General features: G+C 34.0%; 1 protein-coding gene and 1 long non-coding RNA gene across 2 annotated transcripts; one reads left to right on the forward strand and one right to left on the reverse strand.

The window, feature by feature from the left end:
* Positions 1-7932: 7932 nt before the first annotated feature.
* LOC142242545 (uncharacterized) lies at positions 7933-8389 on the forward strand. Its single transcript, XR_012724146.1, has 2 exons — positions 7933-8130; positions 8193-8389. It is a non-coding gene; the product is annotated as an uncharacterized LOC142242545 (long non-coding RNA).
* A 2903-nt stretch (positions 8390-11292) lies between these two features.
* LOC142232019 (uncharacterized) lies at positions 11293-53470 on the reverse strand. The gene is made up of 4 exons (XM_075302719.1): positions 53377-53470; positions 13785-14916; positions 11503-11545; positions 11293-11424 (listed from the first exon to the last, which is right to left on the reverse strand). The coding sequence occupies exons 1-4, from the start codon at positions 53468-53470 to the stop codon at positions 11293-11295; spliced, it is 1401 nt and encodes a 466-aa protein (XP_075158834.1).
* Between the last annotated feature and the right edge of the window lie 18619 nt (positions 53471-72089).

A 72089-nucleotide genomic window follows, 5' to 3' on the forward strand; every position in this document is an offset into this window, starting at 1 on the left:
AGAAACTCCATCAGTGGCTTCGAGTGTTGTGGACTACACATCAATGCTCAATGTTTTGAGCAAAATGATGGAAGAAAACTCTAGAAAAATCATGGAAGAAAATTCTAGAAAAATGGAAGAAAATTCTAGAAAATTGCTGAAAGAAAATGCCCTACAAATGGAAGCAAGTTCTAGAAAATTGGAAGAAAAATTCGACGAAAATTCTAGAATTCTCAACGAAAAATTACAACAAATTTCTGAAGGCATGGAGAAACGTGTGGACCATATAGAAAATCAAATTGTGGAATTGGATAAGAAAGTTCTTTCCGTGGATGAGAAAATTATGGTTCATGATGAGAAGTTTCTGCACATCGAGAAAAAAATGTCAGAGCTGGAAATTAAAGGTGGTCCAGTGCGCGTCATCGAGGGCTCAAAAATCAAAACTCCTGTTTTCGATGGCTCAACGTCATTTGATGTTTTCAAATTCCAATTCGAAATGGTTGCTTGTAGAAATTTGTGGAATGACGATGATAAAGCAATTGAACTTCTATTGGCATTAAAGGGCAATGCTGCTGATGTGATACAAAGCATTCCCGCTTCTTCTAGAAATAACTATAATGAAGTAATAGCGGCACTTCAACGCAAGTATGGTGGAGAGCACAAGCAGGACATCTTCAGAATGGAATTGAGAGGAAGAATCCAGAAATCGAATGAAACCCTACAAGATTTCGCAACGGAAGTTGAGCGGCTAGTGCTTTTGACATACCCAGGTGAGAGTCATCCTCTTGTGGACCGCATCAAGATTGAAACCTTCGTCAATGGAATTCGAGACCCAGATATAAAATGTGCAACATATGCGTCACAAAAGGCTACATTCGCTGAAACAGTAACATTCGCACTTGCACAGGAGACTGCGAGATTGCTAGCGCGGCCTCAAATTCACAAGGTACGTAAAGTAGAGACAGAGTGTGACGAATCAAAGTCCGTTATTGAGTCGATGAAAGAGGCCATGAAGCAGGCTATGCAAGAAATGAAGCAAGAGGCAAATAAATCCCGGATCAAATGCTATAACTGTGATAAGCCGGGACATCTAGCTCGAGAATGCAAAGCACGACGCAAACGGTCAAGGTCCACATCACCATCTCCATTAAACAATAGCCATAAGAAGGTGACCCCACAGTCAAGTGAGTCACCTTTAAACTAAATCGAGCTAGTTCAGCGGGGCAAGAGCTGGCTCCCACAGACGATGGCCCCACCATCTCCATAGCAATAGTTCAACAGAAAAACAACAATTTAACTATTGCGGGTGTTATTAATGGCGACAAGCGTACTTTGACGTTGGATACTGGTGCATCAAAGTCTATCATTAGATCTGATTTAGTAAAAGGAAAAGTTACACCACTGATTGGAGTCAAGCTACGCACGGCTACAGGGGAACCCGCAACCGTATATGGAAAGGTCACCGTAAAATTAACTATTGCTAACAAATCTGTTACTTATGATTTCATTGTGGCCGATATAGTAGACGAAGTTATAATTGGAGCGGATTTCATGATTGCTTTTGGTCTCAATCTGGATATGAAGCGTCGTGTAATGACATGGTGCGATACCGAAATAACGGTAAACGTGGGATACGACGAGAATACACCTGTCAGACGTTTGACAACGAGCCAGTCAGAGTCTATACCACCGAATGCCGAAGCAATTATATGGGTTTCTATGGATGGAGATTGTGAAGTCGGCCAATTGTGGGTTGTTGAACCAGCAGAAAACAAAAGCAACAACATCTTGATAGCAAATGCCCTGGTAACAACGAACGAAGAGAGACTAATACCAGTCCGTGTCTTGAACTTGTCTGACAATCATGAGCAAATTGTAAAATTTTCTGATATTGGATAATGTACACCAGCCGAGGCAATAGTCAATTTGGAAGGCAACTCATCAAAGACACATGGAGCAGTGAGAAAACATCTAGAAGGGTATTTCGAGGCTTGGACACGTCATCTATCGCCGTCAGAGAGAAATAAAGCCAAGCAATTGTTGTGGAAAAACGCCTCTGCTTTTGCTTCTGAAAAGGGAAATCAAGGAAGAACATCTGTAGTGAAACATGAAATTAAAACCGCAGAAGAAAGGCCCATAAAACAGGCACCACGAAGTGTTCCCCTGGCAAAAAGAGACGAAGTTCAAAAGCTCATAAAGGAAATGGCGGAGAGTGGAGTGATCGAGCCATCATCAAGTCCTTGGTGTTCCCCAGTTGTGCTGGTCAAAAAGAAAGATGGAAGTACCCGATTCTGCGTGGACTACAGAAAACTAAATGATGTCACCAAAAAGGACAGTTATCCGCTTCCACGCATTGATGACACGTTGGACACACTAGCCGGAACAACATGGTTTTCTACGCTTGATTTGCAGAGTGGATATTGGCAAGTAGAGATCGCCGAGAAAGACAAGGAAAAGACGGCTTTTGGCGTTAATGGCGGTCTCTGGCAATTCAATGTAATGCCGTTCGGGCTCTGCAACGCTCCAGCTACCTTCGAAAGATTGATGGAGCGGGTACTGAAGGGGTTGCACTGGAAGTCGTGCTTGATATACTTGGACGACATCATAGTGATGGGCAAAACATTTGACGAGCACCTTAAGAACTTGAAAGACGTTATCCAGCAATTGTCAGCCGCTGGTCTACGCCTTAACGCAAAGAAATGCTCCCTTTTCCAGCGAGAAGTTAAATACCTGGGTCATCATGTGACTGCAGAGGGCATATCCACCGATGAAGACAAAATCCAAGCTGTCAGAGATTGGCCACGACCCGGAAATCTCCACGAATTAAGAAGTTTCCTTGGGTTATGTACATATTACCGACGATTCGTCCCAAACTTCGCCAGCATCGCCGCTAGTCTCCATAAATTGACGCAAAAAGGTCAGAAGTTCCAGTGGAGCGACGAACAGGAGGATTCATTCCAACATTTAAAAGAACTTTTATGTTCAGCTCCTGTTCTAGCGTATCCTATTCCGGGCGAAAAATTTGTTTTGGATACAGATGCTAGCGCGCATGGTATTGGAGGTGTGCTATCCCAACAGATAGACGGCAAGGAGAAGGTCATCGGATATTTCAGCCGAACGTTGTCCAAGCCCGAAAAGAACTACTGTGTAACGCGACGAGAGCTGCTAGCCGTCATAGAGAGTGTAAAACATTATCATAAATATTTGTATGGACAACATTTCTTGCTAAGGACTGATCACTCAGCTCTACGATGGTTGCTTCAATTCAAGAATCCGGAAGCTCAACTGGCACGTTGGATCGAGAGGCTCCAGAGCTATGATTTCAGTATCGAGCATAGAAAAGGTGGAAAACACGGTAACGCTGACGCTTTGTCACGTCGACCTTGCAGTATAGAATGCAAGCACTGCTCGAAGGCTGAACATAAGGAGGAGATTGTTGATATTCGGCTGTTACACATCGAATCTGGAGTGGACTGGCCAACAGAACAGCGTAAAGATCCCATTTTGAACAAAATTATTTCGGCAAAGGAAGAGAACAAGAAGCCCAGTAAGAAAGACATCGCAGCCGAAAGTCCACTTATGAAATCATACTGGGCTCAATGGGATAGTTTAGTTCTAGCCAATGGATCCCTGCAACGTAAATGGGAAAGCGAAGATGGCAAGAGCAGCCGAAATTTGATCATCGTTCCAGATTCCAAAATAAGAGACGTTTTGGCGGAGTTCCATAATGGTCCCAGTGGAGGTCATCTGGGAATAACCAAAACCGCCGATAAAGTGAAGCAACGATTCTACTGGGTTGGATGCCAGAAATCAATTGCTGAATGGGTAGCCAATTGCGAGAAGTGCATGAAGGCGAAAGGTCCAACAAGGAAAAGTCGAGGTCCTATGCAAGAATATAGACCAGGAGCCCCGTTTGAAAGAATAGCAATGGACGTGGCAGGCCCTTTCCCAGTAAGTGATTCTGGAAACCGTTATGTCCTTGTGGTCATGGATTACTTCAGCAAATGGCCGGAGGTGTATGCAATTCCAAACCAAGAGGCAAAAACGATTGTGGATGTGGTCAACAAAAACTGGATATGTCGCTACGGTGTGCCGTCCGAGATTCACTCAGACCAGGGAAGAAATTTTGAATCGGCCATATTCAAAGAGATGTGTGAATCCCTTGGTATCAAGAAAACGAGGACTACGCCATTACATCCACAATCCGATGGCATGGTAGAAAGGTTTAATCGCACCCTGGAGGAACATCTTCGAAAAGTGGTGGACAACGGCCAGAGGGACTGGGACGAGCATATACCAAAGTTTTTGCTGTCCTATAGATCTGCCATTCATGATTCCACCTCTCGAACACCGGCCAATGTTCTATTCGGAACTGAGTTAAAGTTGCCTGGAGATCTGATATTCGGCGCTAAACCTTATGAGCTCGCCATGGAAGAAAACAGAAACGACATCCCAAACACTTTCGGAGAAGTTCACGAATCAGTGCGCAACAAAATAAAAATGGTCAGCAACAGAATGAAGGCGAGATACGATCGTGCTGTAAATACTGAGGGCTTCCAAGAAGAAGAATTGGTTCTGCTATTTAACCCGCAACGAAAGAAAGGACTGTGTCCCAAACTGCAAACACAGTGGGAAGGCCCATACAAAGTCATCAAGAAGATCAATGATGTTGTATACCGGATTCAGAAGGACGACAGCCCTAGATCAAAGATGAAAGTTGTACATCTGGAACGATTGGCTCCTTACGGAACAGGTTCTGTGCCTGTTCGGGACGAACAGGCTTAAGCGGGAGGCAGTGTTACGAATTTGATAATTATAGTTTAAGTTTATTTAAATTAGTTTCCGTTAATTTAAATTTCAAATTGTAACGATAAAATTTCGTTATAACTTGTTGGAATCATCTATTCATTTTCTAGCACTTTCCTGAATTTCTTTTATGTTCTTTTGTTTGCTTATTTTCATGTAAGTTCTCACTCTCTTTGATAACAACCCCTTTGTTTTGTTATTTTGCATTCTCATTTCATCTCATTGTATATTGTCATTGTTTTTGTTCTTGTAGTAATGCGAGCGCATATCTATGTGAGTGTGTATGTGTTTGGCAGCCACCAGATGAATGACTTAATGGTCGTAGATCCTTCTATCATTGTCTAAGAATGTTCTGGCGTTGCCAGAATATTGTAGTGCTACCAGAATGTTCTCGAATTGCCACACCGTCATATATAAAAGCGCTCGCATGCTGCTAACGAGTCAGTCTTAATTAAAGCGTCAAACGAATAACTCCAGTGTGAACGAATTGTAAAGTGTGAAGTCATAGTAAATAAATTGTAGATTGTCGTTATTTAAAAGAACTGTGTTTTAATTGTCGGGTAATTAAAAACGCCTAAATATAAAAACGTAACAGTATGTATTTGGGACAAACCTTTATATATAGCCCCCAACACATTTGACGGATGTGATATGGTATCGAAAATTTAGATCTACAAAGTGGTGCAGGGTATAATATAGTCGGTCCCGCCCGACTTTAGACTTTCCTTACTTGTTTTTTTTTTACTTTTTTGCAGGAAAAAAGTATTTTTATAGGTTACGTATAGATATGTGTAGAACCATTACATGACCATAAAGACCATGTACATTGTTTTCGTGACCATTTAATTTTTTAATTTTTGTTGCAGCGAAAAGAATTTTATAAAAACATTGAGCAGGTACACACGATTTTCATTTTGCGCGTCAGTCGTGTGTTGATTGTTCCTTGGAATAGAAGAAGGATACGGAATTACTGTGTTTTGTGTTAATTTATTTATTCAGAAGTGGCAGTGGTGGTTTTATGTGAATACAAAAAAGGAAAGTGTAATTGAAAAAAATGTACCTGTTTTTTGTTCTGCATTTTGATTTATGGTATAATTTATTTTTATTTGCAGTTACATGATGTCTGCGCTGGTACATTTGATGGGCACGAAGTTAATATGGAATGATTACTTATTGGTGAAATTGAACCAAAATAGAGTGTGTAAAAATATATGATGTTTGCTTGCACGACATTATAAATACAAATTAACAATGAATTAGTTTATAAATAAATAAAAACAAATAAATACAGTTAATTTTCTGTTTTCTTTTCTCTAGTGGCGCCCCTTTTTCGACGACGAAAAAAGTTTTTTCATAAAGATCAAAACATTTTAGGTTGTGACCATGTTCTTTTAACTGGAAGGAAAACATTTTTGACGAATACCATAACATTTTAGATCGTGACCATTGTCTTTTAATTGAAACAAAATTCTTTTTATCAATAACATTTTAGATGAGGACAATTTTATTTTTCTTAGAACCATGTTCACTGACCCAACATGGTTCGAGGTGAAAATATTACATGGTCGCCGCAAAATTAGCTCCTATCGTATTATTTTGCTATTCGAATATGATTGTGACAATCATGTTTCTTCTCTGCGTGTACTTTGTGGGGTCTTTATTAAGTTAATATACCCCTCATTTTGTACAGGGAGTAGAATTAACGTTCTGGATACGCATTTTAATTTTGGTTGAAATTGGTTCAGATTTATGTGAGTAGAATTAACATTGTAACTATGCATGCCAAATTTGGTTGAAATCGGTTCAGATTTAGATATATCTCTCATATATATGTTTTTCTGATTTCGGCAAAAATGGCCAAAATATCAACATTTTTCTTGTACTGAGGTGGGATTGTCCCACCTCAGTAATGCTGTTGACATTTCTGAGTGTTTCAAAGCTTGTCTAAGTAGTTCGGACTCGGCTATAGAAAGGAGGTCTCTTGTCATTGAGCTTAACATGGAATCGGGCAGCACTCAGTGATAAGAGAGAAGTTCACCAATGTAGTATTACTATGGACTGAATAGTCTAAATGAGCCTGATACATCGGGCTGCCACCTAACCTAACCTAACCCATGTCCGTCTGTCTGTATACACATTTTTGTGATCAAAGTCTGGCTTCGCAATTTTAGTCCAATCGACTTCAAATTTGGCACAGGTATGTGCTTTGGGTCAATTTCTTCCAAATTGCTTTTGGAAGAAATCGGTTCAGTTTTAGATATATCTCCCATATATATCTTTCGCCCGGTATCTACTAATATAACCGCAGAAGCCAGAATTTTTAACCTGATTTGCTTTAAATTTTGCAAAAGGAGTGAAATTGATAATGTTGTAAAGTGTGCCCAATTTGGTTGAAATCGGTTCAGATAGCGCCAATATGCCCAATAGCGCTCGATATGCACCTATATGGCCCAAAAAGCCAGAGTTTTACACTGCTTTGCTTTAATTTTGTACAAGAGGTAGAATAACGTTCTTGATAAACATGCCAATTTTGGTTCAAATCGGTCTCCTACACCCAGAAAAAAGTTCGAAACTAAAGGAAAAAATTTTCATCAATATAGTTTATCCATTTTATTTCCATTAAGGTAAATTTTTGTGAGAAATAATAAAATTTACTCGATTCAGTAACAAAATCGTAAATTGTAAGCAGTTAGGAATAGTTCATTAACTAGAATAAGGCATGGAATTTTACTCATACTGTTTTCTTCGCTGGGTATAAGAATTTACTACTGAACAAGAAAATTTTATTCACCGATAACAAAGCATTCGTTAAAATAAACAAAATCCGAACTAAAACCAAGTTTCCTCAAAATTAGTAAAATTTCCTATAAAATGATAATTGCGACTTCCTTTATAATAGAAAGTTTTTCATACATACGAACAACACTTGGCATAGAAAAATATTTTAGTTCATTCGAAGTATGCAATCCTTTCAAAACTTAAGGAAACGCTCTTGTTAGAATATAGGAAATTTTCCTATATTTCTATTGTCTACCTGTAATCGATACCTGTCATCGTTTGTGTTTGCGCGTGGGTGTAATCGATATGTTTGCGCGTGGGTTGTTTTTTTAGTTGGAATCGCGTTGTTGTGATATACGGAGAGATTGTTAAAAAATAATATGGTAAAATAATATAATAAATAACAAATAAAATATATAAAATATTTGTTATTTTAAATTAGTGAGAAAATTTTTCGTGTTTTTGAAAATAAATCTATCAATGTTCGTGATGGTGTATAAAGAAAGAAAACACCAGCAGAATAACAACCCTTTCATTTGTCTTCATTTTGGAATCTTCAATTATCAGGTAATATTCAGTGACGCTAACCTTTCGTCACAAAAATGGTTTATGATTTTTTATATTTGTAGGTATGGAAATTGTAAAAGGAGGACAAAATCGTTAGGCAGCAACTTATTAAAAGTGAACTTATAAAAAGTTGATAATTTCACATGGAAATTGGAAATAGTGGAATAATAAACTAATATTTCAATAACAGTCGATGCCGTTGATTCTTAATAAATGTATTCAATATATTAATAAAACATGTCTTTTATTGAAGATAAAATTGCTTATATAAATAAATAAAATTGTATTTAAAAACGAAGGTAAGCAGTTCTAATTATGAAGTAAAAGTTTTACCACAAATATGTAAGATTTGTCCAAATGAATGAAAAAAGTTCAATAAAATCATTCCATATATGAATTCAATTCAGTTAAATTTTTTTCATTCTGTAGGATAGTGGTACATAAATATAGGAAAACGTTAACTAATATATGGAATCCATTATACCTAATTTCTACGAAAATCACATCGTTCAAACAAATAAAAATGTCTTTGGCGCTATACGAAGTTCAACTTTCTTTACAATGAGTTCATTTTAACTTAAAGAAGGGGTCACTTTTTTCTGGGTGTATATATATCTTTCCCCGATTTTCACACATATGACCACAGAGGTTCGAGTTGTAATTCGATTTACGCGAAGTTTTGCACAGGGAGTAGAATTAACATTGTTGCTATGCATGCCAAATTTGGTGGAAATCGGTTCATATTTAGATATAGCTCCCATATATATCTCTCTCCCGATTTTCACCCATATGACCACAGATGTCAAAGTTGTAATCCGATTTAGAATTTTGGACAGGGAGTAGTAATAATAGTGTAACTATGTATGCCAAATTTAGTTGAAATTGGTTCAGATTTAGATATAGCTCCTCAAGGCATTAGCCGACTTAAATTGTATATTTGTATAAGTCTAATAAATTTTGTCCAGATCGAGTCAGATTAAATATAGTACCTAACACATTTGACGGATTTGATTTGGTATCGAAAATGTGGATCTACAAAGTGGTGCAGGGTATAATATAGTCGGCATTTATGTAGGTCGGATGGTATTGCAAATGGGCCATATCGGTCCACTTTTACGTATAGCTCCCATATAAACGGACCCCCAAAATTTGGCTGAAATTTCGTACATGGTGTTAGTATATGATCTCTAACAACCGTGCAAAAATTGGTCCATATCGGTCCATAATTACATATAGCCCCCATATAAACCGATCCCCCGATTTGGCTTGCGGAGCCTCTAAGAGAAGCAAATTTCATCCGATCTGGCTGAAGTTTGGTACATGGTGTTAGTATATGGTCTCTAACAACGGTGCAAAAATTGGTCTATATCGGTCGACAATTACATATAGCCCCCATATAAACCGATCCCACGATTTGGCTAGCGGAGCCTCTAAGAGAACCAAATTTCATTCGATCCGGCTGAAATTTGGTACATGGTGTTAGTATAAGGTCTCTAACAACCATGCAAAAATTGGTCGACATCGGTCCATAATTATATATAGCCCCCATATAAACCGATCCCCCGATTTGGCTTGCGGAGCCTCTTAGAGGAGCAAAAGTCATCCGATCCGATTGAAATTTGTACGTGGTGTTAGTATATTGTCTCTAACAACCATGCCAAAATTGGTCCATATCGGTCCATAATTATATATAGCCCGCATATAAGCCGATCCCCAGATTTGACCTCCGGAGCCTCTTAGAGGAGTAAAATTCATCCGATTCGGTTGAAATTTGGTACGTGGTGTTAGTATATGGTTTCTAACAACCATGCAAGAATTGGTCCATATCGGTCCATAATTATATATATCCCCCATATAAATCGGTCCCCAGATTTGATCTCCGGAGCCTCTTGGAGGAACAAAATTCATCCGATCCGGATGAATCTTGCAACGTGGTGTTAGTATAAGGCCGCTAATAACCATGCCAAAATTGGTCCATATCGGTCTATAGTTATATATAGCCGATCCCCAATCACACAAAAATTGGTCCATATCGGTTCATAATCATGATTGCCACTCGAGCCAAAAATAATCTACCAAAATTTTATTTTTATAGAAAACATTGACAAAATTTTATTTCTATAGACAATTTTGTCAAAATTTTATTTCTATAGAAAATTTTGTCAAAATTTTATTTCTATAGAAAATTTTTTCCAAATTTTATTTCTATAGAAAAATTTTTCCAAATTTTACTTCTATAGAAAATGTTGTTAAAATTTTATTTTGTCAAAATTTTATTTCTATAGAAACTTTAAACCTAATTATATACGTATTTAATCGGCCTTTTTTAGTTTAATATATACCACGTATGGACTATGTGGTATATATTACGGTGTTAGGACGTTTTAAGATACCTTGCCATCGGCAAGTGTTACCGCAACCCAAGATTGTGGATGACAGTCTTCAGTAGAAGTTTCTACGCAATCCATGGTGGAGGGTACATAAGCTTTGGCCTGGCCGAATTACGGCCGTATATACGTGTTTTATTATTTGTAATTAATTCTGTGATTTATACCATCATTTTCGTGCCTGAAGAAATTTCAAATAAAAAATTAATTTCGTGATTGAGTCAGAAATTAGTTTTTCTCCCACATAAACCAATACAGAGATAAGTGTAACATCTCAAAAAGGTTTTCAAAATAAGCCGTTAAGTAGCCTTTCCCTTTCTCCATATTCAAATACTGTTAATGTTGAATAATAAATTTCTCTAAGTGTTTGATAAAATTCATATTTTCCAACCCACATAACTGTATTGTTTATTTAAACTAGAAGCCGAGGAAACAGCGCAATAAGGGTATTTATTCGGTACTCCATCAAATTATTTGCTTCATATTTTGTAAAACAGTGAACTTTCCTCCTATATCCTGTGGAAATTTAACTTTCAATACTTTCGGGAAATAGCTTCGGGGGAATAAAAGCAAAACAAAAAAGTTGGGTTGCTATTCCAATTGGCCATTATTATCAAATATTTTTACAGATGCTTTTTGCTGACCTCGTACTATGCAACTAATTCGTGGGATTTATTTACAGAGCGTTTTTTTTCTCTCGAAACAAGGCCTTTTCTAATTAGAATCATCCTAATCAATTGCTAGTCCGCTTATATTTTTCCCCAACATGGTCATTTCAGTTTCGCTGTTGCTTGCTGTCTGGCCATGATAACCACGTACATTCATTTACATAGCCACCAGGCATCACAAATTTTTGATACTCCAAAGTTAGAAAGCATAAAAAAGGTCCTTTTAAAGTTTCACCGTACTGCATTGAATGAGAGTTAATTTAATTTTTCCTCTAAATTAGGCGCTTTTCTACGCACTTTTCTTAATTTATACTCACTTGTATGGATGGATGTAGGCATTGATGCTGTGATGGCAAGAAGCTGAGATGTTGAAGAGGAGAGAAGAGGGATAGCAAATGTTTAATAGCCCGGCATCAGCAGTATTTCCGTTATATTTTTGTGGCATGAAATACTGTCACTTAATTGCCATAATTTGGCTTGTTAGTCCTTCCTTATTTTGTTTGTACCATCTTTCACCCACACCAATATTAGCCGGATGTGCGGAAGTTTACATGTTTAAATGACATTTTGGGGTGGTGGGTGTCAAGCTTGAAGTGTAGGATGGGTCATTTGAGTTTGTCATACACTAGAAAAAATTTTGAATTGAGTTTAAAAATCATAATCGAGACTGCAATGTACTAAGTAGCTGAATACAATAAACCACCAGGCTAGGTAACCACCGTGGTGCAATGGTTATCATGTCTAGCATACATAGGGTTTTAGGTTCAATCCCAGTTTCGACTAAACCCCAAACACTTTTTCAGAATATCTCCGGGATGGGCTTCCCAACAAAAAATGCGTCGCCAAAAAAGTAATGAAAATGTTCTTTTTGGATCCGGAAGTTTCAACAGTCGTTGCACTGAATTTGCATCACTTTTTTAGGTGTGATCCGAATTCAATGTTGTGAATGTAAATTAAAAAATTCTGCGATATTTTGTAAAAAAATAATTTTTATAATTTTCTATAACTTTTTAATGGATTCTAACGCTAGTTGGAAACGCTTGACCTCAAATATTTTTAAAAATTCACAATTTTTTCAGATTGGATTTAGCAGTTTTTTCGACAAAATTTTAATGATTTGTACTATTTTATGAATTCTTACTCTGTTTTTAACCTATTTGAAACAAAAAAGTTAAAATTACCCATTAAAAATATGAAAAAACCAAGTTATAAAAAATTGAATTAAAAGAACTTCCTGGGTAGTTAAAATAAAGAACATCATTGGGAGTGCATCTTCTGGAAGTGCTTTTAAAGTTGTGCCTTTGGAAGAACTTCCAATTTTTTTTGCTGGGTTATCATAGGACGGAAGTCCTCCATTTCAACAGCCGGTGCACTGAATTTGCATCACTTCTTTAGATGTGATCCGAATTTAATGTTTTGGATGCCGATTAAAAAAATCTGTGATATTTTGTCAAATAATTTTTTTATAATTATTTATAATTTTTAATCGATTCTAACGCTTGTCTGAAACGTTTGACCTCAAATATTTTCAAAAATTCACAATTTTTCAGATTGGATTTAGCATTTTTTTTTTCGACAAAATGTGTATAATTTGTGCAATTTTATAAATTCTTAAACTGTTTTTAACCAATTTGAAACAAAAAAGTTTAAATTACCCATTAAAAATATGTTATAAAAAATTTAATGAAAATAAATTCCTGTGTAGATAAAATAAAATAAATAAATTGCTGGGTATTTTGTACCATTTTATTAATTCTTACTCTGTTTCTAAAGTAAAATTTACCATTCAAAAATATGAAAAAACGAGTTATAAGAAAAGAACCTCTGGGTAGTTAAAATAAAAAAAAAACTACTTTGTCCCGTAGGAACAAGTTCAAAATTTTTTGCTCGGTACATACATGACTCTGAATCCAAATTCACAAACACACTTAAGAAATGCAATTCTGAAATACCATACTGCCTTTGGATGAAGTTAATTGACCAAGACGCACGCAAAGAAAAAAAAACGTTTGGAAAACGTGCACCGAAAACGTTTTTCTTTTGTTACAGTTTTTTGAATTGCTCCGAAAATTTTAAACTTTTATCACCAAAAAATTCGTTTGTTACAAAATTTTTATTTTTTCAATAAAAAAAGTTATTTTTGAAACAACAACACAGTCCATTTCGTTTATATCAAACACTGTTCTTTTCTGACTTTAGGTCTTTAATAAGACACATTTTACAGTTCAAAATTTAATATAGTACAATGTAATGTTGAACATTTTTTCGGAATCTTCCGAACAAATCTGGAATATATGTAAAAAAAAAAACTTATTGGGATTCTTTTTGGCTTGAGGTCATGATAAATGAAAAATGCTGGTGTAGTTGCTTTTTTCAATGTTTTATTATTGAAATATTGCTATTTCGGATATTTCGATATACCTTCGGTGATCATCTTCAGCGAGATATTATCTATAAAATACCATAATTTAAACATTTTACAATATTTACTTTAACAATGGTTTTTAACAAAAATATAACAAACATTTTTCATATTTACGTTTTACAAAGTAATGGACTTTCTCCTTGCAAAGTTCATATCTAACTAAAGCTATCCTACTTATGTTTGTGCCTTTGTATGAGATTTCTATAAATCTGTGCACAGTGGTCTGTGTCGGTTTTGTAATTCATACGTTGGTCAGTGGGAGTGTTTATTATATGTAACATCTCCAATGTGTATCTTCTCTTAGTATTTTCTTCCGTCGTCAGTATTTCAACATTCTTGAAGTTTGGTATGTGTCCTGTACTCGTGCAATGTGCTGCAAGGGCCGTTTTTTGTTCTAGGGGCTTGTTTTTCATCTTTTGGTCGGACTTGTGGGCAGAAAGTCTAGTTTTTAGCTTGGAACTGGTAGTGCCAACATAAGACATTGTACAGGGATTGGTTTCGTCCCCATCACATTTTATTTTGTATACCACATTCGATTTGTCTTCCATTTTTATCTTGGTCTTAGTTTTGCTAAATAAGTCATTTATCGTCCTGTTACACTTTTGCGCTAATTTATAATTCTCCTTTTTGTAAATATTTGATTTTTCAAATCTTTGGGAAAACCTCGGTATATATGTCGTCTTTTTGAAAACCATGGATGTGGCTTCTGGTTTGTTGTGATTCTTATTTACTTTATTTTTCACGTATTTTATGAGATCACTGATTGTGTTATTGGGGAAGTCATTTTGTTTTAGAATCCATCGTATTTTCTTCTCGTTAGTCTTGTGAAATTTTACGTCGCTTATGTTTAAAACCCTATTAATAAAATTGGTAGCAGTATTAATCTTAATACGCCGAGGATGATTGGAGTGAAAATTTATTAATCTTCCTGATGCAGTTTTCTTTTGATACCAATCCAACATTAATTGATTCTTGTGTCTTTGAACAACCGTGTCAAGATAAGGTAATTTTCCTTCGGTTTCACATTCCATTGTGAATTGAAGATGTCGAATAAAAACGTTAAGTGTCGTCAATGTGTTGCTAACTTCGTCTTGATCTATGATGCAAAATATGTCATCAACATATTTAGTCATAAATCTTGGTTTTTTTGCGAGTTTGTTCATTGAGTCGTCCAATAATTTCTCCATTATAATATCTGCGATTATGGGAGATATAGGGGATCCCATCGGCATTCCTTTGGTTTGTTCAAATATCTTGTCGTCATATGTGAAATATCTGGAGTCCTTTATGCATAGCGTCACTATTTCTAAAAATAAATCCATTGGAATTTTGGTAAATTCTTGTATTATAGTCCATTTTTCTTTAATCGTCTCTATTGCTAGGTTTATAGGTACACTCGGAAAGAGGGATATCACATCAAATGAGATTAGCAACTCGTTGTCCTTTATTGTTTGTTTGTTAATTCTTTCCTTAAATTCTATTCCATCCTTTATATTGTACTTTGAGTCATTCGTAAGATTTTTCAATATATTTGATATATATTTTGATACGTTATATGTAGGAGAATTGATGGATGAACAAATGGGTCTTAGAGGTGTACCTTCTTTATGAATTTTTGGGAGACCATATATCCTTGGAGCTGTGGCAGTTTTGCTTGTCAATTTATATTTTTCGTCCATATCGGGCGAAAAATATATATGGAAGCTATATCTAAATCTGAACCGATTTCAATCAAATTTGGCACACATGACTAAACTACCAATTGTACTCCTGCAAAATTTCAAGCTAATCGGGATAAAACTCTGGCTTCTGGGTCCATATAAGTGCATATCGGGCGAAAGATATATATAAGAGCTATATCTAAATCTGAACCGATTTCAATCAAATTTGGCACACATGACTACACTACTAATTGTACTTCTAGTGCAAAATTTCAACCAAATTGGGCCAAAACTCTGGCTTCTAGGACCATATTAGTCAATATCTGGCGAAAGATATATGGGAGCTATATCTAAATCTGAACCGATTTCAATAACCGATTTAGCACACTTGACTAGACTACTAATTGTACTCCATGTGCAAAATTTCAACCAAATTGGGCCTAAACTCTGGCTTCTGGGGCCATATAAGTCCATATCGGACAAAAGATATAAATGGGAGCTATATCTAAATCTGAACCGATTTGGCTGATATTTTTTCGAGACTCATAAAATATTCGGATGTATGGAATTTGAGGAAGATCGGTTGATATACACGCTAATTATGACCAGATCGGTGAAAAATATATATGGCAGCTATAACTAAATCTGAACCGATTCAAAATCAATAGGGATCGTCTTTGAGCCGAAACGGGACCCTATACCAAATTTTAGGACAATCGGACTAAAACTGCGAGCTGTACTTTGCACACAAAAATACACCAACAGACAGACAGACAGACAGACGGGCATCGCTAAATCGACTCAGAATTTAATTCTAAGACGATCGGTTACTAAACGATGGGTCTCAGACTTTTCCTTCTTGGCGTTACATACAAATGCACAAACTTATTATACCCTGTACCACAGTAGTGGTATAAAAAAAAAAACAATTTCTGTAATGTTGGTTAAGCTACACTTGTAGTTTAGTCAATGCATGGTTTTAAGCTGAAATCAAAAAACAACAACAAACTTTATTTCTTTAAATTAAAATTTCTTTTCTACACTTTAAGTAGAATTTGCCTTACTTCAAACTTCAATGAATAAAAATTCAATTAAAAACAAGTATATACGGCCGCAAGTTCGGCCAGGCCGAATCTTATGTAGCCTCCACAATGTATTGCGTAGAAACTTCTACAAAAGACGGTCATCCACAATTAAATTACTTGGGTTGCGACCGATGGCAAGGCATCTTAAAACTTCCCAGCAAAAAAAAAGCGTCGCCAAAAAGTAATGAAAATGTTCTTTTTGGATCCGGAAGTGGTGCAAAATTGACGCAGAAGCGATGAATTTAACATGGACTTGTCATAGGACGGAAGTCCTCCATTTCAACAGCCGTTGCACTGAATTTGCATCACTTCTTTAAGTGTGATCCGAATTCAATGTTTTGGATGTAAATTAAAAAATTCTGTGATATTTTGTCAAATAAATTTTTTTATAATTTATAATGGATTTTAACGCTTGTCGGAAACGTTTGACCTCAAATATTTTCAAAAATTCACAATTTTTTCAGATTGGATTAAGCATTTTTTTCGACAAAATTTAAATGATTTGTACCATTTTATGAATTTTTACTCTGTTTTTAACCTATTTGAACCAAAAAAAATTAAATTACCCATTAAAAGTATGAAAAAACCAAGTTATATAAAATTGAATTAAAAGAACTTCCTGGGTAGTTAAAATAAAGAACATCATTGGGAGTGCATCTTCTGGAAGTGCTTTTGAAGTTGTGCCTTGGGAAGAACTTCCAAATTTTTTTGCTGGGTTCTTAACATCATCTTCTAAATTGTAAGTTAGACCATGCGGGATATATAGTAGACAAAAGAAAGGTCGAGTAAATACGTACATATATATTCAGTTCTTGACCGGTATATATAGGGAAGAAATAATTACGAACCGATATGAACTTCTGTGCGGTAATTATAGAACCAGAATTGAAATATCGGGGTCGCTTTATTTGGGGGGGATATACAATTATGAACACGAGTCTACAAAAAATGGCAGATTTTTTACTGTTTGGTAGAATTCTTGATGTTTTGGAAGATTTTGCAAAATATTCCTTTCCAACTATGAAATGCTTCATAAATTTTCTATAGAAATAACATTTTGACAAATTTTTCTACAGAAACAAAATTCTGACAAAATTTTCTATAGAAATAAAATTTTAACAAAATTTTCTATAGAAATAAAATTTTAACAAAATTTTCTATAGAAATAATTTTTTGACAAAATTTTGTATATAAATTATATTTTGATAAAATTTCCTAAAGACATAAAATGTTGACAAAATTTTCTATGGCAATAACATTTGGTAGATTATTTTTGGTTTCAGTGGCAATCGTGATTTTTCTGTGATTGCGGATCGGTTTATTTGGGGGTTATATATAATATAGATCGATACGGACCAATTTTGGCATGGTTGTTATCGGCCATACACTAGCGAAATGTACCAAATTTCAACCGGATCGGAGGAATTTTGCTCCTTGAAAAGGCTCCGGAGGTCAAATCCGGTTTATATGGGGGCTATATATAATTATGGACCGATATGGACCAATTCTGTAATGGTTGATAGAGACCATATAGTTACATCATGTACCAAATTTCAGACCATATAGTAACATCATGTACCAAATTTCGGTTGGACCCATTTTTGCATGGTTGTTAGAGACCATATACCAAATATACCGCAAGCCAAATCTGGGGGCCCGTTTATATGGAAGCTACACGTAGAAGTGGACCGATATGGCCCATTTGCAATACCATCCGACCTACATTAATAACAACTACTTGTGCCAAGTTTCAAGTCGATAGTTTGTTTCGTTCGGAAGTTAGCGTGATTTCAACAGACGGACGGACGGACATTCTTAGATCGACTCAGAAATTCACCACGACCCAGAATATATATACTTTATGGTGTCTGAGACCAATATTTCGATGTGTTATACACAGAATTAGAAGTTAATATACCCCACATCCTATGGTAGAGGGTATAAAAATCATTGGTACCAAATCATGACCATATTTACTGTGCCTTAGTTAAATTTTGCTATTTATGAGAATCGTACGAAAATGTTCTTCAACTTTAGAGGTACAAAAATTTAAAAAAAAAAAAAATGATTAAAATTTAAACATTAAAATTTATTTATTAAAAAAATATCCCTAATATTGTGTAAATTTTGTGACCTAGAATTAAGGCGACATAATCTTCCATATTAGTTTCCTCATATATTTTCCACACGATTTTCATATGTATGACCATATACGAAAATTTGTATTGGATCATCTTAAATTTTTTACAATGTATATTTTAGAATTCTTCTGACAAATGCAAATTATTTACACACCATGTTTCCCCCGTACGCTTTTGATGTGTATGCAAAACTTTAAAATTTCCTTGTTCACACAATTTCGAGAAAAATAACTACAATACACACACAAATTGGCTTATGTCCGCTCATTTATAATTTTCTTTCGCTGTTGCTGGTTGTGTAACTTGGACCGCCCTTTGAATATTCAAGACAAAAAAGGACATCAATGCAAACACTGGTGTCATTGAGCTGTCAGTCGACTTTGTTCGAGCGATTACAAAATGCTTAATTTGGCTGTTTTTTTTTTAAATGTTTTGTACCGCCTTATGATTATTAAACATTTTTAATATGACCTTTTCTTTGCTTTTTTTGTTTAAGGTTATTTTACAGTCAGTTTTTTTACGCTTGTGATGTTTTGCTCATTTCATTTTTGATTTTCTGCTGAGCGTTAATCTTTAATGTATCTATGAAATTGTGCCTTTTGTGTTGAAGTTTTTGGTTGTGACTGCTGATAGTCCTATCAGAAGTTAAAGTCAGGGATGACATACACTGAAAAAAAAATATTGTCGTGAGGCTAAAGATTTTCTGTTCTTTAAAATGGAAATTCGATTTTTGCTTAGCATACACCCAGAAAAAAGTGCCTTCGAAACTAAAGGAAAAAAATTTCATCAATATAGTTTATCCATTTTATTTCCATTAAGGTAAATTTTTGTGAAAAATAATAAAATTTACTCGTTTCAGTAAAAAAATCCTACACTCAAAAAAAAGTGAACTCTCTATTTCACTAAAGCCAATTTAACTTTCGTTTAGTTCATGGAATTATTATGTTTGGAGAAAGTTTCATCTACTCTAATAATTTTTTGTGTACTTTAGTTAAATTAACTAAAACCGAGAAAAAAATATACACAAATGAAGGATAAAGATTAACTAAATTCGTGTCTTCCACAAAATAGTTCAATATTTCTTTAAATTTGTAAATTTTACTACAAATACGTTCATCATGAACTTCGTATGTCACTAAAGACATTCTTGCAATTTTGAACTCCAATTTTTTCCTTCAAACTACAAAATTTTCTTTAACAAGTGAAAAAACTTAATTATGTCTAATAAATTTTCTTGAATTTGTCGAAAAATATTAACTTATTTTTATGACATCGGCGTGATGCCAGCGTTTGTTATACTGTTTAGTTAAAATTTTCTAAAAATATTCAAAATTTTCTAAAATTAACCGAAATTGTTCTTCCTGGTGGGTTCACTGTTTTTTCAGTGTAAACTGTAAGCAGTTAGGAATAGTTCATTAACTAGAATAAGGCATGGAATTTTACTCATACTATTTTCTTCGCTGAGTATAAGAATTTACTACTGAAAAAGAAAATTTTATTCACCGATAACAAAGCATTCGTAAAAATAAACAAAAACCGAACTAAAACCAAGTTTCGTCAAAATTAGTAAAATTTCTTATAAAATGATAATTGCGACTTCCTTTATAATAGAAAGTTTTTCATACATACGAACAACACTTGGCATACAAAAATATTTTAGTTCATTCGTACTAAGAAGTATGCAATCCTTTCAAAACTTAAGGAAACACACTTGTTAGAATATAGGAAATTTTCCTAAATTTCTATTGTCTACCTGTAATCGATACCTGTCATCGTAATCGATGTGTTTGCGCGTGGGTGTAATCGATATATTTGCGCGTCGGTTGTTTTTATACCCTCCATCATAGGATGGGGGTATATTAACTTTGTCATTCCGTTTGTAACACATCGAAATATTGCTCTAAGACCCCATAAAGTATATATATTCTGGGTCGTGGTGAAATTCTGAGTCGATCTAAGCATGTCCGTCCGTCCGTCCGTCTGTTGAAATCACGCTAACTTCCGAACGAAACAAGCTATCGACTTGAAACTTGGCACAAGTAGTTGTTATCGATGTAGGTCGGATGGTATTGAAAATGGGCCATACCGGTCCACTTTTACGTATAGCCCCCATATAAAGGGACCTTCAGATTTGGCTTGTGGAGCCTCTAACAGAAGCATATTTCATCCGATCCGGCTGAAATTTGGTATATGGTGTTGGTATATGGTCTATAACAACCACGGAAAAATTGGTCCACATCGGTCCATAATTATATATAGCCCCCATATAAACCGATCCCCAGATTTGGCTTGCGGAGCCTAAAAGAGAAGCAAATTTCATCCGATCCGGCTGAAATTTGGTACATGGTGTTGGTGTATGGTCTCTAACAATCATGCAAAAATTGGATCACATCGGTCCATAATTATATATAGCCCCCATATAAACCGATCTCCAGATTTGGCTTGCGGAGCCTCAAAGAGAAGAAAATTTCATCCGATCCGGCTGAAATTTGGTCCATGATGTTGGTATATGGTCTCTACCAACCATGCAAAAATTGGTCCATATCGGTCCTTAATTATATATAGCCCCCATATAAACCGATCCCCAGATTTGGCTTGTGGAGCCTCTAAGAGAAGCATATTTCATCCGATCCGGCTGAAATTTGATACATGGTGTTGGTATATGGTCTCTAACAACCATGCAAAAATTGGTCCACATCGGTCCATAATTATATATAGCCCCCATATAAACCGGTCTCCAGATTTGGCTTGCGGAGCCTCAAAGAGGAGCAAATTGAATCCGATCCGGCTGAAATTTGGTACATGATGTTGGTATATGGTCTCTAACAACCATGCAAAAATTGGTCCACATCGGTTCATAATTATATATAGACCCCATATAAACCGATCTCCACATTTGGCTTGCGAAGCCTCAAAGAGGGGCAAATTGCATCCGATCCGGCTGAAATTTGGTACATGGTATTGGTATATGGTATCCAAGAACCGTGCAAAAAGTGGTCCACATCGGTCCATAATTATATATGGCGCCCATATAAACCGATCCCCAGATTTGGGTTGCGGAGCCTCAAAGAGAAGCAAATTTCATCCGATCCGCCTGAAATTTGGTACATGATATTGGTATATGCTTTCTAACAACCATGCAAAAATTGGTCCACATCGGTTCATAATTATATATAGCCCCCATATAAACCGATCTCCAGATTTGGCTTGCGAAGTCTCCAAGAGAAGCAAATTTCATCCAATCCGGTTGTAATTTGGAACATGGTGTTAGTATATCATATTTAACAACCGTGCCAGAATTGGTCCATATCGGTCCATAATTATATATAGCCCCCATATAAAACATTCTCCAGATTTGACCTCCGGAGCCTCTTGGAGGAGCAAAATTCATCCGATCCGGTTCAAATTAGACACGTGGTGTTAGTATATGGTCGCTAACAACCATACCAAAATTGGTCCAATCACGCAAAAATTGGTCCATATCGGTTCATAATCATGGTTGCCACTAGAGCCAAAAATAATCTACCAAAATTTTATTTCTATAGAAAATTTTGTCAAAATTTTATTTCTATAGAAAATTTTGTCAACATTTTATTTCTAGAGAAAATTTTGTTAAAATTTTATTCGGTTCATAATAAAATTTTCATCATTGTCAAAATTTTATTTTTATAGAAAATTTTGTCAAAATTTTATTTCTATAGAAAATTTTGTTCAAATTTTATTCGGTTCATAATCATGGTTGCCACATCGAATCTACCAAGATTTGATTTCTATAGAAAATTTTGTCAAAAGTTGATTTCTATAGAAAATTTTGTTAAAATTTTATTTCTGTAGAAAATTTTGTCAAAATTTTCTTTCTATAGAAAAATTTTTCAAAATTTTCTTTCTATAGAAAAATTTGTCAAAATTTTTATTTCTATAGAAAATTTTGTGAAAATTTTATTTCTATAGAAAATTTTGTTAAAATTTTATTTCTATAGAAAATTTTGTCAAAATTTTATATCTACTTTGTCAAACTGAATTATATACGTATTGGATCGATTTTTTTTGATTTAATATATACCACGTATGGACTTACATACAATTTTGAAGATGGTGTTAGGAGGTTTTAAGATACCTTGCCATCGGCAAGCGTTACCGCAACTTAAGTAATTCGATTGTGGATGGCAGTGTTTAAATGAAGTTTCTACGCAATCCATGATGGAGGGTACATAAGCTTCGGCCTGGCCGAACTTACGGCCGTATATACTTGTTTTAGTTGGAATCGCGTTGTTTTGGTATACGGAGAGATTGTTAAAAGATAATATGGTAAAATAATATAATAAATAACAAATAAAATATATAAAATATTTGTTATTTTAAATTAGTGAGAAAAAATTTTCGTTTTTTTTAAATAAATCTATCAATGTTCGTGATAGTGTATAAAGAAAGAAAACACCAGCAGAATAACAACCCTTTCATTTGTCTTCATTTTGGAATCTTCAATTATCAGGTAATATTCAGTGACGCTAACCTTTTGCAACAAAAATGTTTTATGATTTTTTTTATATTTGTAGGTATTGAAATTGTAAAAGGAGGACAAAATCGTTAGGCAGCAACTTATTAAAAGTGAAAAGTACAAGAAGAAGAAAAAGTGCGTTTTACAGTTGATAATATCACACGGAAATTGGAAATAGTGGAATAATAAACTAATATTTCAAAGAGATTCGATGCTGTTGATTCTTAATAAATATATTCAATATATTAATAAAACATGCCTTTTATTGAAGATAAAATTGCTTATAGAAATAAATAAAATTGTATTTAAAAACGAAGGTAAGCAGTTCTAATTATGAAGTAAAAGTTTTACCACAAATGTGTAAGATTTGTCGAAATGAATGAAAAATTTCAATAAAATCATTCCATATATGAATTCAAATTAGTTAATTTTTTTCATTCTGTAGTATAGTGGTATATAAATATAGGAAAATGTTAACTAATATATGGAATGCATTATTCCTAATTTCTACGAAAATCACATCGTTCAAACAAATAAAAATGTCTTTGGCGCTATACGAAGTTCAACTTTCTTCACAATGAGTTCATTTTAACATAAAGAAGGGGTCACTTTTTTCTGGGTGTAGATGACGCTTTTCTGATACTCGTATAAAGTGTTTTTTCCTTGACCAAAAGTCAATAATCTTTTCAATGAAATTATTTTGTTTTTATAGCTAAGTACTCCGACCTAAAGATGGGTAAATTTATATCAATGAAAATTTGGTTTGACTAAGTTTAACTTGACTTTATAATCCTCAAAATTAATGAAATTGTCTTTAAGTTTATTGTCTTTTTACATCTTGATTCAAAGCAAAAAAAAAAAAAATCACAAATTGGAGACAATTTCATAAATACTAATTCAAAAAATTCAAAATTCTGGCTAATTGCATTTCCCCCACATGTTTCTCACTTAACACAATAATGGCGCTATTGTCCTGAAATTTCGCACAGATTCGTTTTTTGTTTGCAGGCAGGTCAAGATCGGTTCAAGTTTTGATATAGTCCCCATATAAAGCGACCTCCCGATTTGGGGCCTTGGGCTTATAAAAACCGTAGTTTTTATCCAATTTGCCTGAAATTAGAAATCTAGAGGTATTTTAGGACCATCAAAAAGTGTACCGAAAATGGTGCCTATCGATCCATGTTTTGGTATAGCACCCATATGGACCGATTTCTCGTATTTGCTTCTTGGGCGTCTAGAGAGTTTATTTTCTATCCGATTTGCCTGAAATTGAAAATCTAGAGGTATTTTAAGACCACAAATTGGTGTGTCGAAAATGGGGGTATCGGTCCATGTTTTGATATAGCCCCTATATAGGCCGATTTTACTTTTTGGGCGTCTAGAAACAATTCGATTTGCCTGAAATTGGAAATCAAGAGGTATTTTGGGACCATAAAGAGATGTGTCGAAAATGGTCAGTATCGGTCCTTGTTTTGGTATAGCCCCCATATGGACCGATTTCCCGATTTTGCTTCTTGGGCATTTAGAAACTGTATTTACAATCCTATTTGCCTGAAATTGGAAATCTACACCACAAATTGGTGTGTCGAAAATGGGGTGTATCGGTCGATGTTTTGGTTTAGCCCCCATATAGACCGATCTCCCGATTTTACTTTTTGGGCGTCTAGAAATTATATTTACAATCCGATTTGTCTGAAATTGGAAATCTAGAGGTATTTAAAGACCACAAATTGGTGTGTCGAAAATGAGGTGTATCGGTCCATGTTTTGGTATAGCCCCTATATAGACCGATCTCCCGATTTCACTTCTGGGGCGTCTAGAAACTGTATTTACAATTCGATTTGCCTGAAGTTAGAAATCTAGAGGTATTTTGGGACCATAAAGAGGTGTGTCGAGAATGGTCCGTATCGGTCCATGTTTTGGTATAGCGCCCATATAGGCTGATCTTCCGATTTTACTTCTTGGGCTTGTAAAATTCGTAATGTTTACCCAATTTGTCTGAAATTTGAATTCTAGAGGTATTTGAGGACCTTTAAGAGGTGTGTCCAAAATGGTGAGAATTGGACCATGTTTTGGTATAGCCCCCATATAGACCTACCTCTGGAATTTATTTTTCGGGTTGTTAGAATCTGTAGTTTTTATCCACTTTGCCTGAAATTGGAAACCTAGGTCTTTTAGGACCACAAATATGTCTGTCAAATGTCGTGTATATTGAGCCATGTTTTAGTATAGCCCCATATAGACCGATCTTCCGATTTAACTCCTTGGGTTCTAGAAACCGTAGTTTTTATCCGATTTGCCCGAAAATGTAAATATACTGGTATTTTAGACCCTCAAAAATCTGTATCGAATTTATTTTTACCGGCCCATTAAGTAAGGCATCGATATAGACCGATTTCACTTCTTGAGGGTATAGCAGGCGCAATGATCATAAAAATTGCTTGAAACTGAAAGTAAAATTTCAAGATTTTATTCCTCGTAATCATTTAAATAATGGCGTCAAAATCTACAGATTTAATATTTCAAATCGAGGCTTTATTTCATCATTTAGACGATATGTTTATGGTTTCTGTAAAACTCAAACAAAATTGTTTCTTATAAATCTAGAATCTGATCTAGTCTTCAAAGGTAGAATATTAAAATTTATCTTTGGGAAGCGTAGTGGTTGAACTGATCTGCTTGGGAGACTATCTGCCATAAAATCCCCTGAAATTCTATATATTTTCAAGTAACCCGCTACGGCGAAGAGTTTTCAAAGTAAACTAAAGGGTGATTTGTTAAGAGCTTGATAACTTTTTTTTTAAAAAAAAACGCATAAAATTTGCAAAATCTCATGGGTTCTTTATTTGAAACGTTAGATTGGTCCATGACATTTACTTTTTGAAGATAATTTCATTTAAATGTTGACCGCGGCTGCGTCTTAGGTGGTCCATTCGGAAAGTCCAATTTTGGGCAACTTTTTCGAGCATTTCGGCCGGAATAGCCCGAATTTCTTCGGAAATGTTGTCTTCCAAAGCTGGAATAGTTGCTGGCTTATTTCTGTAGACTTTAGACTTGACGTAGCCCCACAAAAAATAGTCTAAAGGCGTCAAATCGCATGATCTTGGTGGCCAACTTACCGGTCCATTTCTTGAGATGAATTGTTCTCCGAAGTTTTCCCTCAAAATGGCCATAGAATCGCGAGCTGTGTGGCATGTAGCGCCATCTTGTTGAAACCACATGTCAACCAAGTTCAGTTCTTCCATTTTTGGCAACAAAAAGTTTGTTAGCATCGAACGATAGCGATCGCCATTCACCGTAACGTTGCGTCCAACAGCATCTTTGAAAAAATACGGTCCAATGATTCCACCAGCGTACAAACCACACCAAACAGTGCATTTTTCGGGATGCATGGGCAGTTCTTGAACGGCTTCTGGTTGCTCTTCACTCCAAATGCGGCAATTTTGCTTATTTACGTAGCCATTCAACCAGAAATGAGCCTCATCGCTGAACAAAATTTGTCGATAAAAAAGCGGATTTTCTGCCAACTTTTCTAGGGCCCATTCACTGAAAATTCGACGTTGTGGCAGATCGTAAGTCTATTCATGATGAAATGTCAAAGCATACTGAGCATCTTTCTCTTTGACACCATGTCTGAAATCCCACGTGATCTGTCAAATACTAATGCATGAAAATCCTAACCTCAAAAGAATCACCCTTTATTATATTTGATTCATGGTGGTGGGTATTTAAGATTCGGCCCGGCCGAACTTACTACACGCAAAGAAAAAAAAACGTTTGGAAAACGTGTACCGAAAACGTTTTTCTTTTGTTAGAGTTTTTTGAATTGCTTCGAAAATTTTAAACTTTTATCACCAAAAAAATTCGTTTGTTACAAAATTTTTATTTTTTCAATAAAAAAAGTTATTTTTGAAACAACAACACAGTCCATTTCGTTTATATCAAACACTGTTCTTTTCTGACTTTAGGTCTTTAATAAGACACATTTTACAGTTCAAAATTTAATATAGTACAATGTAATGTTGAACATTTTTTCGGAATCTTCCGAACATATCTGGAATATATGTAAAAAAAAAAAACTTTGGTCGAAGCAGGGATCGAACCCACGACCCTTGGCATGCAAGTCAGACGTAGCAACCACTGCACCACGGTGCCAAACTAAATGTTTATTTCTGTTAAATAAACTTTGTTTATTCGGTTCGTGGGCGCCGCAAGCTATGCTATATAAATATAACTTATATGGATATTTATCTATTGATGACCATAACAGGTACATAGCTCAGTGGTTAGTGTGTTGGCTTACAAAGTGCATGGTCCGCGGTTCGATTCTCCGTCCAGGCGAAAGGTAAAAAAAATTTAAAAATTTATAAAATCGTGTAATTTCTTCTACATTGTTGGTATTACAGGAAAAGGTGTTAAGAACTAAAAAACATCGTGGATGTGAGAAAGATGTGAGGGAAAATGCAATTAGCAAGAAAATGATGTTTTTTTTTTGAGTTTGTCCTTATGAAATTGTTTTTACATCCTGGAAAAGAATAAACGTTTATCACAAAAAGTATATACTTTTCTCCCAAATACACTTCCTTACAGCGAACAGCAAATGAGAAATGAACTTTGTTTGTCTAAAATTTCGTTTGGGAGGAAAGAATTATTTTTTTGCGTGTACTGTATGTACTTGTTTAAATATTACCTTTAGCCTGTACGGAAAAGCGAACCGCGGACCATACAGTCTCTAAGCCAACACAGCTATCATTGTCAGCAACAGACAAGCAACGCATACAGTTAAGCAGCTATAATTATAAAGAATAGTTTTGGGTGCCTTCGAGCCGATGTAAAAAAAAAAAAAAAACTTTATTTAACAGAAACGTACCTTTAGGTGGCCACCGTGGATCAATGGTTAGCATGCCCGCCGTGAACACCAAAAGGTTTTTGTTTTTTGGAAACGGAAATAATGTCATTTTACATATATTCCAAAAATGTTCGGAAGATTCCGAAAAGATTTTCGATGTTAAGGTCAGTATTATATCCGCTTTGAAAATTTCGCGGTTACTTTATTAGAACAGTTCAATATAAATAAAGCAGACAAATTAACTTAATTGATGTGAAGTTTCTTGTTCCTCTAGATTTCGGCAAGACTTTACAGAAATATGTTCGTTTTCATTTATAATTTTGATTATTTCAGGAAAAGTAATCGCGAAAATAAAGTGATTTTCAACTCGAAAACCGAACATAGTACCCACCTTTTCATACTACTATATTAAATTTTTACTATGAAACTTCAAAATGTGTCTTATTAAAGGCTTAAAGTCAGAAAAGAACAGTGCTTGATACTAATGAAATTAACTGTGCTTTTGGAACAAAAATTATTGTTATACCCACCACCATAGAATGGTGACGGGGGTATAATAAGTTTGTCATTCCGTCTCCGAATGTAAAGTATATATATTCTTGATCAGGGAGAAATTCTAAGACGATATAATCATGTCCGTCTGTCTGTCTGGCTGTCTGTCTGTTGTAATCACGCTACAGTCTTCAATAATGAAGCAATCATGCTGAAATTTTGCACAAGCTCGTCTTTTGTCTGCAGGCTGGTCAAGTTCGAAGATGAGCTATATCGGTCCAGGTTTTGATATAGCCCCATATAAACCGACCTCCCGATTCGGGGTCTTGGGCTTATAGAAATCGTAGTTTTTATCCAATTTACCTGAAATTTGAAATCTAGAGGTATTTTATGACCATAAAGAGGTGTGTCAAAAATGGTGAGCATCGGTCAATGTTTTGGTATGGTCCCCATATAAACCGACCTCCCGATTTGGGGTCTTGGGCTTAAAAAAAACCGTAGTTTTTATCCAATTTGCCTGAAATTGAAAATCTAGAGGTATTTTAGGACCATAAATAGGCGTGCCGAAAATGGTGAGTATTGGTCCATGTTTTGGTATAGCCCCATATAGACCGATTTCCAGATTTTAGTTCTTGTGATTCTAGAATCCGAAGTTTTTATCCAATTTGCCTGAAATTGAAAATCTGGAGGTATTTTTGGACCATAAAGAGGTGTGCTGAAAATGGTGAGTATCGGTCCATGTTTTGGTATATCCCCAATAATGACCGACCTTCGGATTTTATTTCGTGGGATTATAAAAATAAAAACCAATTTGTATGAAATTCGAAATCTAGAATTATTTTTGGATCATAAAGAGATACGCCGAAAATGGTGAGTATCGGTCAGTGTTTTAGTATAGGCCCCATAAGAACGATTTCCCGATTTAACTCCTTGGGTTTCTAGAAACCGTAGTTTTTATCCGATTTTCTTGAGGGTATAGAAGTCGCCCCGATCATGAAAATTGCTTGAAACTCAATGTAAAATTTCCAGATTTTACTTCTCGGGTGAAAATCTACAGATTTAAGATTTCAAATCCAGACGTTATTTTATAATATTCGTGCACAAGAGATGTTAATGATTCCTCTACAACAAAATTGGTTCTTACAAATCCAGAATCTAATATAGTCTTCATAGGTAAAATCTTTAAATTTATCTCCGGGAAGTGTATTGGTTGAACTGCTCTGCTTGATTTGTCCTCAAACCCTCCTGAAATTTCAAAGGAAACCCTAATATTTGATTCATGGTGGTGGGTATTAAAGATTCGGCCTGGCCGAACTTACGGCCGTATAACATATACTTGTTTTTTATTACAAAAATAAAAATTATGTAAGAAAAACCATTTCTTGGTGATAAAAGTTAGAAATTTTCGAAAAAATTTAAATCACTCTAACAGAAGAAAAACGAAAAGCGTGTATGGAAGTTCTTTTGAGAAGGTTTTGAAAATTACGATAAATTCAATGCAAAATCAATGCAAAGGATCCAACAACGGACTACTTCCGTCCTATATATGTTAAGCCCATGTAAACTTCATTGGAGATGATTCACGTTTGCATTACTTTCGGATCACAAATTGGGGATTCAAACTACTTTTTTTTAGCTTTTTTTTGTGCTGTGAAGTCTTAGCCTATATATGAAGCTTTTTTATCTTTAATTTAAATATTCAATATATCAGTTAATTTAAAGCTTATTTCTTTAAATAAAAAATGTTTTTCTTTACTTTAAGGACATGCGATATTATAGGAGGGACGCAATTTTTCTAAATTTAATGACAAATATTTTTAAACAAAGACTATGAACTTTGTTATAATTAAATTATCTTTATTTGTAAGAAATTTGTCCTTTATGTTGTATGAATTGCGTGTCCTAAAATTTAGGTTGCATAAAGCAGAAACACGTATATATAGGGTCATAAGTTCGACCAGACCGAATCTTATGTACTCTCCACTATGGATTGCGTAGAAGGTTTTACTAAAGACTGTCACCCACAATTTACTTGGGTTGTGGTAACAGTTACCGATGACAAGGTATATAAATAAATAAATAAATAAATAAAAAATAAATATTAAACTTCCTAAACATTGTCTTCTACATTGTATGTTAGTCTATATATGTAATAAATACCTATATATGTTTCTTTAGTTCTTGATAGTTTTATATAGAGGAGTTTTTAAATAATTGTGGTCAAATTTGTAGATCGGTTTATGACTTGTGGCACGGTGCGTTGTCTTGGTGGAACAACACATTTTTCTTCTTCATATGGGTCCGTTTTGCCCCGATTTCGACCTTCAAACGCTCCAATAACGCAATATAATAGTCACTGTTGATGGTTTTTCCCTTCTCAAGAAAATCAAATTATTCCATGCGTATTCCAAAAAACAGAGGCCATTACTTTGACAGCGGACTTTTGAGTCTTTCCACGCTTCGGAGACGGTTCACCGGTCGCTGTCCACTCTGCCGACTGTCGATTGGACTCAGAAGTGTAGTGATGGAGCCATGTTTCATCCATTGTCACATATCGACGGAAAAACTCGGGTGTATTACGAGTTAACAGCTGCAAACACTGCTCAGAATCATCAACACGTTGTTGTTTTTGGCCAAATGTGAGTTCGCGCGGCACCCATTTTGAACAGAGCTTCCGCATATCCAAATATTGATTAATGATATGACCAACACGTTCCTTTGATATCTTTAGGCCTCTGCTATCTCGATCAACTTCATTTTACGGTCATTCAAAATCATTTTGTGGATTTGTTTGATGTTTTCGTCGGTAACCACCTCTTTCGGGCGTCCACTGCCTTCACCGTCCTCCGTGCTCATTTCACCACGCTTGAATTTTGCATACCAATCAATTATTGTTGACTTCCCTGGGGCAGAGTCCGGAAACTCATTATCAAGCCAAGTTTTTGCTTCCACCGTATTTTTTCCCTTCAGAAAACAGTATTTTACAAAAAACGAAATTCCTTTTTTACCATTTTTTTCACAATAACAAAAGTTGCTTCACAAAAGACGCTCTATCTCACAAAGTAATTGACTTACACACTGAAAAAATATTAACCTAATATGGAAGATTATGCAACTTAAATTTTAGGACTCGATATTTACGCAATGCTAACGACAAAATTCTTTAAAATAATGACATTTTAATTAAAAGAAAGTTTATAATCCTTGCTTCAAATTTTTTTTTCATTAAATTTAGGACACAAATCTTGAAATTTTGCGTCCCTCTGTTGAAGTTGTAGATCTTTGAAGTAAGGCAAATGTTCCTTAAAATAAAGGAAAACATTTGTAATTTAAAGAAATCGTCTTTAACTCAACTGCCATATTGAATTTTTAAATTTAAGATAAAAATGCTTCAAATATAGGCTAAGACTTATTTTAAGACTTTGCATCTTTGGTTTAAAGTTTTTTTTAGTATTAAGAAAACAGCTTTTATTGTGAAGTACTTGGCATAATTTGGATTTTGAAATTTAGGGCACAAATCTTGAAATTTTGCGTCCCTCTGTTGAAGTTGTAGATCTTTGAAGTAAGGCAAATGTTCCTTAAAAAAAAGAAAAACATTTGTAATTTAGAAATCGTCTTTAACTCAACTGTCATATTGAATTTTTAAATTTAAGATAAAAATGCTTCAAATATAGGCTAAGACTTATTTTAAGACTTTGGTTTAAAGTTTTTTTTTAGCATTAAGAAAACAGCTTTTACTGTGAAGTACTTGGCATAATTTGGATTTTGAAACTGGAATTTGTTTGTACATGAATACCCTTATTAATATATGTCGCAAAAAAAATCGATGAATGAGATCTGTATCCAATTTTAATTTTATCTATCCTAGATTTAAAGCCAGGGAGGTCCCTAAAAATGTCTTTATTTTAAAGAAGCCGCATCTTTGGCTCGGAACCAATACCAAAATCCTTAAAGGAAGGTCAAAATCTTTGGATCCAAGTAAACTTTTTTTGAGTGCAGACGTCAAATTTTGACACGAATCATTTGAAGGTTGGTACTATATAAAAATAATATGCAGTTAATACTAGCGACGCCATCTATGTATCAGACCGGGGACTTATCAGCCAACCTGTTATGGGGGCTATATATATTTATGGACCAAATTTTGCGTGGACACTAGAGGGTATATTGTTACATCACGTACCAAATTTCAACCGGATCGGATGAGATTTGCTCTTTTAGGAGCCTCAGTAAGGCGAATCTGGGGATCGGTTTATGTGGGGGCTATATATAATCATGGACCAATATCAACCGATTTTTACATGGTTATTAGTGGGCATATACTAACATCACGTACCAAATTTCGACAGGATCTGAGGAAATTTGCCCTTCCAAGCCCACATGAGCGGTCAAATCTGGGTATCGGTTTATATGGGGGCTATATGTATAATTATGGACCGATATGGACCAATTTTTTCATAGATTGTAGAGGGCGTATACTAACATTACGTACTAAATTTCAGCCGGATCGGATGATATTTGCTCTTCCAAGAGACTCCGGTGTTCAAATCTGGGGATCGGTTAATATGGGGGGTGTGGTAGGTATATATAATTATGTATAATTATCAAGTAGCAAGACAAATCTGGGGGTCGGTTTATATTGGGGCTATGGTTATACCTAACAGTGGATATGGCCCATTTGCAATAGCATCTGACCTACATCTTACATATTTAATGTATTAAGTGCTCAAATAGTAATAAATATTTACTGATGTAAATATCTATGACTCTTTACCACTTCATTCATTTTATTCCACATATTAATCACAATAAATTGCTATTGCTAAATCGAGGAAATGTCACTTTATTGAAATGCAATGTGGCAACACCGACGAGATTTGTAATGATGAGATGTTCCGGATAGAACACCCGTGAAATGATGTTTTGGATAGATCATACAAATTTTGCATCGAGTATGTTGCTAAAAGAAAATAGACCCAATATTGAGTGTAAATAAAAAAAATATGTTCTTATGTTTACTTTTTTGTTTGCAAACAAAAAACAGCTGAGAAATCCCCCATTGAACGAAATCTCAACTTTTTGCCAATATGAATACATGTAAAGAGATTTCGATACTCAAAATCATGGCTGAACAAGAAGGTTAAATCATGGGCCCATATGATTACAATTTTTTTATTTCGACAAAATTTTAAGATGTCAAAATCATATGTTTATGGTGGTTGCAGCTCTCCAAATGACACTGCATACCACATGCATCTAAAACCAACTCACGCATTCATAGCTGGAAGATGACTTTAGTATCTTGATAACATATTCCAGTCCCCAAAAAAAAAAAAAACGCACCTCAGTTTTTAAACTGCATCATGAACTGTTTTTGTTAATTGCTGGCGAAGAGCCATTTGACTGACTTCCATACTTAACTTTGGTGGGTATTATAGTCTTATATGTCTCATATCGGCGTTTCTCGGATGAATTATCCACATCACAATCACTCATACACGGAAGAAAAAGACTGTTTTTCATATGATTGGGTGTAAAAATTATATGTTTGGAACTCAAAATGTTTAACACAATATTTTTAAGTGCAAGCATATAATGTTCATAAACTAGCATAACATGTTTGGGACATATATGTTAATATGTTAGAACATATTATGTTTGGGACATAAAATGTTTGTAAATATAATATGCTTAGATGCAAACATATATTAATTTGGATATAGCCTATAAACATATATGTGTTTAGAAAGAGAGACCTAGGGAGTATGCTGCAAATAAAATAATGAAAGTAACCAATTGGCGCCTTAAAAATATATCCACACAAAGAAAATGTCATTCAAATTTTTTACTACCAGTGCACTGGTAGTGTATGCCCTAAGGTGAAACATAATATGTTTGAATAATACACACAATATTTTGTTTCGACAAATCCTGAAAATATATATGCTTGAAGAAAAATGTGTTTTGGGGTATAAATATGTTACACATCCGATTTTTTGGAGGGTGTAGGTGACGCAATTAAATTTGAACCTTCACTTTTCTCTGGATTTGAATTATTTTTTTCAACACAATAAATAATTGAATTACTTTTTTCTGGCCAATAAATACTGATTTTGAATTTTTAAAATTGTAAACAACATATTGAAATGTTTGTTTTTGTAACCGTGATTCAACCTCTTTATTCAGCCATGCTCAAAATTAAGATTTCGTGCATAGTGTAAACTTAGTATCCTTCAGTGCTGCCATCTCTATTTTCAGTCTACAGTTTCGGATGCCTTTGTCATTGTGGCTTTTGTTCTCCTGGAAATGTAGTCGCCGCGCAAACATTTTTCCCATGTTTTGTTGATTCTTTTGTCCAAAGTTATTAAAATTTTGTGGTTTATTTATTATTTTGTACTTTATCTGGGGTATTATTTTCTTTCCTACATTTTTTTGCACACTTTTTTTTCTACACTGTTAGAAAAATATGTTTTTCATATGTTCCGATATAAACAAAATGTGTTTCGGGCACAATTTTAAAACACAATATATTTAAGTGCAAACATGTAATGTTCCTAAACTAACACTAAATGTTTGGGACATCTATGTTAATATGTTAGAATATATTATGTTTGGGACATGAATGTTTCATAAAAATAATATGTGTGAATGCAAACTTATATATATTTACAAATTTCGACTAAACATACATATGTTGTGATATTTTATCCAACGCGACAGAGAGAGTATAGAGAAAGAAATAGAGATGGAAACCGGGAGAGTTCACGAAAGATATCAACATAATACAGCGAAAGAATCAAAAGAGAAGAATTTCTGTGAAATCGCTTTTATGTTGTTTCGGAAAACTGTTTTATGATAAGGCGAATAATTGGATATGCTTAAGTCTAAATATTATTTAATTTGAATATTAGAATGAGTATTCGGAGTAACGAGAATAGACATTTGAAAAACAAACAGCATATGTTTTCGCCTTGAGAGCAGCATTTTATGTATGTGTGGACATGTGTTTTGTTTATCATTTTGGCATTATGGGCACAATTTTTTTCTTGGTTCGTTAAAAGAAATGAGGGGTCTCCATAAAAATAACGAAAGGGCACTATACTCTTTTTAGAGTTGGGACAGTAAAATGATTAATAACCCACATTTCAAAGTTTCATTATAAAAATTTAATATAGTATAAATATAAATGTGTAAATTAAAAAAAAAGTGTTCGGTCGGGACAGGGATTGAACCCACGACCCTTTGCATGCAAGGCAGACATGCTAACCACTGCTCCACGTGGCAAACAAATGTATGTTTCTGTTAAATAATGTTATCTTTGCATGTGCTCGTGGGCGCTGCAAACTATGCTATATAAATGTAACTTATAACGATAATTATGTGCTGGTGACCATAACAGCTACGTAGCCCAGTGGATAGTGTGTTGGCTTACAAACTGTATGGTCCTCGGTTCGATTCTCCGTGCAGGCGAAAGGTAAAATTTAAAAAATTTATAAAAGTGAATAATTTCTTCAACATTATTTGTATTACAGAAAAAGGTGCCAAGAACTAAAATATTTCGTGGAATTGAAAATTACGAGTATGTTGGGCAATGAGCACAATCGTCTTTGGGAAAAATTCTTCCAAGCATATAATATTTTATAATAATATAATATTTTTGGGCTCAAAATGGTTCCAAACATATAATATGTTCACATAAAGCAAACATATTAATGTTTCGGCAGTATCCAATAATATATATGCTTCCTGCAAAATATGTTTGGAACATATGTTAAAGAAGCGATTTTTTTTGAGGGTGTACCATTGCTCCTTGATAAATTGAGTCCTTTTAAGTGATGTGCTGTTATATGTATTTGACGTCTTCTAGAAGACCTTAATCAAAAATTTAATATATCCTTGTTGAAATGGTTCGTTTTTTATTTAGGTTGGACAGAAAAAAAAACGGGAACAACAACACAAACACCCATTACAATTACATAGGTTTTCGACCATGAAAATCTTTTGCTTTGATTTGACTTATCCATTCATGTCATTTAATACAGAGGGAAACATTAAAATGATGAATTTTTAAGTAGTATTCGCACATAAAAGATCACAATCGGTATATAGACGGAGAGGGAAGGTATAAATGAAATCCTTGCGTTGAATGCAATTTGATGAAATTTCCGTTTCCTGTTTTTGATGCTTGTGTAATTGGTTCGTGTGCGAAGGCAATTTTGTTGTTCTTTTTTGGCAAAAATCTCGACATTGTGCTATAAACATTATTTTATAGTCATAGATGATGTACAAATGCGGTATATTGAAATTGTAGAGGGGCACAAAAGCTTAACGGTTTGCTATGCAGTTTTTTGAAAAGAACCATCAGGTGAGGGTGTAAATCGATGACTTGACGTTTGGCTACCCAGCATAAAAAATGGAAATACTTCTAAAGGCACAACTTTGTCCTCCCGAAGATGTTCTTTAATTGAACTCGCTTTTCTCATATTTTTAAAGGTTAATTGAAACATTTTTTGTTTCAAATAGGTTAAAACAAAATAAGGATTGCGTAGAAAATTCTACTACAGACTGTCATCCACAATCAAATTACTTGGGTTGTGATAATACTTACCGACAGCAAGGTTAGTCCATAGGTGGTATATATTCGACAAAACAATTATATACGGCCGTAAGTTTGACCAGGCCGAATCTTATGTACCCTCCACCATGGATTGCATAGAAATTTTTACTAAAGGCTGTCATCCACAATCGAATTTCTTGGGTTGCGGTAACACTTGTCGATGGCAAGGTATCTTAAAACTTCTTAACACCGTCTTCTCAATTGTAAGGTTTTTTTTTTATTTTCTATAGTCTATAGATTACAATATCCTTACAGACTAAAATATAAACGTTATGGATACATATTTACAAATTCTAGATTTATTGATAACATAATTCATTCATTCAAATATAGTACAATTTTACGCTTTAAAGAGCATCTATTTTCAGAAAGATCAATAAGGTGGTAGTACTTGTTGAAATCATAAAAGAGAAGACGAAGAGAGTCATGGTTAGCATAGTCTCTCTGAAAGTATGGAATAGCCAATAACGTAAAGTTTCTTATTGGTCTTACTGGATTATTAAAATATATACGACTTAAAATGAATTCCGAGATAATCGTACCCTTTAAAATGTTCATGATAAAGGTTACATTTAACATTTTTCTTCGACTGCTTAATGTAGGTAGTTTAACGATGGCAAGCCTATCTTTATATGAGGGGAGATTGTGATAAGTCCAGCCATTGCTTCGCAGACAAAAGAGAAGAAACTGCTTCTGAACTGCTTCTATTTTATTCGAGTAGATATTATATACAGGGTCCCAAACCACGGATCCATATTCTAGCGTACTTCGAACTAGAGAGATATATAATTTTTTCGAAAGGGAATGGTCAGAAAATTCCTTAGCTCATCTTTTCATAAAACCCAGAGAACTACACGCTTTGTTTATCATCATCAAAATATGTTGCTTAAAGTTCAATCTTGCATCTAGAAGTATACCTAGATCAAGAAATTGGTCAACACGCACAAGTTTCTTTTCATTTATATAATAACTTGAATACAAACGTTTACGTCTATAGAAGGACATATGTTTGCACTTAAGTATGTTCAATTGCATGAGGTTTACAGTTAGTCCATTACGGGGTATATATTAAACAAAAAATTAAATACGTATATAATTCAGTTTGACAAAATTTTCTATAACAATAAAATTTTGACAAAATTCGCTATAGAAATAAAATTTTGACAAAATTTTCTATAGAAATAAAATTTTGACAAAATTTTCTATTGAGATAAAATTTTGACAAAATTTTCTATACAAATAAAATTTTAACAAAATTTTCTATAGAAATAAAATTTTAACAAAAGTCTCTATAGAAATAAAATTTTAAAAAAATTTACTATGGAAATAAAATTTTAACAAAATTTTCTATAGAAATAAAATTTCAACAAAATTTTCTATAGAAATAAAATTTTAACAAAATTTACTATGGAAATAAAAGTTTGATGAAATGTTCTAGAGAAATAAAGCGTTGACAAAAGTTTGTATAGAAATACAATTAAAAAAAAATTCTATAGAAATAAAATTTTGATAAAATTATATACGGAAATAAAATTTTGACAAAATTTTCTATAGAAATATCATTTTGATAAAATTTTCTATAGAAATAGAATTTTGAAAAAGTTTCTATAGGAATAAAACTTTGGCAAAGTTTTTTATAGAAATAAAATTTTGACAAAATTTTCTATAGAAATAAAACTTTGACAAAATTGTCTATAGAAACAAAATTTTTATAAAATTTTCTATAGAAATAACATTTTGACAAAATTTTCTATAGATATAAAATTGTAACAAAATTTTCTATTGAAATAAAATTTTAACAAATTTTTCTATAAAAATAAAATTTTACCAATATTTTCTATAGAAATACAATTTTAACAAAATTTACTATGGCAATAAAATTTTGATTAAATGTTCTAGAGAAATAAAGCTTTGATAAAAGTTTGTATAGAAATACAATTTAAAAATTTTTCTATAGAAATAAAATTTTGATAAAATTTGCTAGAGAAATAAAATTTTGACAAAATTTTCTATGGAAATAAAATTTTGATTATATGTTCCATAGAAATAAAGCTTTGACAAAAGTTTCTATAGATATAAACTTTAAAAAAAATTGTATAGAAATTTGCTACAGGAGTAAAATTTTGAAAAAAATTTCTATAGAAATAAAATTAAAAAAAAAAAAAATCTATAGAAAAAAAATTTTAACAAAATTTTCTATGGAAATAAAATTTTGATTAAATGTTCCAGAGAAATAAAGCTTTGGCAAAAGTTTGTATAGAAATAAACTTAAAAAAAATCTATAGAAATTTGCTACAGAAATGAAATTTTGACAAAATTTTCTATAGAAATAAAATTTTGATAAAATTTTATATAGAAATAAAATTTTGAAAAAAATTTCTATATGAATAAAATTTTGACAAAAAAATATTGAAAATAACAACAAAAATATGATCGAAAACTTCAAAGCAATTTTTTTGTAATTATTTTTGACACGAGTGGCAACCGCGATTATTGGCCCCATAAAAAGTGTGAGAAAAAATAATAAAAAAAATTGTTATACACTTCTCGGCAGTTCCGAATCGAGGACTTTTATAAAGATTGATCATTCTTCATGGTTTAAGGCCTCGCTCTTGAGTAGTTTCCTGCCTATTTTATTTAAAGAGTAAACTATTTTGTTTTTACGAATGTTATGAAATCAAAGTCAATATTATTTAAAATCTCAGCAATTTAAAAAAGGGTCGGGTAAAATTCCAATTGATTTAATCCCTGGTTAACTACTGACAAAATAAGCCAATCAATCGCAACCTCCATGTATTTTGCCTTTAGTTTTATGATGCATCCCCCATATAGTTTACTTAACAAAGGATACAGAAGTTTTAACAATAACCCATCTGGACATCGTTATATCCTGGCAAGGATACAATCATTTGGTTAGTGGTATTATTTTTGAAATATTATTGTGTCCCTTTTTAAAATTATTTTCTCTTCAGACTACCATAGCTCGACGATAAAGAAGTACAACAGAAGAGTAAAAATGAAATAAAAAACGAAAACGTTGCCGGTCAATTTCAAACCAAAATTGTAAAGACATATTTCTTGTCTACGATTCTTTAGATGAAGTTGGGCATAAACGGGTATAGGGTAGTGGAATGATGGAGGCCAGTCAGGGACTTTACTTAAGTAATAAATCCTAAAACAATTTCACAAAAAGGAACCATAATAAAATCCGAATATTACTTCTTGGCAATCGTATTGCCTTTTTTGCCCCCATTTCTTCACTATTGGATGTGTATGGAGGTTTGTGGTCATGCACACTGAAAAAAATAATGCTATATGCAGAAGTAATGTCCACCATTGAAGTGATGATAAAGGTATTTATATAAGGTAGGTTAGGTTAGGTGGCAGCCCGATGTATCAGGCTCACTTAGACAATTCAGTCCATTGTGATACCACATTGGTGAACTTCTCTCTTATCACTGAGTGCTGCCCGATTCCATGTTAAGCTCAATGACAAGGGACCTCCTTTTTATAGCCGAGTCCGAACGGCGTTCCACATTGCAGTGAAACCACTTAGAGAAGCTTGAAACCCTCAGAAATGTCACCAGCATTACTGAGGTGGGATAATCCACCGCTGAAAAACTTTTTGGTGTTCGGTCGAAGCAGGAATCGAACCCACGACCTTGTGTATGCAAGGCGGGCATGCTAACCATTGCACCACGGTGGCTCGCTTTATATAAGGTAGAATTCTCTACTCGTACTAGGCAAACACTTAACTACACTCTACCAAGTTTTGGAAAGAATGTGGCAGAAGTAGAAAAAAGAAAGACGGTACCAGAAGTAAAATCCGAAATTATCGTATCGTATATGTTCGAGAAGTAAAATCTGTAGATACCCAGCAAAAAAATTTGGAAGTTCTTCTTAAGGCACAACTTTAAAAGCACTTCCAAAAATGTCCTCCCAAAGATGTTCTTTATTTTAACTGCACAGGAAGTTCATTTGAGTCAATTTTTTATAACTCGTTTTTTTCATATTTTTAATGGAATTTTTAAAATTATATTGTTTCAAATGGGTTAAAAACAGATTAAGAATTAATAAAATAGGGCAAATTATTTAAATTTTGCCGAAAAAAATTTTTGAAAATATTTGATGTCAAACATTCCGGACAAGCGTTTTAATGCATTAAAAATCATAAAAAAAAAATTAAAAATTATTTATTCGTCAAAACATGACAAAATTTCTTTACTCTCATCCAAATCACTGGATTCGCATTACACCTTAAAAAGTGATGCAAATTCCCATGTTAAAATCACCGTTTCTGCGCCAATTTTGCACCACTTCCGGTTCCAAACAGAAAATTTTCAGTACTTTTTTGGCGACGCTTTTTTTGCTGGGTAGCTATATAAGGTACCCAATAAAAAAATTTGGAAGTTCTTCCAATGGCACAACTTTAAAAGCACTTCCAGAAGATGCACTCCCAATGATGTTCTTTATTTTAACTACCCGGGAAGTTCTTTTAAATCAATTTTTTATAACTTGTTTTTTTTTCATACCTTTAATGGGTAATTATAATTTTTATACCCACCACCATAGGATTGTGACGGGGGTATAATAAGTTTGTCATTCCATTTGTAACACATCGAAATATCGATTTCCGACTATATAAAGTATATATATTCTTGATCAGGGAGAAATTCTAAGACGGTATAACGATGTCCGTCTGTCTGTCTGTCTGTCTGTCTGGCTGTCTGTTGTAATCACACTACAGTCTTCAATAATGGAGCAATCGTGCTGAAATTTGGCACAAACCTGTCTTTTGTCTGCAGGCAGGTCAAGTTCGAAGATGGGCTATATCGGTCCAGGTTTTGATATAGTCCCCATATAAAGCGACCTCCCTATTTGGGGTCTTGGGCTTATAGAAATCGTAGTTTTCCAATTTGCCTGAATTTTGAAATCTAGAGGTATTTTATGACCATAAAGAGGTGTGCCAAAAATTGTGAGTATCGGTCCATGTTTTGGTATAGCCCCCATATAGACCGATCTCCCGATTTAACACCTTGGGTTTCTAGCAACCGTAGTTTTTATCTGATTTGCCTGAAATTGTTAATATTCTAGTATTTTAGGCTCACAAAAACGTGTATCGGATTAAGTTTTTATCGCTCCATTTGGCAATGCCTCCATATAGACCGACTTCACTTCTTGAGGGTGTAGAAGAATTTAGAATTTATCTTCGGGAAGTGTTCTCAAGTGCTCAAGCCCTCCTGAAATTTCAAAGGAAACCCTAATATTTTGATATAGTCCCCATATAAAGCGACCTCCCTATTTGGGGTCTTGGGCTTATAGAAATCGTAGTTTTCCAATTTGCCTGAATTTTGAAATCTAGAGGTATTTTATGACCATAAAGAGGTGTGCCAAAAATTGTGAGTATCGGTCCATGTTTTGGTATAGCCCCCATATAGACCGATCTCCCGATTTAACACCTTGGGTTTCTAGCAACCGTAGTTTTTATCTGATTTGCCTGAAATTGTTAATATTCTAGTATTTTAGGCTCACAAAAACGTGTATCGGATTAAGTTTTTATCGGTCCATTTGGCAATGCCTCCATATAGACCGACTTCACTTCTTGAGGGTGTAGAAGAATTTAGAATTTATCTTCGGGAAGTGTTCTCAAGTGCTCAAGCCCTCCTGAAATTTCAAAGGAAACCCTAATATTTGGTTCATGGTGGTGGGTATTTAAGATTCGGCCCGGCCGAACTTACTGCTGTATATACTTGTTTTGTTTCAAATAGGTTAAAAACAGAGGAAGAATCCATAAAATGGTACAAATCATTTAAATTTTGTCGACAAAAATGGTAAATCCAATCTAAAATAATTGTGAATTTTTTAAAATATTTGAGGTCAAACATTTCTGACAAGCGTTAGAATCCAGTAAAATTTATAAAAAATTATAAAAATTATTTATTTAACAAAATATCACAGAATTTTTTAATTTACATCCAAAACATTGAATTCGGATCACACCTAAAGAAGTGATGCAAATTCTGTGCAACGGCTGTTGAAATGGAGGACTTCCATCCTATGATAAGACCATGTTAAATTCATCGCTTCTGCGTCAATTTTGCACCACTTCCGGATCCAAAAAGAACATTTTCATTACTTTTTTGGCGACGCTTTTTTTGCTGGGTTATAATACCCTGTTGCACAGTGTGGCGCAGGGTATAAAAAGCGTCGCCAAAAAAGTAATGAAAATGTTCTTTTTGGATCCGGAAGTGGTTCAAAATTGACGCAGAAGCGATGAATTTAACATGGGCTTGTCATAGGACGGAAGTCCTCCATTTCAGCAGCCGTTGCACTGAGTTTGCATCACTTCTTTAGGTGTTATCCGAATTCAATGTTTTGGATGTAAATTAAAAAATTCTGTGATGTTTGTCAAATAAATAATTTTTAGAATTTTTTATAATATTTAATGGATTCTAACGCTTGTCGGAAACGTTTGACCTCAAATATTTTCAAAAATTCACAATTTTTTCAAATTGGATTTAGCATTTTTTTCGATAAAATTTAAATGATATGTACCATTTTATGGATTCTTACTCTGTTTTTAACCTATTTGAAACAAAAAAATTAAAATTACCCATTAAAAGCATGCAAAAACCAAGTTATAAAAAAAATGAATTAAAAGAACTTCCTGGGTAGTTAAAGAACATCATTGGGAGTGCATCTTATGGAAGTGCGATTGTAGATGACAGTCTTTAGTACAACAGTCTACGCAATCCAAGGTGGAGGGTACATAAGAATCGGCCTGACCGAACTTCTATTTTAGTTTTTATTACATTTATTTTTCGGTGTATTGGATTCAATAAAACGAAATTGCTGCAAGGATGAAAGACGAGAACAACAATTTCTTTTTGGCATTTAACAGCTTTCAAAATGCTGTAAATTTTCCATTATTTCCCATTATTGGTTGGTCGGACGGTCGTCTATTACAGTATCGTTGCGTTGGTGAAAGTCGTGTTAATCGTATCAGTGATTCATTTGTTCTACCATCGATGCTATTGCTTTTGTGCCTGGTCATATCCCTTATCCTAGAGGCATGTGTCGCCATATCCGTTGTCGCTAACAACAGGGGCAACCAAACTCAACCATGGTTATTTTATTGAGGTTTTTTCTATTTCATAATGGTGTCTTTCTTTCATTGTTTCGCTATTGCCTCCTTGAGATGCCAATAAAATTTACTTTTATTACCAATTTTTGTTAATACGATTATAGAGTGGGTGTTGTTAGTCAAGAGATCCATCCATCCAGCCATTCAGCCATCCACTGCAATCGTCTGTATTTATTCATGAAAAGCTAAAACAATGATGTCCTGATTGAAAAGTATTTGTCTTTCCAATGAATGCTATTATGACAGTTAAGAAGGAGAAATCAATCAATCCAATCAAATTTATGAAGCAGGCTAATTTACTTTTAAGTGAATTTTTGTTCTTCTCCTTTTGTGAGTGTTAAAATTGAATTGATATCTATGCATAAATGATTAAGGATCCTAGATACAAATATTTTATAATTTTAGATTATACGTATTATGACATAGTCAGAGAATAGAATAGATTGCAATTGGATTTCATAGCTATAAATATTTAATATATCTTTACAATTTAATACAATGAAATTAATTTGGAGCAATATTGTACAACTTCCTTTGAATAATTTAAATGGATTAAGATGACGTAGGAAAAACTGGCAACATTTTAATGCAAGTACACTTAGTCATCTATTGCAATACACAATACATCATGTGGTGAAATTGAGAACGCAATGTTTGGTGTGCATTCTTACACCCTCAAAAAAAATCGCTTCTTTAACATATGTTCCAAACATATTTTGCAGGAAGCACATATATTATTAGATACTGCCGAAACATTAATATGTTTGTTTTATGTGAACATATTATATGTTTGGAAGCATTTTGAGCCCAAAAATATTATATGCTTAGGTTAGGTTAGGTTATGTGGCAGCCTGATGTATCAGGCTCACTTAGACTATTCAGTCCATTGTGATACCACATTGGTGAACTTCTCTCTTATCACTGAGTGCTGCCCGATTCCATGTTAAGCTCAATGACAAGGGACCTCCTTTTTATAGCCGAGTCCGAACGGCGTTCCACATTCCAGTGAAACCACTTAGAGAAGCTTTGAAAGCCTCGGAAATGTCACCAGCATTACTGAGGTGGGATAATCCACCGCTGAAAAACTTTTTGGTGTTCGGTCGTAGCAGGAATCGAACTCCTCGTGGACTACTTATTAATAAAGAGGAACTAAACTTTGTTTTTATACATTTTACTGTGTAATTTTTCACTATTTCCTCCTTATTTCATTTTACTGTCCCAACTCTAAAAAGAGTATAGTGCCCTTTCGTTATTTTTATGAAGACCCATGATTTCTTTTAACGAACCAAGAAAAAAATTGTGCCCATAATGCCAAAATGATAAACAAAACACATGTCCACACATACATAAAACGCTGCTCTCAAGGCGAAAACATATGCTGTTTGTTTTTCAAATGTCTATTCTCTTGGTTCCGAATGTCCATTCTCTTTATTCAAATTAAATAATATTTAGACTTAAGCATATCAAATTTTTGGCCTTATTATAAAACAGTTTTCCGAAACAACATACAAGCGGTTTCACAGAAATTCTTCTCTTTTGATTCTTTCGCTGTGTTATGTTGATATCTTTTGTCAACTCTCCCGGTTTCCATCTCTATTTCTTTCTCTATACTCTCTCTGTCGCTTTGAATAAAATATCACAACATATGTATGTTTAGTCGAAATTTGTAAATTTATACATGTTTGCATTCACACATATGATTTTTATGAAACATTCATGCCCCAAACATAATATATTCTAACATATTAACATAGATGTCCCAAACATTTAGTGTTAGTTTAGGAACATTACATGTTTGCACTTAAATATATTGTGTTTTAAAATTGTGCCCGAAACACATTTTGTTTATATCGGAGCATATGAAAAACATATTTTTCTAAGAGTGTAGGTGTTACACCCTCAAAAAAAAAAAAAAAACAAGTAGGGAAAGTCTAAGGTCGGGCGAGGCTGATCACTTTGTTGATCCGCATTTTCGATGCCATATCAAATCCGTCAAATGCGTTTGGTGCTACACGGACGAAAAAGACTGTTTTCCATATGTTTGGGTGTAAAAATTATATGTTTGGAACTCAAATTTTTTAACACAATATTTTTCAGTGCAAGCATATAGTGTTCATAAACTAGCATAACATGTTTGGGACATATATGTTAATATGTTAGAACATATTATGTTTGGGACATAAAATGCTTGTAAATATAATGTGCTTAGATGCAAACATATACTAATTTGGAAATAGCCTATAAACATATATGTACCCAGCAAAAAAAGAGCTTCCAAAAAAGTAGTTTGGATCCCCAATCTGTGATCCGGAAGTAGTGCAAACTTGGATCATCTCCAATGAATTTTACACGGGCTTGTCATAGGACGGAAGTACTCCCTTTTTGGATCCTTTGCATTGCTTTAGAAGTTGTTCTCTGGAAGTTAATTTGAATGAAGAAATTTACAAAGTGAATTTTTTTTTTTAGCCAATTTCACTTTTTTTCATCCATATGTTTTATTACACTATTATTTTCCTATTATCTAATTTTTACAATTTGAAAAACTTTTTCGCTCCGACCAGGGATTGAACCTGGGTTTACTGGCACCATAACAGAACGCCTTAGCACACTCAGCCACAAACGCCATTGAACATAAAGCGTCGAAAGGTCAATTCAAATGTTTGTGATATGATCGTAATACGACACCAAGGAATAACATTCTAATTGCTTCTGGAGATGTTCTTTATTAGTATGAACGAAAAAATAAGAAACGCAGGTTCAAATCTCACCAGCGGCAATTTTCTTATCAAATATTTTTCTAAAAAAATATTTTTTTATGTTATACATCATTTTTATTTTTTATTGTCGGCATATAATTTCGTATAAATATATTTTTTCCATTAAAAATCAACAAAAAATTAAAAATTCTCGTAATTTGCAAAACCTTCTCATTTTTTATTATTATTTTACTTTTTATTTTTTTTCTATTTTTTTATTTTTTTTTATTAGTTTTCTATTATTTTGTAAAATTTAATTGTCCAAAATTTGCACATAAAATAGCCTGATTGCGTTCTTTCTAATACTTGTCCACAAGGACTGCATCGGAAGTAAAAAAAATCATTGGGGGATCCCAAGATGTGCTTTAGAAGAAATGTTTGTGTACTTGTCCAAAAGGACTGCATCGGAAGTGGAAGAAAATCATTGGGAGATTCCGCGATGCTCTTAAGAAGAAATGATTGTGGACTTGTCCAAAAGGACTGCATCGGAAGTTGGAAAAACTCGATGGGGGATTCTGGGATGGGCTTTAAAAGAAATGCTTGTGGAACAACTCCCAATTTTTTTTCCTGGGTATTTAGAAAGAGAGACCTAGAGAGTATGCTGCAAGTAAAATAATGGAAGTAACCAATTGCCACCTTAAAAATATATCCATACAAAGAAAATTTCATTAAACTTTTTTACTACCAGTGTATGCCTTAAGGTGAAGCATAATAGGTGTGATTAATACAAACAATATTTTGTTTGGACCAATCATGAAAATATATATGCTTGAAGCAAAATGTGTTTGGGAGTATATGTTACAGAAGCAATTTTTTTTAAGGGTGTATATATAAAGGTTTTTGTTCCCGTACACATACATTTAAATCTGACCCGTTCTGGACAAAATTTGTTAGACTTCTACAAAAAACTACAGACTTAAAAGTTAAGGCGGCTAATGCCCTGGGGTGGAACACAATACTAGTAAAAACAAGTAAGAAAAGTCCACATTTTCGATACGGTATCAAATCCGTCAAATGTGTTGGGTGCTATATATAAAGGTTTTTGTCCCAAATACATACATTTAAATCTTACTCGATCTGAACAAAATTTGTTACACAAATTTATAAACTTTAAATTTAAGTCGGCTAATGTCCTGCGGTCGAACGCTATGTTAGTAAAAAATATATGAAACATTTATATCTGAAGCAATTTTTTAGGCAAGATCGCAAAAGTGCTTTTATGATCGGTCGATAGATATGTATTAGAAATTTAGGAACATTTAAGTAATTTTTAAAAGTTTTCGACTTAGCAGTGACGATTTTACAAGGAAAATGTTGGTATTTGGTCATTTCTGCCGAAATTAGAAAAACATATATATGGGGGCTATATCTAAATCTGAACCGATTTCAACCAAATTTGGCATGTATTACAATTCTTACAATTTACATTTACAATTCTACAATTCTACTCCCCGTGTAAAATTTCACATAAATCGGATTACAACTCTGACCTATGTGGTGTGTGAATGTCGGGAACTATTTCTAAATCTGAACCGATTTCAAATTTGGCATGCATAGTAAGAATGTTAATTCTACTCGCTGTGCAAAATTTTACGTAAGTCGGAGTAAAACTGTGGCCTCTGGGGGCATATAAGTGTAAATCGGGCGAATGATATATCTAAATCTGAACCGATTTAAACCAAATTCGGCATGCATTGTAAGAATGTTAATTCTACTCGCTGTGCAGATTTTTACGTTAATCGGAGTAAAATTGTGGCCTCTGGGGCATATAAGTGCATATCGGGCGAAAGATATATATGGGAGCTATAGCTAAATCTGAACCTATTTCTTTCAAAATCAATAAGATTCTATTCTGGCCTAATACACATATTTGTGCCAAATTTGAAGTCGATTGGACTAGCCAAGATATGTGGTCAATTATGGGTTGTGATATATTATTTGGCCAATTCGGGCGATATTTCCACAAGTCGGAGCTTTATTTAAAATTCTGACATTCTGTGGAAACTTTGGCATTACAGCGTGTAGAATATGACTACGATATGGGGAGACCATCACAGAATTTTGTGTAAAATGTGGGCATTTTGGCCATATTAGATCAAGATTATACACTTAAATAGCATATTAAATGTATTCTCTGTGGAAACTATCGACTCAATTGGACGAAACTCCCATTAAAAATGGGTCTACAATATGAAACATTCTACCATATTTTCCCTACTCTGGCGTACATATATATGGGAGCTAATCTAAATATGAACCGACTAAATTTGAAATGCATAGTTAGAATAATTATCCTGCAAAAAATTATCTCAGCAAAAAACGTAAATGGGAGAATAATTTTGGCCTCCGTGGTCGCCCGATTTACACCCATATGACCATATACAAAATTTGGAGCAACTCACGGCAAAACTCTGGCTTTTGAAGCCATATAAGTGCAAATCGGACGAAAAATATATATGGGAGCTACATCAAAATCTGAACCGATTTGAACCAAATTTGGCACGCTTAATGATACTATTAAACATACTCCTTGTGCAAAATTTGAAGCAAATCAGGGCAAACCTCTGGCTTTTGAGGCCATAGGAGTCTAAATCGGGCAAAAGATATATAACATACTAGCGTAACCCGGCCCGCTTCGCTGCGCCTTCCGAAGCGTATTTGGAGGAACATTTTGCGTTAACTTAGTCAACTATATCCTTCGTGCTGAAAACAAATTCGAAATGATTTGAATTCTTTTAAACAAATCGGACTACTTGATTTTTCGTTTATAGGTACAAATACGGCGGGAGAGGGTAATTTTAAGTGTGGTTTGTCAAGGAAAGGTATCCTTCTCCTCAACATATCTGAAAATTAAGCATTATATTATAATAACATAGAAAGAATTACTGTTTCCCATCCAATAAATCGGAAAAGGCAAAAGTAGTAAAAAATTTTACCACATTAACATTTGCTAAAATGTTGGAAAATAATGCACCCTCTACGTTGGCTGCCAATTTCATGTAAATTTAAGTTCTTTACTAAAAAGAAGTCTTGCAGAAGCCTGTGCAAAAATCATAAAATTATGTACCGAGTTCCCATTTACGGACAACCCTCTACTTTCAACTTAAGAAAAAAAAAAAAACGGACAAAAGGGAACCCTCTCTTTACTAATAAGAAGTCTGGAAGAAAGAAGCCTGTGCAAAAATCATAAAATTATATATCGAGTTCCCATTTACGGACAACCCTCCACTTTTAATTTAAGAGAAAAAACCGACAAAAGGGAACTCTCTCCCCACCTTCGCTCCACTCTGACCTGATATCGGACTATCACGTACCCTATATTAATTTCGCAAGTACTCCCTATAAATTCTATCCAAGTAAATCGACAAAGTTTATTTCAATTTTCCCCTTCCCCAACCAGATATCGAAAAATCATATATTAATTTAAAAATCATGTATAAATTTCATCACCTCCTCCCACGTTCCCTGTAAATTTCAAGTAGATCGGAGATGTTTAATTTTTGCTCTATTGTTTTAAAGGGACGTCACTTTCCTCGATACAATATCGACAAACACCGTAGTGAATAGCACCCTAACCTTCCCTGAAAATTCTTGAAACTTTCCTTCAAGTGTGGGGCAATGAAGGTTGCCTCTTCATTTATAACCTTTTCCCCCGCTTCCTTTGTAAATTTCAAGAAAACTTAAATTTTTTATATTTCATGTTAGCCTGATACCGAAACAGGCAATTGACGTCCAAATGCATTATATCTAATTATACAATTATTTTTCGAGCTTTATGGACAGATATAGATTAAGGAACATGGTTAATAGAGCCATTTTTTTTGCAGTTTTAGAGGAGGACCTCCTCCCCGACCAAATGTCGAAAAGCGTATCTTTTGTAAACGTCCCAGAAAATGTCAAGCAAATTATAAGCCTAAAGGGGCGGCCTCTCTTCCGTCCAAAAATCACAAAATCAGGTATCAACTATTACGGTTGACAGAGGTTACGATCTCTCCCCAGTCCTCTGTAAATTTCAAGTAACTCGGTAAAGTTTAATTGTTTCTCTGTATGTACTTAAGAGAAGCGGATATCTCCCTATGCCCTTTTATTTTTATTAAAAAATCAGGAACCTGATATAAATTTCATAACCTCACCCATTTTTCCGTAAAATTTCAGTCGGGGGAGTTTAGTTTTGTTTTCACTGTACTTTAAAGTCGGGCAAAGGGGTGGCCCCCTCCCCGACCAAATATCGAAAAATAATGTAGCGGATTTTTGTCTAGATGCCAACCCTAACATTCAATGAAAATTTCATGCAAATCGCATAATTTTGTTCCAAGTTTCAAAAAGTAAGGCAAGGGGAGGTCCCCTCCCCGTCCGCATATGAAATCATCAGGTACCCCATAATAATTCCATAACCTCACCGCATGTTCTCTTTAAATCTCAGATAATTTAGAGAATTTTAGTTTTTTCACTGTACTTTAAAAAAAAGTCGAACAAAGGGGAGGCCCCCCTCCGCCACCAAATATCGAAATATAAAGTAGCGGATCTTTGTCTAGTTGCCAACCCCAACCTTCAATGAAAATTTCAAGCAAATCGGTCAACTTTGGTCCAATTTTCAAAAAGTCCGACAAAGGGGAGGTCCCCCTCCGCGACCAGGTGTCAAAAAATGAGGTACCCTATTTTCACCACATGAATGTCCCCTATGATCTCTGAAAGTTTCAAGTAAATCGGTTCAGCCGTTTCGGAGCCAACTCGGTTCATACAAACAAACAAACAAGAAAAAAAAAAAATTGAATTTTATATATATAGAAGATAGGAGCTATATCTAAATCTGAGCAGATTTTAACCAAATTTAGCACACTGAATGATACTCTTAAACGTACTCCTTGTGCAAAATTTGAAGCAAATCAGGGCAAAACTGTGGCTTTTAAGGCCATATTAGTCGAAATCGGACGAAAGATATATATGGGAGCTATATCTAAATCTGAACCGATTTAGCTGATATTTTGCATATTTTACGAAAGCGTCAATTATGACCAGATCGGTGATAAATATATATGGCAGCTATATCTAAATCTGAACCGATTTTTTTTCAAAATCTATAGCGATTGCCTTCGAGCCAATGTAAAACTATGTGCCAAATTTGAGGACGATCGGACTTAAACTGCGAGCTGTACTTTGCACACAAAATTACATATACATACAGACGGACGGACAGACAGACAGACGATCGGTATACTAAACGATGGGTCTCAGACTTTTCCTTCTTGGCGTTACATACAAATGCACAAACTTATTATATCCTGTACCACAGTAGTGGTGAAGGGTATAATTAACATCCCAGCAAAAAAAGCGTCGTCAAAAACGTAACGAAAATGTTCTCTTTGGATCCGGAAGAGGTGCAAAATTGACGCAGAAGCGATGAATTTAACATGGACTTGTCATAGGACGGAAGTCCTCCATTTCTACAGCCGTTGCATTGATTTTGCATCACTTCTTTAGGTGCGATACGAATTCAATGTTTTGGATGTAAATTTAAAAATTCTGTGATATTTTGTCAAAAAAAATCATATTTATAATTTTTAATGGATTCTAATGCTTGTCGGAACCGTTTGACCTCAAATATTTTCAAAAATTCACAATTTTTTCAGATTGGATTTAGAATTTTTGTCGACAAAATTTAAATGATTCGTACCATTTTATGAATTTTTACTCTGTTTTTAACCTATTTGAAACAAAACAAAGTTAAAATTATCCATTAAAAGTATGCAAAATCCAAGTTATAAAAAATTGAATTAAAAGAACTTCCTGGGTAGTTAAAATAAAGAACATCATTGGGAGTGCATCTTCTGGAAGTGCTTTGTGCCTTTGGAAGAACTTCCAAAATTTTTTTCTGGGATAGTAACGCAAAGTTACTAGATGTTATTCTAGATGTAAGTTGTTAGTTATTCAATAAAGAAATTATTATTCGTTTGGAACTCAAACGAAAAAGAACGTTTTTTGATTTGAGAATTCAAACGAAGCTCAACTGCAATTATTGTCAATGACAATTAGATTGTACACCCATCACCATTCTATAGTGGTGGGTATAAAAAAGTTTACGTACACTAAAGGTAAATGTTATGAAATATAATTAAATTTTAAGTAAACTAATCATTTGTAGACCCTACACACATATCAGTGACAGGTTATATATGCAAACTATTTTTGTGTTAATGAATGAACTAAGAATATGATGCGGGGAAATAAAGAAAACCAGAGTGTATGTACATTTTTTTGACCCACTGTATTATCCTATGTGAAATTATATTTGGCACATTTTTTTGTACGCGAAATAATTACTCCCTCTCTTAATCTCTCTTTCTGCAATACATATAAATTGTTCATCCATTCTGTATATTTTATAACTACCAAGAATTGTGCTTAGAATTTTGAAGCAATCCATAACATTTGTCAATGGCGCTTTTATTTTTTACTACCCTTATTTTAAAAGATTTTTTAGAACAAAACTTATTGACTTGAAATACAAATTGAAATGACAAACCAATTTGAGAATGCAAGTCAGGTTCTTGAATGTAGTACATGCTTATTTCACTCTTGCGAATAGTTTTGGACAGTTTTGTGCACTTTGTCCTCATTTTCTCAAATTGACCGTATGACTGTAGAATAACCTAGTATACACATACAGGATACATTTACGATATTTTAGGAAGGGGGGTTGGTTTTTATTTTGTATTAAATACAATTATCAGTTTATGTAAATTATTTATATATATATATATATATATATATATATATATATATATATATATATATATATATATATATATATATATATATATATATATATATATATATATATATATATATATATATATATATATATATATATATATATATATATATATATATATATATATATATATATATATATATATATATATATATATATATATATATATATATATATTAGGAAGGGGGGTTGGTTTTTATTTTGTATCAAATACAATTATCAGCTTATGTAAATTATTTTTGATAGAGCCTCGAACTGTACTTAAATAAAATTGGGAGCATGAGGTTTTATGATTATAAACTTCGCCATTGGATGGGGGCATATATTAACTTTGTTATTCCGTTTGTAACACATCGAAATATTGGTCTCAGACGCAAGAACTTGAGTACAAACTGAATGTGTTCAGTTCGTCCTCAAATCCTAGCAACTTTCATTTTATTATCTTGTTCTAAACATTAAAATTGGAAAGAAATGAGATGATCGATGTGCTGCTGATGGGTACTTGCACGCGCGATTTTTTTCACGTATCCATCAGCAGCACTTCGATCATTTCATCTCGTTCCAATTTTTTTTTTTTTTTTTGTTTTTATTATTTTCATCTATGGATTAAACCCTTACAGACTAACAGTAATATATTACATTATATACATATCGTTTGTTAATATATCAAGTATTTAATAATAATGTTATATTTTTCTTTAAATTGTATTTCTCTTCTGAAAAATCAAGATAATAATAAAATTTATTGAATTCTTTACAAAGACGGCGAAGTGGATCGTTGTTTTCAAAGTTCGTTCGAAAGTATTCAATGTGGAGCAGTTCAAAGTTGCGGGTAGGTCTAAAGGGTACATTGAATGATATGCTGTTAATAAGGAAGTCAGATTTAAATCTTCCGTTAATTAAATCAACCATAAAACAGATATTCAGCATGGTACGTCTACTTTTCAGTGTAGGTAATTCGATGAGCGATAGTCTTTCTTTGTAAGACGGCACGGTTTCAGTTTAAAATACATAATTTTCAATTCAGGTTTATTAAAAAAAAAAATAATAATAATAATAATAATTTTCCGAATATTCATGTTTCAGTATATAAAATCAAATGTCTTTGATTTTAAACCAACCTATTTCACGAGCTAAGTAAGTCTTCGTAGTGCCACTTTTCCATTTGTGTCGTATATATATATATATATATATATATATATATATATATATATATATATATATATATATATATATATATATATATATATATATATATATATATATATATATATATATATATATATATATATATATATATATATATATATATATATATATATAAAATTCAATCTATGTTTGTTTATTTGTTTGTTTGTTTGTTTGTATGAGCCGAGTTGGCTCCGAAACGGCTGAACCGATTTACTTGAAACTTTCAGAGATCATAGGGGACGTTCATGTGGTGAAAATAGGGAACCTCATTTTTTGACACCTGGTCGCGGAGGGGGACCTCCCCTTTGTCGGACTTTTTGAAAATTGGACCAAAGTTGACCGATTTGCTTGAAATTTTCATTGAAGATTGGGGTTAGCAACTAGACAAAGATCCGCTACTTTATATTTCGATATTTGGTGGCGGAGGGGGACCTCCCCTTTGTTCGACTTTTTTTAAAGTACAGTGAAAAAACTAAAATTCTCTAAATTATCTGAGATTTAAAGAGAACATGCGGTGAGATTATGGAATTATTATGGGGTACCTGATGATTTCATATGCGGATGGGGAGGGGACCTCCCCCTTGCCTTACTTTTTGAAACTTGGAACAAAATTATGCGATTTGCATGAAATTTTCATTGAATGTTGGGGTTGGCATCTAGACAAAAATCCGCTACATTATTTTTCGATATTTGGTCGGGGAGGGGGCCACCCCTTTGCCCGACTTTTTTTAAAGTACAGTGAAAACAAAACTAAACTCCCCCGACTGAAATTTTACCGAAAAATGGGTGAGGTTATGAAATTTATATCAGGTTCCTGATTTTTTATTTTTATTAAAGGGCACAGGGAGACATCCGCTTCTCTTAAGTACATACAGAGAAACAATTAAACTTTACCGAGTTACTTGAAATTTACAGAGGACTGGGGAGAGATCGTAACCTCTGTCAACCGTAATAGTTGATACCTGATTTTGTGATTTTTGGACGGAAGAGAGGCCGCCCCTTTAGGCTTATAATTTGCTTGACATTTTCTGGGACGTTTACAAAAGATACGCTTTTCGACATTTGGTCGGGGAGGAGGTCCTCCTCTAAAACTACAAAAAAAATGGCTCTATTAACCATGTTCCTTAATCTATATCTGTCCACAAAGCTCGAAAAATAATTGTATAATTAGATATAATGCATTTGGACGTCAATTGCCTGTTTCGGTATCAGGCTAACATGAAATATAAAAAATTTAAGTTTTCTTGAAATTTACAAAGGAAGCGGGGGAAAAGGTTATAAATGAAGAGGCAACCTTCATTGCCCCACACTTGAAGGAAAGTTTCAAGAATTTTCAGGGAAGGTTAGGGTGCTATTCACTACGGTGTTTGTCGATATTGTATCGGGGAAAGTGACGTCCCTTTAAAACAATAGAGCAAAAATTAAACATCTCCGATCTACTTGAAATTTACAGGGAACGTGGGAGGAGGTGATGAAATTTATACATGATTTTTAAATTAATATATGATTTTTCGATATCTGGTTGGGGAAGTGGAAAATTGAAATAAACTTTGTCGATTTACTTGGATAGAATTTATAGGGAATAGTTGCGAAATTAATATAGGGTACGTGATAGTCCGATATCAGGTCAGAGTGGAGCGAAGGTGGGGAGAGAGTTCCCTTTTGTCGGTTTGTTCTCTTAAATTAAAAGTGGAGGGTTGTCCGTAAATGGGAACTCGATATATAATTTTATGATTTTTGCACAGGCTTCTTTCTTCCAGACTTCTTATTAGTAAAGAGAGGGTTCCCTTTTGTCCGTTTTTTTTTTTTCTTAAGTTGAAAGTAGAGGGTTGTCCGTAAATGGGAACTCGGTACATAATTTTATGATTTTTGCACAGGCTTCTGCCAGACTTCTTTTTAGTAAAGAACTTAAATTTACATGAAATTGGCAGCCAACGTAGAGGGTGCATTATTTGCCAACATTTTATATATATATATATATATATATATATATATATATATAGATATATATATATATATATATATATATATATATATATATATATATATATATATATATATATATATATATATATATATATATATATATATATATATATATATATATATATATATTATTTATTACATTTACAATAAAATTGTAAGCTTTGACTGCTAGGGTCTTAAGCTTATATAAAGGTTTATATTTCCATATTTAAATATGAACCGATTTGGACAAAATTTTTTAAACTTTCACAAAATATCTAGACTCAAAATTTAAATTGGTTAATAACCGGGATTTATAGGTCGATATATACGAATTAGAGTATAGGTAAATTTGAATCATTTTTGCGAGTTTTCGACTTAACAGTGACGATTTTACAAGGAACATGTGGGTATTTTGGTCATATTTGCTAAAATTGGAAGAACATGTACATAAAATTTGATAAAATTTGGCACACATTGCTAAAATTTTAATTGAACTCTCAGTGCAAAACTTCAAAATTTTCGAAATGAAACTTTGGCCTCCGTGGTCATATGAATCTAAATCGTGCGAATATATATGAGAGTTTTTTTTTTATTTTTTTTTATTATTCATATCTGGAGTAATCCTTACAGACTAAGAAAGCTATACTACAATATTTACAAATGGTATCTTATGCCTAAGTATTTAATAATAATAATGTTATATTTCTTTTTACATTATATTTATCTTCTGAAAGATCAAAATTTTTATAGTATTTATTAAACTCTTCACATAATCGGCGAACAGGATCGTGATTTTCAAAGTTTGTGCGAAAGTACTGAATGCGAAGCAGTTCAAAATTACGAGTAGGTCTTGACGGTATATTGAATGAGATACTGTTAAGAAGGAACTCAGATTTAAATCTACCATTAATAACATCAACCATAAAACAGATATTCAGAATAGTATGTCTACTTTTCAGTGTAAGTAATTTGACAAGTGAAAGTCTTTCCTTGTAAGATGACACGGTTTGAGGAGTCCAGTTGTTCCGACGTAAACAAAACAGTAGAAATTGCTTTTGTACACATTCAACACGGTTGCAATGACTTTGATACTGTGGGTCCCATATTACAGATCCATATTCAAGGATTGGACGCACAAATGAAGTGTACAAATTCCTTGTTACAAATGGGTCAGCAAACTCCTTACTCCAGCGTTTGACAAATCCAAGTGATCCATATGATTTATTGACCGTCATAGATATGTGAGATCTAAAATCTAGTCTCCGATCCAACAGTATTCCGAGATCCTTAAATGATTCAACAGTTTCAAGCATGCCGTTATTAATATAGTAATTTGTATCAACGTGGTTCAATCTATAAAACGAGATGTGCTTGCATTTTCTTATGTTCAGTTCCATCATATTTAGAGAACACCAGCTGTACATGCTATTTAGATCAAATTGAAGTAATGCTTGGTCATCACTATACCGGATAATTTTCATAATTTTAACATCGTCAGCATACATAAGTGTATTATCAAATCGAATTGCTAATGGAAGATCATATATAAATAAACAGAACAATAAAGGTCCAAGATGACTGCCTTGAGGAACACCAGAAGGAACATGTATCGATTTCGAATTAATGTTATCAAATACTACACCATTTGTCAGATAACTTTTAAACCACGATAACATTAAGTCACTGAAACCCATGCGATGTAATTTGTACAGTAGAAGTGAGTGATTTACTTTGTCAAACGCTTTACTAAAATCAGTATAAACGACATCAGTCTGTAAACGATCTTTAAAGCTTTCATTAACCATTGTAGTCAGTTTTGACCAGAGAGTTATATCTAAATCGGGCGAAAGCTATTTATGGGAGCTATATCTAAATCTGAAACGATTTCAACCAAATTTGGTACGCATATTTAGAATGTTAATTCTACAGCCTGAGAAAAATTTCACGTAAATCGGAATAAACCTTTGGCTTTTGGGGCCATAGGAGTGTAAATCGGGCGAATGCTTATATATGGGAGCTATATCTAAATCTGAACCGATTTCAACCAAATTGGGTGTGCATATTAAAAATGTTAATTAAACTTCCTGTGAAAAATTTCACGTAAATCGGAACAAAATATTGGCCTCTGGGGCCATTGGAGGTTAAATCGGGCGAAAGCTATATATGGGAGCTATATCTAAATCTGAACCGATTTCAACCAAATTTGGTATGCCTATTTATAATGTTAGTTCTACTCCCTGTGCACAATTTTAGGTAACTCGGGGTATAACTTTGGTCTCTGGGCGCATATGAGTGTAAATCGGGCGAAAGCTATATATGGGAGCTAGATCTAAATCTGAACCGATTTCAATCAAATTTGGTACGCATATTTATAATGTTAATTCTACTCCCTGTACAAAATTTCAGGTAACTCCGAGCAATCCTTTTGCCTCTGGTGCCATAGGAGTGTAAATCAGGCGAAAGCTATATATGGGAGCTATATCTAAATCTGAACCGATTTCAACCAAATTCGGAACTCATATTTGTAATGTTAATTCTACTCCCTGTGCAAGATTTCACGTAACTCTGAGTAAACCATTGGCCTCTGGGGCCATAGGAGGTTAAATCGGGCGAAAGCTATATATGGGAGCTATATCTAAATCTGAACCGATTTCAACCAAATTTGGTATGCCTTTTTATAATGTCAATTCTACTCTCTGTGCAAAATTTCTCGTAAATCGGAATAAAACATTGGCCTCTGGGGCCATACATTCATAGAAAAACTCATGCACGGCGTGCTTATTTCGAAACGATTCGTTCATGAAAGTGAATCAACACACATGTGGTGTTAATCTGAGAACAGGCGGTGTCGATCTGACAACGATAAAATGACACCATGCGTTGTCAAAACAACAACCAGCGTTCATGCTCTGAAAACGTTATGGTTACGACTTTATAAACAAAATTAAAAAAAGATTTCCGGTAGCGTGACTCGAACCTGTGTTTTCTGCACCATACGCGTTAACAGTCGCCTTAGCACATTGCACCACCGAGGGAGTTGCCATAGTAACGTCTAACGATTATTTTAACACCTTTCATGGCCAAAGAAAAACGAATGCCGTTCATGAAATCGTGAACGCCGGTGGACGAAATTGTGAATATTCCTTATAGTTTTTTTGTGAACGTTTCCGTTTCATTTTGTCACCGTCCGTTCACGACTATGGAACGTAATTTTTTCTATTAGTGTAGGAGTGTAAATCGGGCGAAAACTATATATGGGAGCTATATCTGAATCTGTACCGATTTGACTGATATTCTGCAAAATTTACGCGACTCACAAAACATGCGAATATACGAAATTGGAAAAAGATCGGTTGGTAAATACGTCATTTATTACCATATCGGTTATAAATATATATGGCAGCTGTATCTAAATCTGAACCGATTTTTTTCCAAAATCAATAGGGATCGTCTTTGAGCCAAAAATTACCCTGTTCCAATTTTGAGGACGATCGGACGTAAGGTGCGAGCTGTACTTTGCACACAAAAAAACATGAACAGACAGACGGACATCGCTAAATGGACTCAGAATTTAATTCTAAAAGGTGGATCTAAGACCGGTCCTTCTTAGCGTTACATACAAATGAACAGTGGTACCCTGTACCACTGTAGTGGTGAAGGGTATAAAAAGCTCTCAAATTCTCTTGAAATTATCAGGGTTAAGGTGGTGTCTAGACAAAGATCCGTTACTTTATTTTTCGATAGAAGGGCCTCCCCTTGCCCAACATTTTGAACCTTGAAGAAAATTTCCCCGATTTTACTTGAAATTTACAGTGAACGTGAAAGAAGTTGTATAAATGAGTACAGGGGACATGATTTTCGATTTTTCTTTAAACTTCTCTGATTTACCTGAAATTTACTGGGAACGACCTTACTACCCTTTTTTGAAAACTGAGTTTTCCGATTTTCTAGAAATAAAGGTAGAGGATGCTTCATGTATGGGAACTAAGTACCTAATTGTTTGATATTTGCACATGAGGAGAAGTTTTTTCTTGCCAGATTTTTTAAGTAAAAAACTTAAATTTACATTTATTGACAGATAACATACATTTTCGGAAAAAATATTATTATCACAAATTTTTTAATAACTTTTAAATATTTACACTCTCCCATTTGAATGGCAGGAATCATAATTATGCAGTTAGATTCCCCACAGATAGGAAAAAATGGTGCACTTCATTTGTTTGTGCCAGTAAGGGGACTTCCTTACACTGAAAAAAATGCATGCCCGTTTCCAAATATTTTCCCTCTATTCTAATGATTTTGGTATTGATTCCGAACCAAAGAAGCGGTGAATTGAAATAAGAATAATTTCAAGACACAATTCTCTTTTAAATTTAGGTGTTGCGTACTTGATTCTAGGAACAAAATTTTAATATTCAGCTTATTTCTTCATATGCTATCAAAGTCCTTCAAAAACTTGTTAACGACAACTTTAATTTCCAACTTCAGACTCGACTTCCAGTAGAAATGATGCTATGTTTCAAACAGGGATCCGGAGCGGTCCATTTTTTTCGCTCCGCTCCGCTCCCGCTCCCGAGAAAAAAAAAACCGCTCCGCTCCTCGCTCCGCTCCTCGCTCCGCTCCGCTCCTCGCTCCGCTCCGAGAAAAAAAAATCGCTCCGCTCCGCTCCACGCTCCGCTCCGCTCCTCTTCGAGAAAATTATAGTACAAACATTGTATTATTTGTTCAATTGAGTTTTATTTTATTTAGAAAAATCGGGCGGTACATATATGGGAGCTATAGCTAAATCTGAACCGATTTCGATGATTTTTTTGCACATATAGTTAGTGCTATAGAAGATTACATTTCGCCAACTTTGAGTAAGATCGGTTGATAAATAAGGGTTTTATGACCTAATTTGACAAAATCGGGCGATACATATATATGGGACCTATATCTAAATCTGAACCGATTTCGATGAAATTTTCAGACTTAAAGGGTGATACAGAAGATTATTTTGTGCTAAATTTGACGACGATCGGTTAGTAAAAAAAGTGCAACGTGACCCTATTTGTCGAAATCGGGCAATACATATATATGGGAGCTATATCTAAATTTGATCCGATTTCTTCCAAATTCAGTAACGTTCGTCCTTGAGCCAAACAAAAAAAACTCCCTGTACCAAATTTCATCAAAATCGGTTAATAATTGCGACCGAAATCCTGTGAACAACAAATACATGGACAGACGGACGGATGGACGGACGGACGCCAAGCGCTAGATCGACTCAGGAGGTGATTCTGAGTCGATCGGTATATATTTTATGGGGTCTAAAATCAATATTTCTTGTAGGCACATTTTTTGGCAGATCAAACTTGTTATACCCTAACCACTATATGGTTTAGGGTATAATGACTTTAAAACAATGTGTTGAAATATTTTATTAATTTTGAAGATTTTTTCGGAAATATTAAATCCATTTTGACTTCATTAAAGGAAGCATTCTAGGAAGCATATGTTAATTTTTCATTTTTTTAGATTTTTTTCGTCAGTTGTTATCAAAATCCTTTAAAAACGAGTTAACGAGTTATTTTTTTTTCCATATTAAGACTCGACTTCCAGTAGAAATTATGCTATGTTTCAAGTAAAAAGCGTCTTTAAAATAAAGTGTTGAAAAACATGTCTTATTTTTTAACGATTTTTTGCTTTGTAGGCAAGATGCAAAAAAGGAAACAAATTTAAAGACAATTTTATTAATTTTAAAGAATTTTTCTTAATTATTAAAGTCAAAAATTTTATCTTTCATGTTATGATACACATTTTTAAGTAAAATCACTTAATTATAAGGACATTACAACTTCATTCAAAAGTTTATTGCCTTTTGGACAAGAAAACAAGTATATACAGCACTAAGTTCGGCCGGGCCGAACCTTAAATACCCACCACCATGAACCAAATATTAGGGTTTCCTTTGAAATTTTAGGAGGGCTTGAGGACTTGAGGACACTTCCCGAAGATAAATTTAAAGATTTCACCTATGAGGACTATATCAGATTCTGGATTTATAAGAACCATTTTTGTTTGAGTTTTAGAGGAATCATTAACATCTCTTGTAAGTGTGCAAGAAAATTATAAAATAACGTCTTGATTTGAAATCTTAAATATGTAGAAGTAAAATCTGGAAATTTTACATTGAATTTCAAGCAATTCAAGTGAAGTCGGTCTATATGGAGGCATTACCAAATGGACGGAGCCTAAAATACCAGAATATTTACAATTTCAGGCAAATCAGATAAAAATTACGGTTTCTAGAAACCCAAGGAGTCAAATCGGGAGATCGTTCTTATGGGGGCTATACTAAAACATGGACCGCTACTCACCGTTTTCGGCACACCTCTTTATGACCCGAAAATACCTCTAGATTTCCAATTTCAGGCAAATAGGATAAAAACTTCGGATTCTAAAGGGTGATTTGTTAAGAGCTTGATAACTTTTTTTTTAAAAAAAACGCATAAAATTTGCAAAATCTCATCGGTTCTTTATTTGAAACGTTAGATTGGTCCATGACATTTACTTTTTGAAGATAATTTCATTTAAATGTTGACCGCGGCTGCGTCTTAGGAGGGCAACTTTTTCGAGCATTTCGGCCGGAATAGCCCGAATTTCTTCGGAAATGTTGTCTTCCAAAGCTGGAATAGTTGCTGGCTTATTTCTGTAGACTTTAGACTTGACGTAGCCCCACAAAAAATAGTCTAAAGGCGTCAAATCGCATGATCTTGGTGGCCAACTTACCGGTCCATTTCTTGAGATGAATTGTTCTCCGAAGTTTTCCCTCAAAATGGCCATAGAATCGCGAGCTGTGTGGCATGTAGCGCCATCTTGTTGAAACCACATGTCAACCAAGTTCAGTTCTTCCATTTTTGGCAACAAAAAGTTTGTTAGCATCGAACGATAGCGATCGCCATTCACCGTAACGTTGCGTCCAACAGCATCTTTGAAAAAATACGGTCCAATGATTCCACCAGCGTACAAACCACACCAAACAGTGCATTTTTCGGGATGCATGGGCAGTTCTTGAACGGCTTCTGGTTGCTCTTCACTCCAAATGCGGCAATTTTGCTTATTTACGTAGCCATTCAACCAGAAATGAGCCTCATCGCTGAACAAAATTTGTCGATAAAAAAGCGGATTTTCTGCCAACTTTTCTAGGGCCCATTCACTGAAAATTCGACGTTGTGGCAGATCGTAAGTCTATTCATGATGAAATGTCAAAGCATACTGAGCATCTTTCTCTTTGACACCATGTCTGAAATCCCACGTGATCTGTCAAATACTAATGCATGAAAATCCTAACCTCAAAAGAATCACCCTTTAGAAGCCCAAGAAGTAAAATCGGGAAATCGGTCTATATGAGGGCTATACCAAAATATGGACCGATACTCACCATTTTCAGCACACCTCTTTATGGTCCGAAAATACCCCTAGATTTCCAATTTCAGACAAATTGGATAAAAAATACGCTTTCTATAAGCCCAAGACCCCAAATCGGGAGGTCGTTTTATATGGGGACCATACCAAAACATAGACCGATACTCACCATTTTTGGCACACGTATTTGTGGTCCTACAATACCTCTAGATTTCCAATTTCAGGTAAATTGAATAAAAACTGCGGTTTCTATAAGCCCAAGAAGTAAAATCGGGAGATCGGTCTATATGGGGGCTATACCAAAACATGGACCGATACTCACCATTTTTGGCACACCTCTTTACGGTCATAAAATACCTCCAGATTTCAGGCAAATTGGATAAAAAATACGATTTCTATAAGCCCAAGACCCCAAATCGGGAGGTCGGTTTATATGGGGACTATATCAAAACCTGGACCGATATAACCCATCTTCGAACTTGACCTGCCTGCAGACAAAAGACGAGGTTGTGCAAAATTTCAGCACGATTGCTTCATTATTGAAGACTGTAGCGTGATTACAACAGACAGACAGACGGACAGACAGACAGACAGACGGACATCGTTATATCGTCTTAGAATTTCTTCCTGATCAAGAATATATATACTTTATATAGTCGGAAATCGATATTTCGATGTGTTACAAACGGAATGACAAACTTATTATACCCCCGTCACCATTCTATGGTGATGGGTATAAAAAACTTTATTTTAGAGAAATGCGTCTTCCATGTTAAGCAAAATTTGCATTCTTATTCCAAGGACATGGAATCTTTGACTTCACGACAATATTTTTTTCAGTGTAGAAAACTAAAAAATTAAATATAAATAAGATCGTTTAATTGCATTTATTTGACGTTCATTACAAACATCTTTGTAGTAATACGGGATGAAATTGATCGAAAGTACTGTTGTTACTTTTACAACACATACTAGATATATATTTTGACATTTGCCGTTTTTGAAAACAATTACTAAAAAACACGTTGTGTTTTCCCCAATGTACGTACGTACAAAAATACATATCGTACATTTTAAACGTTTACTCACACTACGCTAAGTACTACCTAAATTTGTAATTTCAAAGTTACACATTTCATTCAAGTAATATTTTATTCGGAGCGGAGCGGTTTTTCATTTGGAAACCGCTCCGCTCCCGCTCCGCTCCGGATTTTAGAAATGCCGCTCCCGCTCCGGCAAAAAAAGGGCTTGCTCCGCGCCGCTCCGGATCCCTGGTTTCAAATATAAAACGTCTTTAAAATAAAGTATTGAAAAACATGTCCTATTTTTTACATTTTTTTGTTTTGTAGTCAAGATGCAAAAAGACAACAAATTTAAAGACAATTTCATTAATTTAAAAAAAAATTTCTGTATTATTGAAGTCAAGTTGACCTTAGTCCAAAAATGTTTCTTTCATGTTGTGATACCCATTTTTAAGTCGAATCACTTAATTATAAGGACAAAACGACTTAAAGGTTTATCGACTTTGGGCATGGAAAAAACATTATATAAGAGAAACGCGTCTTCTATGCTAAGCAAAATTCGCATTCGTATTTTAAGGACATGAAATCTTTGGCCTTATGACAATATTTTTTCAGTGCAGATTCTTCTATTTAAAAGAGTTCACCGGTTTATTTTTTCGACCATATATACATTTATTAAATCGACAGCACAAGTGTTTTTCTTCACGCTGCTTCAATTCATTGGAAAATATATTTTTTTGACGTTTTCAATGAAAATCTAATCACCAATTAATTGAGTGCAAATTGCAGCATAAATGATTACATTCTTTTAATATGAAATTAAATTTAGCTTTCAAATTGGCTCTTTGTTTTGCTAAATCCCCAATGCTAAGTTCTCACACTGCCCATGACTTGTCTCACCACTGTATGGCTGAGAAAAATCTTTGCTTTTCTGTCGATGCATACAGTCTCTGGAGTTTAAGCTTCTATTGCTGCTAGCAGCAAATGACACGTCCTTATGACCGTACATGAAAAAGTTAAGTACATGCCACAGGGAGGTCCATGATGGCAAACATGTATAAAATGAGGTTATCACAAATTGGCTTTTCTCATTTTTGTTTTGTTGCAAAAGTTCAAATATTTCCAAAAATGATGCACTTTGCGAGGGGCAAGTGAAAAGTTTAAGAATGTTTAGGGTCCATGAATCGTCTTACAACTACCAAACAAAAAAAATTTCAAAACTTTATGTGGTTTTGTTGGTTGTTATTGGTTTATTCTCAATCATTATTGTTGTTTTTTCATTTCAGCTTAAAACCATGCATTAATTAAACTACAAGTGTAGCTTAACCAACAGAGGAAAAGAAAAGTTTTTCAAAATTTTACTTCTATAGAAAATTTTGTCAAAATTTTATTTCTATATTTTTTTCAAAATTTTATTTCTAAAGAAAATTTTGTCAAATTTTATTTCTATAGAAAATTTAATTAAAATTTCATATCTATCGAAAATTTAATCAAAATTTTATTTCTATAGAAAATTTTGTCGAAATCTTATTTCTATAGAAAATTTTGTCAAAATTTATTTCTTAGAAAATTTTGTCAAATTTTATTTCTATAGAAAATTTTGTCAAAATTTATTTATTTCGACAAAGAAAATTTTGTCAAAATTTATTTATTTCGACAAAGATTTATTTCGGCAAAAGCCGACTATTATAAACCTCTTTTCAGAACGTTCAAGTGTGCTTTACTTTTTTCTGATTCAATCAAGAAATTAATTGATCCAATTATTTTTATACCCTCCATCATAGGATGGGGGTATATTAACTTTGTCATTCCGGTTGTAACACATCGAAATATTGCTCTAAGACCCCATAAAGTATATATATTCTGGGTCGTGGTGAAATTCTTAGTCGATCTAAGCATGTCCGTCCGTCCGTCCGTCTGTTGAAATCACGCTAACTTCCGAACGAAACAAGCTATCGACTTGAAACTTAGCACAAGTAGTTGTTATCGATGTAGGTCGGATGGTATTGAAAATGGGCCATATCGGTCCACTTTTACGTATAGCCCCCATATAAAGGGACCCTCAGATTTGGCTTGTGGAGCCTCTAAGAGAAGCATATTTCATCCGATCCGGCTGAAATTTGGTACATGGTGTTTGTATATGGTCTCTAACAACCATGCAAAAATTGGTTCACATCGGTCCATAATTATATATAGCCCCCATATAAACCGATCCCCAGATTTGGCTTGCGGAGCCTCAAAGAGAAGCAAATTTCATCCGATCCGGCTGAAATTTGGTACATGATGTTGGTATATGGTCTCTAACAACCATGCAAAAATTGGTCCACATCGGTCCTAAATTATATATAGACCCCATATAAACCGATTTCCAGATTTGGCTTGCGAAGCCTCAAAGAGAAGCAAATTGCATCCGATCCGTCTGAAATTTGATACATGGTATTGGTATATGGTCTCTACCAACCGTGCAAAAATTGGTCTACATCGGTCCATAAATATATATAGCGCCCATATAAACCGATCCTCAGATTTGGGTTGCGGTCCGTCAAAGAGAAACAAATTTCATCCGATCCACCTGAAATTTGGTACATGATGTTGGTATATGGTCTCTAACAACCATGCAAAAATTGGTCCACATCGGTTCATAATTATATATAGCCCCCATATAAACCGATCCCCAGATTTGGCTTGCGAAGTCTCCAAGAGAAGAAAATTTCATCCAATCTGGTTGTAATTTGGAACATGGTGTTAGTATATGATCTTTAACAACCGTGCCACAATTGGTCCATATCGGCCCATAATTATATATAGCCCCCATATAAAACGTTCTCCAGATTTGACCTCCGGAGCCTCTTGGAGGAGCAAAATTCATCCGATCCGGTTAAAATTAGGAACGTGGTGTTAGTATATGGTCGCTGACAACCATACCAAAATTGGTCCAATCACACAAAAATTGGTCCATATCGGTTCATAATCATGGTTGCCACTAGAGCCAAAAATAATCTATCAAAATTTTATTTCTATAGAAAATTTTGTCAAAATTTTATTTCTATAGAAAATTTTGTCAAAAATTTATTTCTATAAAAAATTTTGTCAAAATTTTATTTCTAGAGAAAATTTTGTTAAAATTTTATTCGGTTCATAATAAAATTTTTAATCATTGTCAAAATTTTATTTCTATAGAAAATGTTGTCAAAATTTTATTTCTATAGAAAATTTTGTTAAAATTTTATTCGGTTCATAATCATGGTTGCCACTCGAGCCAAAAATAATCTACCAAGATTTTATTTCTATATGAAATTTTGTCGAAAGTTTATTTCTATAGAAAATTTTGTTAAAATTTTATTTCTGTAGAAAATGTTGTCAAAATGTTATGTCTACTTTGTCAAACTGAATTATATACGTATTGGATCGATCTTTTTTGATTTATTTGATTTAATATATAACACCCCACCAAACATTCTGAGAGTCTTAGGATGGCTGATTCATTGGAATGACTATTTTAAGACTTCGACTGATGTTCAATTATGGATTAATTATCATCATGAGTAATTTTTTACTCTTTAGTTATTTAAAAATGTGACTTTCTCACTTTCATAACTCATTTTGTAGAATATTTTCTTCATCACTCAAGATTGTGTGATGAAACACATTAAAGAGTATATTCTTAATCTTTTTGTTTTAATATGCTGATTTTCAGAAGAAAAAAGCTAACGCTCATCAAACAAGCATACATGTAATTGATAAATCATCGTTTATTGTTTGCTTTGGTTTGACAATTTATATGTCTGAGAAATAGAATACATATTTTTTCAGTTGAATAAAATATGCTAACACAATAAGCCCATATCATTTATAATGCATTTTACGGACATGAAACAAAACAATAGTTACCATATTTTTTACGTTCTTTTCTTATTTTATATGTAATAATGCAAACTATTAGATAATATAAAAAAATAAAAAAGAAAACATCACATGTAAAGACTCATGAACGAACATTTCTGCGAAATGCACAATCAATCACAAAAATGATTATTTAAAGAGTAATATGGATAAAAATCTTTTTGAGGGCACACTTTCTTTATACAGAATACTCATATTTGACTCCGAAATGTTTATATGAAAGAAGTGCTACATCGATCACTAAAATGATTATTTAAAGACTCACTGAGGCAAATCGTTTTGAGGGCACACTTTCTTTATGCAAAATACTCATATCTGACTTAAAAATCATATCGTATATGATTGATTTAATCAGTTTGAAGAATCATTTATGAGTCAAATGTGATTGAAAATGTTTGAAGGGAAGTATGGACTTACATACAATTTAGAAGATGGTGTTAGGAGGTTTTAAGATACCTTGCCATCGGCAAGCGTTACCGCAACTTAAGTAATTAGATTGTGGATGGCAGTGTTTAGAAGAAGTTTCTACGCAATCCATGATGGAGGGTACATAAGCTTCGGCCTGGCCGAACTTACGGCCGTATATACTTGTTTTTGAAATGTCTTCAATCACGGAAATGATAGTATCAATTAAAAAATTAATTGATACTATTAATTTTGTAATTGTTTTTTGTTTCAATTAAAAAATTTGTTGAATCAATTAAAATTTTAATTGAAAATTGAAAAATTTTCGTGAAATTTTTTTCTGTGTTTAGTGTTATAGTTTTCCTGCATGTAGAGGATGCTGATGAGGAATGTGGTTATTTCGAAACGTGCGTCCATCCAACCATCTTGCAGTCTATAGGGTTTTGCCCAAATAAATTTGGCAAACAATCTTTTTCTCTGTTGGTTAAGCTACACTTGTAGTTTAGTCAATGCATGGTTTTAAGCTGAAATCAAAAACAACAATAATGATTGAGAATAAACCAATAACAACCAACAAAAAGCCTTCGGCCAGTGTTTAAAACTTTATCCTACGGACAAAATCTAAAGTGGGCTTACGCGAAAGTAGTGAGAATTTGAGACTTTCTGGTGGCCGGCATGCGTACAGAGTTTGAGACTTTCTCCGATGGACAGAATCCAAAGTGGACTAACGCGAAGGTAAAGGGAAAAGGGTGAACGGCTTGCGGCGGGGTTCGATACAATCTCCGATGGACAGAATCCAAAGTGGACTAACGCGAAAGTAGTGACATGAGTGACAGACCATCGGACGAGGTTTGAAACTTTCTCCTATGGACAGAATCCAAAGTGGACTAACGCGAAGGTAAAGGAAAAAGGATGGACGGACTGCGGCCGGGGTTTGACTCTTTCTTCTATGAACAGTATCCAAAGAGGACTGACACGAAAATAGTGAAATGGGTGACCGGCCTTTGACCGGGGATGGCGGCTTCTACCGGGGTTCGAGACTTTCTCCTATGGACAGAGTTTGAAGTGGACTAACACAAACCCATGTTGGAGTGGGTGGAAAGTCTATATGTAGAATTGACATATATGGTTGTATTAAAATTAATAAATAACACAAAAAGGTTCTCAATGGCCCATTATTTTTGTAATATACAGAATAAAACCTTGATAACTTTGCTAAAACGAATTACGAATTATAACTCAAATGAAAGGACAGAAGTTGGTATTTTACATAGAGGAGAAAAGTATAGGTCATAATAGACGAACTTTTAAAATATATTACAATTTTCAAAAAATTGTGGTAAACAATTGTGTTTTGATATATGTCATAATCTATAGTAAATATTTGTTCAGAATCATAAATGACTGAGATATTTTTGAATTAATTTTGAATGACTTTTATGAGGTTATTTCTCAAAAAAATTCTTTAAAATTAATGAAATTGTCTTTAAATTTGTTATCGGTTTGCATCTTGACTACAAAGTTTTCATTAACTCGTTTTTAAAAGCCTTAGATAGCATATCAAGAAAAAAAGCTGAAAAAAAAACGAAAAACTAAAATTTGCTTCCTAGAAGCAAGTACACAAAACCCAAATTTAAACAAGTATATACGGCCGTAAGTTCGGCCAGGCCGAATCTTATGTACCCTCCACCATGGATTGCGTAGATACTTCTACGAAAGACTGTCATCCACAATTGAATTACTTGGGTTGTGGTATCTTAAAACTTCTTAACATCGTTTTCTAAATTGTGAGTTAGTCCATACGTGGTATATATTAGACAAAAATGGTATATATAGGTAAGTCTACAAATAATTACGAAACGATATGGACTTTTGCACGGTACGTAGAGAGCCAGAATTGAAATATGGGGGTCACTTATATGGGGGCTATATACAATTATGAACTTGATATGGACCAATTTTTGTGTGATTGGGGATCTATTTATCTGAGGGCTATATATAACTATAGACCGATATGGACCTAGTTAGGCATGGTTGTTAACGGCCATATACTAGCACAATGTACCAAATTTCAACTGACTCGGATGAAATTTGCTCCTCCAAGAGGCTCCAAAAACAAATCTCGGGATCGGTTTATATGGGGGCTATATATGATTATGGACTGATATGGACCACTTTTGGCATGGTTGTTAAATATCATATACTAACATCACGTACCAAATTTCAAATCTGGGGATCGGTTTATATGGGGGCTATATATAATTATGGACCGATTTCGACCAATTTTTACATGGGTGTTTGAGGCCATATATTAACACCACGTACAAAATTTTGAATCAGAAGAATTTTGGTCCTCCAAGAGGCTCCGGAGGTCAAATCTGGTGATCGGTTTATATGGGGGCTATATATAATTATGGACCGATGTGGACTAATTTTTGCATGGTCATTAGAGACCATATACTAACACCATGTACCAAATTTCAGCCGGAGGCTATATATAATTATTGACCGATGTGGACCAATTTTTGCATAGTTGTTAGAGACCATATACCAGCACCATGTACC

This window comes from Haematobia irritans, chromosome 1 (genome assembly GCF_050003625.1).
Source record: "Haematobia irritans isolate KBUSLIRL chromosome 1, ASM5000362v1, whole genome shotgun sequence".
NCBI lineage: Eukaryota > Metazoa > Arthropoda > Insecta > Diptera > Muscidae > Haematobia > Haematobia irritans.

Coding starts and splice junctions, on each gene's coding strand:
- LOC142232019 (XM_075302719.1), bottom strand. CDS start 53,470: ATGAGGACAAAGTGCACAAAACTGTCCAAAACTATTCGCAAGAGTGAA. Junction 14,917..53,376: donor TGACTTGCATTCTCAAATTG/GTTTGTCATTTC, acceptor ATTTATTTTTAG/AAATAGTGACGCTATGCATA. Junction 11,546..13,784: donor ATACAAAGGCACAAACATAA/GTAGGATAGCTT, acceptor TCAACATCTCAG/CTTCTTGCCATCACAGCATC.